This window comes from Magnolia sinica, chromosome 9, assembly GCF_029962835.1.
Source record: "Magnolia sinica isolate HGM2019 chromosome 9, MsV1, whole genome shotgun sequence".
Taxonomy (NCBI): domain Eukaryota; kingdom Viridiplantae; phylum Streptophyta; class Magnoliopsida; order Magnoliales; family Magnoliaceae; genus Magnolia; species Magnolia sinica.
The window spans coordinates 32,704,182-32,776,270 of record NC_080581.1 but is presented as its reverse complement, the minus strand read 5'-3'; the positions used below and the strand labels follow the sequence as shown (position 1 = coordinate 32,776,270).

At 40.4% G+C, this 72,089-nt stretch overlaps 1 protein-coding gene and 3 long non-coding RNA genes across 5 annotated transcripts; 1 reads left to right on the top strand and 3 right to left on the bottom strand.

The window, feature by feature from the left end:
- Nucleotides 1–142: 142 nt before the first annotated feature.
- LOC131256226 (uncharacterized) lies at nucleotides 143–1,081 on the top strand. Its single transcript, XM_058257234.1, has 2 exons — nucleotides 143–699; nucleotides 786–1,081. Exons 1-2 carry the CDS (start codon nucleotides 180–182, stop codon nucleotides 917–919), a joined length of 654 nt encoding a protein of 217 aa, XP_058113217.1. The 5' UTR covers nucleotides 143–179; the 3' UTR covers nucleotides 920–1,081.
- Nucleotides 1,082–24,979: 23,898 nt separating this feature from the next.
- On the bottom strand, nucleotides 24,980–26,107 carry LOC131256225 (uncharacterized). The gene is made up of 3 exons (XR_009176676.1): nucleotides 25,978–26,107; nucleotides 25,384–25,870; nucleotides 24,980–25,054 (listed from the first exon to the last, which is right to left on the bottom strand). It is a non-coding gene; the product is annotated as an uncharacterized LOC131256225 (long non-coding RNA).
- Nucleotides 26,108–38,753: 12,646 nt separating this feature from the next.
- Nucleotides 38,754–40,606, bottom strand: LOC131254829 (uncharacterized). Of its 2 annotated transcripts, none has more exons than XR_009175926.1 (3): nucleotides 40,529–40,606; nucleotides 40,028–40,168; nucleotides 38,754–39,662 (listed from the first exon to the last, which is right to left on the bottom strand). It is a non-coding gene; the product is annotated as an uncharacterized LOC131254829 (long non-coding RNA). The 2 variants fall into 2 exon arrangements; XR_009175927.1 differs by lacking the exon at nucleotides 40,529–40,606 and adding an exon at nucleotides 40,271–40,472.
- Nucleotides 40,607–41,485: 879 nt separating this feature from the next.
- Nucleotides 41,486–43,483, bottom strand: LOC131254830 (uncharacterized). The gene is made up of 2 exons (XR_009175928.1): nucleotides 42,901–43,483; nucleotides 41,486–42,788 (listed from the first exon to the last, which is right to left on the bottom strand). It is a non-coding gene; the product is annotated as an uncharacterized LOC131254830 (long non-coding RNA).
- Nucleotides 43,484–72,089: the final 28,606 nt, after the last annotated feature.

Sequence of the window (72,089 nt, the reverse complement as noted above, 5' to 3'; positions counted from 1 at the left end):
GAATAAAAGATCACGAATACATATATGCTCTCCTGAAAGGAGTGATTAGAGATGTTGAGTCTCAGAATGTTGTCCAAGTTGTGACGGACAATGGCAGTGCATTCGTTAAGGCGGGGAAGAAATTGATGCAGAAGTTCAATCTCTATTGGACCCCGTGTGCTGCACACTGCATTGATTTAATGCTCGAGGAGATTGACCAGAGGGATTCTGTCAGGAAAACCATCCAGGATGCAAGGAAAGTGATAAACTTTATATACAATCACTCATGGTTGTTGGCTGCAATGCGTGAGTATTGTGGAGGGGACATCGTTAGACCAGGCGCGACACGATTTGCCGCGAACTTCATTGCACTTGACAGCTTATACAGGCACCGCCTGGGTCTCAAAAATTTGTTCAGATCCGAGAGATACATGGAGTGGAATCAGAAGAAGACTGAGGGTGCAAAGACATGTTTAAATATAGTGCTTTTCGATGCCTTCTGGGATAAAGTTCACAACGTTGTTTCCTTCCTGCATCCGATGTACAAGGTCCTACGAGCCGTAGATAATGAGATGTGGCCTTCGATGGGGTCAATGTATGAGCTTATGAGAATTATGAGACAGGGGATAATGACTGCAATCCCCACTTCGTATCAGTGGGTGATCGATATCATCGATCGTCGATGGACTGAGACTCTTGAGCATCCACTCCACCAAGCTGGTAAGTTTGTTAATACAACTGAGTACTTTAAGCATCATTTCTGTTTGCATGTTAATACAACTGAGTAACTAATATTTGAGTTTCAGCATACTACCTGAATCCCAAATTTCATTATAAACGTCGGCTCCATGAGAATAAAGATTTGACGATGGCGTCCACGAGGCGTTTGAACGATTATTCCCAGAATCAACAGCGCAAGCAGATTTCGATAACCAGGTAATGCAATAAAATTTCTTCCTTATAGCCTCTAGAAATATGGGTGATTAAAAATAATAACATGTGAATCCGTGTTTACAGTTGCTGCGGTTTAGGGATGCAAGGGGTACGTTCTCATCCGCACTAGCAAAAGCATCGACTGAAACGATGATGCCATGTGAGTATGGTAACATAATTAGGTAATTGCATTTTTATTTAAACTTCAAATTAAAACAAGCTCGTCATGGATATATAGGTGAGTGGTGGGCGATGTATGGAGTCGACACGCCCGCACTGCAGTTATTGGTAGTCCGTGTTCTCGCACAGACTGTATCCTCCTCACTGTGTAAGAGGAACTGGAGCACATGGTCACTCATACACACCAGCAAGAGGAACAGACTAGCATATGAGAAGCTGCAAAAGCTCGTTTACTGCCATTACAATATGAAGTTAAGAGACAGACAGTTGCGGGTAGACCGAGACATGGAGGAAAATCAAGACCCGTTAGACCTGTTGTCTATAGGTAACATGGCACAAATAGGTGATGATGATGAGGACCTACTTTATAAGTGGGTCAAATCAGCTGATTTAGATGATGCGGAGGGAGGCCTTGCTCCGCAGGTAGCCGAGGGAGCAGCAGCTCTGGGTATCGATGTCGATCAGGCAGTAGAGGAACAAAAGGCGGATACAGACTCCTTTGATCCTTTGGTGAGGAGTTCGGCACGTTCCAATCAGGGTGAGGAAGCATCTTCACGGCCTCCTCCTCATCATCAAGTTGTAGTGAGTGATGATGATGATGAGACTCAACCCCCACTTGACACTGGTCCTGGGGACGACGACGACGATGACGACGATGATGATGGTGATGAAGGAGGGGACGGAGGCACCGACACTAGTATAGGTGGTACTAGTAGGGGTGGGGGTGGCAGTGGTGGGGGGTACACGACGGCTCAGAGCCAACGATCCGTTGGCCAGTTCACTGAGGAGCAGAGCTTTGACCATGCCACTCAGGACGGGGATCATGGATCTCGTCCACCATCCAGGGCGAGAGCATCAGAGCCCAGATATATGTTCGAACGTCGTTCGAAGAAGAAAGCCGGACGCGCCGCGGCTGATGCTCTCACACGCAGCTTGTCATCTATGGACATAAGTTCAGATCAGGGGAGCTCCACCTCTGTCCCACCTTATGCTTATGGGGGATATCACGGGTATGACCATGACAGTTCTGACATTCAGTCACGCTCATCTACCCATGGGTACAGGCAGCCGGAAGATAGTTCTTCGAGTCATGACCCTATGACAGGAGGATATTCGGGGTACCCATATGACTGGCAGCAATACTATCAAGGAGTCGGGGTTGGACTTGATCTGTTTCCTCAGTACCCTACTCAGGAAATGCCGTCAATGTATGTCACGCAATTCCCACGTTTAGGTGTTCTCGTACAGTTTGGGGAGGATGACTATCAGAGGTATATAAGAGAGTTCCTCAATTGGTACGAGCAGAGAATGACCTGGGAACAGTACTGCCAATATGTTGGCCAGCAGTACTACTCTCAATTGCCACAGGATCCGGACAATGATTACGAGCCACCTCGTCACTCTATGTGGGGATGAAACATGGCCAGAAATGTGTATTTTTTTAATTCATTTACTTTTGCATGTCTTAATTGTTGTAAACTTGCATTTATATTATATAAACTAATTTTGGTTACTACTTGAGTGATTTCTTACGACAACGCATACTTTTTGGCCCCCATTAAATGGAAACTTCTAATTTAATGCATTCTTTTTGTAAAATTTTCATTCCTAAATATGTAAATATGTGTATTTAGGCATGTCCTAAAGTTTCACTGAAAAATTCCACCATTTCCCCCATATTTCCCCCTTTTTCCCTGCATTTCCAGTTATCGGCGATATTATCGGCGATAACGATATTATATCTTTATCTTCGGCCAGCGAAACTTGTAGCGATACCGACAACTCAAATACTGGGTAGAGCATAACAATTTGTAAGCTGGCCACACCTATTCCTGCAAGCCTGGCAGACTCATGACGCCTTATATGTAAGCATTTGATCTTATTGCTTGAAAATCCTAAACTCTTATTATTGAATATTTGTTTGTTGAAATGGGACCATTGGATGCCTTTTCAATTTTATTTTGTCCAATAAATGCCCACCATCCGAGAGTCAGATAATTTGGCAAGCTTAATTTTTCTAATACATATTTAAGTTGGGCCATAAGTTGGATGACTTAAATTGAACTACTTGTATTGCAAGTATGCAATATATAACCATGATCCATAGCTCAAGTGGCAGACTGAGTGAAAGATACCTTGGTTCGTCTTGGCATGGATCCCCAGTGGGGGTGGCTAACAGGGAAGTGTCAACTGACAGTGGCGTGTACTAACAGGCTAACAAAAACAAAACAAAAAAAGAGTATGCAATATATAAATCCCCCATGTATCATCTATCATACGATCTACCAAAGTATAGAGACGTCCTCTATCTTGAAGTCATTGTTGGACCACCCAACTGCTGCCCTTATTCTTGGAATTGCTTCAACAGTGACCCGTCCAATATCTACCTTGGTGATGGAAAAGCTTTATACCCCCTACCATAATGTGTGTGTTTTATCCACGCCGTCCATCCATTTTTACAGTCCATTTTAAGGCATGAACCCAAAAATAAAGCAAATGCAAACCTCAAGTGGAACACACTACAAGAAACAGTGGTGATTGAGCACTCACCATTAAAAACTTCTTAAGTCCCATTGTAATGTTTATTTTCCATCCAACTCGTCAATTAGATCACACGGACCAAGATGAAGGTAAAATTTACACACACACACACACACATCCAACTCATTTGGCTCATGTCATAAAATGAATTAGAAAAAATGGGTGGCCAGAGTGGATAGAACATATATCATGGTGGGGCCCAAAGAGCTTTTCCATCACCAGCACCAAGGTGGGTACTAGAGGGGTCATCTCCGAATTCTAGTCCTTGATTCGGATTTCAAGGAAAGTGGGGCCCACCCATTAACTAATTCATAGGTGGGTCCCCTCTTGGTCAACAAATAGGAAATGTTCTGAAGGTACAACAAATGGTCACTATCCCTCTGCTCTGAGGGCATTGACCATCAAATTCATGATTGTATCTAGACCTTCTTCGACTAATGACTTCCGGAGGTGGTGATGGGAGAAGCTGTATAAAAATTTCATAATCCGAGGATAGCGATTAACTTTACTACCTAAAATTCCCCTTCTTTTTCTCATGTGGTATAATACGGGCTGGGCTGGCCCATTGGCCTTTTGTGCCTGGCTCCTTTCTTCTTAGACTTGGGTCATGCTGTCAAGCCCGGGCCAGGCTTGAGTTTAAAATGCAGGCTCATTTTCTAATTGGGAAGGGCATAGACCTTGTACAACCAAGCTAGAATGTGACCCAACGAGCCTTTCGCTATCGAAAGAAGAAATCCTATAATACAACAGAAATTTATGTCCTCCTTACAAATTGGGTGGGCCCCACCATGTTGTTTGTGTTAAATACACCCCGAAAATGTATTATCATATTTTAAGTCTAAGAACCAAAAATCAGTTCCATCCATTGTTGAGGTAAACTACACATTAGAGAAATAGCATACAAGGCAATTTTTACACCGCAAAAATGTTTCTCTTGGTGTGGCCCACCTAAATTACACATGAGCCTGAATTTGCCTATAAGGTCTAAGTTTTGGTGTGACATCTAACAACTAGAGCGGATTTTATATAATCATCATGGTGGGCCCTATAAAACTCAAGGGTGGATCTCTCTCCCAACTCTTTCCATGTGTGCCCCACCTTAATTACAAGTCGGCCTAGCTTTTTTTCTCTATGGGTAATGTGAGATTATACATCAAATGGTTCTCGCATACGCATCATAGTAGGCCCATCAAAAATCAAGGAGTGCGACTTGGCTGTGACCCTAAACTAGTGATATGGGTACAACCCTAACCATAGGGCCCACATAGATGTATTTAATGCATATATGTGCAGTCCATTGATTTGGCAGCTTATTTTAGGGCATGTTCCCAAAAATCAAGCAAATAAAATTTTTAAGTGGACCACAAGAGGTTACTGACCATTAAAAACCTTTGTTGGCCACAAAATTTTTAGATTAGATTGGACTTTATCAATAGTTTGGATGGTCAATAAATATCATGGTCATCACTAGGAAGTTTTTAATTGTGGTCGTTCAATGACCACCGTTTCCTGTGTAGTCCATTTGATATTTGTATCTACTTTATTTTTAACTTCATTTTTAGGACCATGCCCTAAAATAAGTTGGCAAAAATGATGGACAGCATGGATATACAATGCATACATCGAGTGGGCCCTACAGTCAGAGTCGCACCCACATAGCTGGTTCTGGAGTTGCAGCCAAGCCGCACTCAAAGTGAAGGTTGGGTCAGTAAAATTCCCTTTTGAATGTTGAACCAACGGTGAGCAATTTTTTATATGAAAATCATCCCTCTCCACTCATCAAGTGGCTACACTTTTATTTTGTTATTTATCAATGGCTATACATTGTTTTCAATTGTGTGGGTCACTTGATGAGTGGATAGAATGATGTTTGCATTAGGTGATCCTCATGGTGGGGCCAACTTATCAAGAGCATTGGATTCACAAGCACTAACACTGGTAGTAAATTTAACAGGTAGTAAGTTTTCCATTGGAATGACCTTAAATTGTGGTCCAACAAGTTAGACTTGAGACATTCTCTTTTTTAATATTTTAGCATAAACCGTTGCAAGACTAATGCCCACCCTTGATTTCTCAGGTGACGAGCTCAGGCTGGCAAAAAATAAAAGGGTTGGACTTAGGCTGGATAATTTGGCTTGTCAAAAGCTGGGCTAGGCTAGGTTCAGGTCTACATTAAACAATGAGGGATGGGCTTTAGCAGAGCTTGGCCCGAGCTCATTGATACCTCCAGGTATATTTTATTAAGGAAACAAAAGATATCACGCAATTGTATTGCTTCAGATTTCTTGGCCATGGGAGCTAGGGTTGACCATGCGGGGTGGCTTCACTGTGATGATCCTTATGTGAATCCACCCTAATAGGTGCTCAACCCATGTTAGGCCAGGACCCAAATATCATTCTCATTCATGATTTAGGTGGACCAAATAATTGGAAATGGTTTACAGTGCAACCCTCACCCTCCTCACTATTTACCTTGGTATGGCCCACATGAATCATAGATGGGCTTATGTTTGGGAATGGGCCGAATTTTTGGTGTGGCATCTAATGGTTGAAGTGGATTTGATATAATCATGACAATGAGCCCAGTGAAAATCAAGGATGGATGTTTCTCTACCAACTATTTCCTTTAGTGTGGCCCTGAGGCCTAATGTGGGATTACACATCTATGGTCAGATTGGATCTCACATACTCATCACGATGGGCCCCATAAATATTCAAAGGTGACGGAACCATCATGATCCATATTTGTTTCAAGTGGGGCCACACCAAAGGAAATACTTTCGAGAGAGATGTCCACCCTTGATTTTATAGGGCTTTTTTGTGATGATTATTTGGAATCCACTTGGTCTGTTAAATGCCTCACAAAATTTTAGGCCCGAACCTAAACATCAGGCTCATTTGAGATTCAGGTGGGCTACACCAAGGGAAAGAGTTTGGAGGATGAGAGATGTCCTGTACCCCATTTTCAATTGTTGTAGTTTACCTAAATCACAGATGGGGCTAATTTTTAAGCTAGTAACTGAGCATGGTAATACACCTAGTGGTTGGGGTGGATTTCACATAAACATCACTGTATGGCCCATCTGAGCTGCCGACCCCTTTGCTTGCAAGAACAGAGTTCTTAAAGATTCTAACCTAAGGTAATCGATTGGCAATTATTTAAATTAATGTTGTGGCTTACTGAAAACCTCTTTGAAAATGGTACCAGAATGTAAAATTTAAATTATGTAGGTGGATTTTTCTAAATTTGCCTTCTTTTTTCTTTTTTCTTTTTTGAAAATTCAAGTTTAATGCTACTTGCACAAAATGGGCGGCAGGCTGCGGCTGGCACATCAACTGTTTTCGACATTAAAGGTGGGTATTCACACCAAGACTAGGAATTGAAAGTCTTGCCAATATCTTCAAATTCTATTTAAAAATGGGGGCCTAATTTTTTGAGGCCCTAAGAGAGCATTAATGGATGCACATGATGTATGGATTTGATGTCATACATCGATCAAAGCAGGCTCCATACTCAATTTAGAAGGTTCTTAATTGTGTATGTCTCATCCTTTCAACACAAGGTCTTGGCATCTATTCCCTAGTGGGGGTGGCTATCACTGAAGTGTGATCTGACAGTGGGTGTACTAACAAGGTAACAAAAAAAAAAAAAGTGTATGTCTCATCCCAACCATGCCAATATGGCAAACGTTTGAGGCATTTGGCTATTAACCAGGTGGGGCATCTATATGACATATGCCCGGTCCAATTATTGAGTGATGTTGAATTTTCCTACTAATCATCCATTTTTCATCTACAAGTGTGACGCGCCTTATGGGGTGATTAGTCTGATGGGGCAAATATAGACCGAATTATTGGTGAGGATTACCCAATGGGGTGAATATGGACAGAATTATTAAATGGGTGTGGGGTGGTTAGGATCCATTTGCACTCCTAAAGTAGCAAGCTTAGGTTAGTCCTGGCCCACCAATCATCAATAGCCTGACTATTGTTAAATGAGCAAGTCAGAGCTCGGCCAGGGAGATAAAGGTCAAAATGGGGGAAAGTCCTCATTGAAAACTTTGGTGAGCCTTCCCCGGATGCAGATTGAGTTGTGCGCCACCCTTTCTGGCTACATACCGTTGCTAATACAATCTCACCACTCAATGAGCTTTTTCAAGGTGCATATAGGTTCTTTTTAAGAAGTTTTTTAATAAGCTACATTGATTTAATTAATTATCATTTGGCTGCTTCTGTTAAGGGATTTGTCAATGGAAGCTGGGGTTCAGCCATGTGAGCAACGAGTTGGCAGCTTGGGTGGGCCCCACCATAATGTTTATATGAAATACGCCCTGACCATTAGGTGCATCACCTCATATTATGTCCATTGCCCAAAACTCTAATGCATCTATGATTCAAGTGGACCACATGATTGGAAACAGGGTACAAGCAATGCTCACCCTCAAAATTGTTTCCCTTGGTGGGGCCCATTTGGATCATGTATAGGCCTATTTTTGGGCCCTAAGCCTAAAGATTGGTTTGAAATCTAACGGTTGGAGTAAATTTCTTATAATCAACACAATGGGACCCATAAAAGCAAGGGTGGATGTATCTCTTTTCTTTTGGCATGGCCAGCTCACTAATGGATTAACCTAATATATATATATATATATATATATATATATATATATATTGAGCCTAACATGGGAATACACACTTAGTGCTAGTGGCCCACCTATATAATGGATTAACCTGATTTTTTGGCATTGAAACTAACCTAGGATTACACCTAACCGGCAGAGTGGATTTCACATATATATACACTATGGTGGCCCCTTAAAAATCAATGGTGCGCTATCATCTCTCAACTATTCTTATATTTCCACTATTAAAAAAAAAAAAAGAAAAAAAAGATGCCACCCTAGATTTTATGAGGCCTACCTTGAGACCACTCGACATGTAATCCAATGTTAGGTTCAAGGACGAAAAATCAGTTTTGATTCAGGTAGGCCACACCACAGAAAACAGTTGAGAGAGATATGTCTACTACCCTTGGATGGTCAGGATTGACATGTGCGTGGGCTGTTTGTGTGGAGGATAAGTTGCAAATATGTCTTATTTTAGCTATGCATCTACACACATGTCAACAAACATGTGTGTGAAAGTCCATCAATTCATTAGGCGGGGACTTTTGGTGATTGTGCCTTTGGCCTAAATAATCATGTCAATCCACCACTCATTCATCATGTGTACTGCCTAACTTCATCCTAGGACCTAAATATCAAGTCGTTCCAAAGCACAAGTAGGCCATGCAGTAGGGAAGTCAGGCCCATCATTAATTTTATGAGGCTTACAGCAGCAGTTAGATAACATCCAATCTATTTCATCTAATGCACCTCATTCACCGAGATGTATCATCACCCTAAATATCATGCTTTTCCATAACTTATGTGGGCCACACAATGTTAATATAGTTAATATAGGGGTTTTAGGGATGATTTCACTCTGTTCCCTATGCTGTGGCCTACCTAATTGTTGGGTTGGACTTACTTTTGTGGTTAGGCAATGTGTGTTTAACCTAATAGATGAATTCGCTCTTATGCACATGAAGCCATTACTTGTGGGCACTCCGCTTGAATTTTGGGCCGGATTAAAATTGAGCTATTAAAAGCCCGGTTCAACTCTATCCTGGCCCATTACCACCCCTTTGGAAGTACAGCCTTAAATATTTATACATTTGAGGGGCAGCTAGATGGTGGATCATTTCCCATCACCACCCAACTAATGTGATTTTATGGGAGCAGTTCATAATGTTAGGGTCCACTAGCTTAATCAACCTTCCATTAAGGTTGTCCCACGTTTATAGGGATCATGTGCCAATCAACCTTCCATTAAGGTCGTCTAACCTTTGAAAATTGTGGCATATACTCCATCCACACAGTGTCCAACCGAATCAAAGGTCTTGATTATCAGACGGTGGTGCAATGCGTACATTGAGAGGGAACAATATAGAACTTTTAATGCAGCAAAATACATATCAGTAGGGGTGTCGGCTTGTTGGGTTTGGGTAGGGTCTTATAGTACCCATTCTAGGGCTAACTAGTTTAGGGACTTGTCAGGTTCTGTCCCTAAGGCCCGATTCTAATTCATGAAGACCCAAACTCGGATCCAATCAGGTTACACATGGGGTCTTTGGATCTAGGTTTTGAGTTGAGTTTGGGTGAGCCAGATGCATGAATTTGATCGCACACACATCTCACTTTAACACGTGCATGGTGCATAAATAAGCTCTCTTATATATGTGTGGAATAGGAAATCTCATTTCTTTAACCCGAATAATAAATATATATATATTAAACACATATAACTTTGCAGTTAAAATTAAATGGATCCCACCAGACTGATTAGTCAAACTAACAAGATCCATCTCATGAAACTGACCGGAACCTATTAGACCTGATTTTAACTGGGTCCAAAAGGCAAAAACCAAACGAAATCTACATCTTGATGGGTTAAACAAATTGGACCTGACCTGTTACAGTTATATATGCCAGATGTAGAGGAAACTAAGAGTCCGAGTACGGCCACTGTTTGGAGATTGAAAAGGTGAAGAAGGGCACATATGCCATTGTGGCACATGTTTGGGATATGCGGTTCATTTACAAGGTGGGGCTTTATGTGACATGCCCTGTGAAAAAATTCATGCCAGCACACTCATAAGGTAGGCCATGCATGTATTTCTAATGGTGATTTTTCTTTCCAATCATCCATATATTCTCACCTACCTCGGTGACCCACCTGATGAGGTGATTGGTCTGGTTTATAAAGCAGGACATCTTCACGGTTACCCCCTTCTAACTATTGGTCAGATTTCTGCCATGTGTTATAATGGAATACATATACATCAATTTTACTCCATCTCTCTTCGCTCGTAATATTATGTCATGTGTTCTTTATGGAGAACCCTACCAATTTAATAATGTTATACCTGATTGACATGTTGGCAGGAAAAATTATACTGAAATAGTCTACACTTACCATACACGAGCTTTTGGGATCCACCGTGTTGTATATATAAAACACACTCCATCCATCAAGTGAAAACCATTATTTGGATTATGCATGCAGAAGTTAAACTTGATTAATAATTCATCTGATCCCCTATTTATGGGAGTAGTGTAAATTTTGTCCTAGCAGCACTAAGTTGGCATGGTGTGGCCCACCTAGGCATTGTATCATATTGATTTTTGTATCATCTCCTCATCCTTGTGATTTACACCTGATTAACTGGTTTGATGAAAGATACGCACCATGGCAGCCCAACAACCAACCTTGTGGGCATCCCATCCCAATTATTCTACATGGTGTGGCATGTTTGAGTTATGGATATAGGTGATTTGTAGAAAAAGAAAAAAGAAAACTCATTATGATAGGAAGCTAAGTGGGCCTACCATGATGTTTATGACAAATTTACCCCGGCCGTCATCCATTTTGTCAAATGCTGTTAGGGCGTGCCCAAAAAAATGAGGCAAATTCAAAACTCAAGTGGACCCAACAACAGTAAAACAAAATTGGTTGGGGAAATGCCTATGGTTGAAAGCTCCTTAAGTCCACCATAATGTTTAAAATGCCATCCATACCGTTCACTAGGTCATTGCTATTCAATAGGTTGGATGTCAAATAAACATTACGGTGGACTTGATGAGGTTTTTAACAGAGGACATTCAATCTTTATTGTTGTGTGGTCCACTTGACATTTAGATCTACCTCATTTTTGGCATTAAGCCCTTAAATGATCTGGAAAAAAGAATGGACGATGTGGATAAAACACATACCACAAAGTTAAAATGCAATGGGTTGCGGACAAAATTAAAATGTAGGACCACTTTTCAATTGGGCCTCACTTAGACCATGTACAGCCCAACCCATGTGGCCCAACTCATCTATGACTATTGGAAGGCAATCCTGTAATAAAAAGAAACTAATGTCAGGATGGAAAAGGTGTGACTATTAGAAGGAAATCTTGTAATAAAAAAGAAAAGAAAAAAGAAAAAGAAACTTTAAATGGGGTTTGGGTCTACGTTGAACAATGAGGGCTAGCTTGGACAATCTTAGCCCATTTGGAGTCTAGGTAGTTGACACCCCTAGCTTATTTTGTCAATTAAAACTAATTGCCTACTTAAAATGTTTTACCAATTCAAATAATGCGTAAGGGTCCAATTCTCATAAACTACAATCAATGCAATTAATTGAGCAACTAGTTTATATGCGAGATAGGTATCTTGTATGTGTGTGTATGTGCAATCAATCAAATGCCTAGCATACAATCTATTCGAGCATTTATATAATTCAACCAATTAAACTCATAAGCATGAATAAAAATGTTCTCAAATCACAATCACAATCACAATCACAAATACAAGCATATATACTGGTTTGGCTACTTGCCTACTCCACTCTTGGCGGATGCACTCTCCTCGAGTGTATTAGATTTCATTATCTCAGAGGTTTTAAATCAAGTTTACCTCTATGGCCCATATGTTTTCCTATTTACCATTGTAAATGGTGGTAAATAGGTAATTATAACATATTTCTATTGGTTGGAAGAGATGAAATATGAAGGGTAATTACACCTCAATTTTCAGAATTTATTTTTTGAAAAAAAGGGTGAGAATGTCTGAGTGAAATTTTTGGATCTCACCATGATGTATGTGATCGATCCATGCCATCTATCTATTTTATCAAATCATTTTACCGCTGTGTAAAAAAAAAGATGGTAGATTATAAGCTCAATTGGACCACACTGCAGCAAACAAGGGGATATTGACATCCAACGTTGAAATGTGAAGCCATCCGTAGGTCCCACACTGATTTGTATCTATGATCCAACTTGTTCATATGATCACATGGACACAGATGACAGAAAAACACAAATATCAGTTGGATACAAAACTCCCATGGCCTACAAGAAGTTTTCATTGGTGTGTGTTTAATCCCCGTGTTTCTTGTGTTGGGGTACACTTGCAGTTTGGATTTGCCTCGATTTTCATTTTGTGCCTTAAAATGAGCTGTTACAATGAATGGACAGCTTGGATCAGACACATATATCATGGTGGGCCCCGTAAAAATTTGAAACTTTTTCTCGATATTAGTGTCAAGTCAAATCAAAGCTTACTTTGCATGGGCGGTGGTGCATTTCTTATGAAAAATAATGATTACTTATTTACTTTTATTTCCAACTAGAAATAAGAAAACAAACACCCCCTAACCTTTACAATAGTCTCCTAAGCTAACCACTAACCTACATGTACACTCTCTTGTCGGAGGACCACATTTTCACTTGTGTCGGTGGCTCCCGTGAAGAATTAATTGGTTTTCTATCGACTAACCAATAACCACTACGGTCCTAATCCAAGGACCTACGTACACTTTTGTCGGAGGCTCCCTATGGAGACTAATACGTACGCACATGTGTCTGGTGAATTCAATCCTACACAAGAACCTATCAAGTTTGAGTCATAAACTCTATACTCAATCATACACAAGGAAAGAGTGTATGGATTCTAAATTGAAAACCTTATCGGATTGAGCCCCGTTGTTGCAGCTTACTTAAGATGCTTGATTGATGCTCTCCCATGCTTTTCAATCAACTTATCAATTTCTCCCACAACTGTTGATGTGAATGCTTCATCTCGAGTGATCAATTACCTTGCATTTGATGCTTTGATGAGGTGACTAAGCCAATGGGAGGATAGTGGAATCTCCTACAACTAAAGAGATACTTATTTTTCCAAATAGGATTTACCTAGATGGGTGTTCTAGAGAGTTTAGACATAGATATTCCTATAGGTTGTGTCTAATCTCTAGAAGATGGTAAAGATCAAGTTCATCTTCAAAGGGAGGTTAGAATCCTCACTTGAGTCGTAAATCTTAAGAAAGATAACTTGAATCTCTTAGGTTTAGAGGCTTCGAGGCGGGATTAAAAGTAGGGAATCACCTAAACTCTAATGACACAAAAAATCCATCAACTTGTCCAAATACTGAATGTCATATATAAATGATTTGAGTTCCAACAGTAAAAAAAAAAAAAAAAAAAAAGGACAGAAAATGACACCTTCGATTGATCAAGTGATTCTTTCGATCGAACGAATGACCCTTTGATACGATCGAGAAACTCCAAGTTAATGCAATTTGCTTGTTGGACATTTCTAACTATCTTCGATTGATCAAGCTTGGAGCTTCGATTGATCAAGGGTTCTCTCCAGACCCATCGATGGACCATTGATGGAATCAAGATTTACTTGAAGACTATTGTTTTTGGGCTATGTGTTTATAAAAGCATTGTACCTCTTCAAAGCCTAACTGACCATGTTCATTAAGTGTTTAAGGCTAGGTTTAAATGAGTCAAATGTTTACTTATGAGATGAGTCATCTAGAGGTGGGTTGTTTTTGTAGTTAAGTTGGTATAGGGCTAGGTTTACGAAGGCACCTTATGATTTATATGTTGTCTTTAGCCTTGATGCTTCAAGTCTTCGAGTATTTGGTCTTCAATAGCTTAACCAACTCAAGACACCCTAGCTCACGTCATTTACAAAATCGAGGCACTAACTGGGGTCACGCCGATTAGCTCCACTATAATGTTTATGTGAAATTCACTCTAACAACCAAATGCTCACACATGTTAGGCCCAATGCCCAAATATCAGTCCCATTCGTGATACAGGTGGACCACGGAATTATAAACTGTGTATCAGGCAACACTCACCCTCCTAACTATGTATCTTGGCATGGCTCACCTGTATCACGGATGGGCTAGATGTTTGGGCCCTACACCTAAATTTTAGTATAGTGCCTGATGGTTGGTGTGGATTTCATGTAATCATGGCAATGAACCCTATAAAAATCAAGGGTGGATGTCTCTCTATAAATTTTTTCCTTTGATGTGGCCCACTTAAATTATGGTTAAGCCTTATTTTTTGGCAATGGACCTAATGTGGGACTATATATCTAATGGTCGAAGTGGATCTCACATACTCATCACGGTGGGCGATGGGTCTATCACAATCCATATTTGAGATTCACTCACCATTAGATGTGTAAAACATGTTACGATCACAACAAAAAAATAGGTTGACCTTTGATTCAGGTGAGCCACACCAAAGGAAATAATTTGGAGAGAGATGTCCACTTTTTATTTTTTACCGGCCTTATCGTGATGATTATGTGGAATCAACTTGAACCATTACATACCATGTGAAAATTTAGGCTTGTGGCGCAAACATTAGTCTCATCCGAGATTTAGGCAGGCCATGCCAATGGAAAGAGTTTGGAGGGTCAGGGTTGCCTTGTACATTGTTTCTGAGATTTAGGTGGGCTAACTTTTTAGGCTATTGGCCGAACATGGGTAATGCACCTACTTGTTGGGATGGATTTCACACAAACATCATTGTAGGGCCCATCCCCCTAGCTTGCAAGAACAAAGCCTAACTTCTTAATAATTTTAACCGAAGTTACTCCATTGATAATTACTTAAATTAATGAGGTAACTTAAGAAAGGTACCTGAACATAAATTCTATAATAAGTAGGTAGTCTTTTTGTAAAATTACAATTTTCTTTTTCTTTTCTTTTTAAAAAATTCTGATATGATGTTATTTGCACGAAGACATGTTTAAGGAAATATGCAAGTTGCAAACATGTGAAAGATATGGACAACTCATCCATGTCCCCATTATGATTATTCCCGCCTTGACTCTAAAATCAGTGAGCTGCACAAGTAGATAGAAATATAAATGGTGCAACTCATCTCTCTCTCTCTCTCTCTCTCTCTCTCTCTCTCTCTCTCTCTCTCTCTTCCTTAAGTATTCATTTGTGTGTGATACATGTGGCTCACTAGATAGTATGCACCAACTTGATTTTTTTATCTAGGTCCCGATGGGGAAAATCATAGTAATTATGTTTGATATGTGTGAAGACCATGGTAGGTGGAATCAAAACCATGTATCTGGTACACCTCATCATGTTAATCGTTTTGGGGTTCCAATCTCACATGCTATTTGAACATAGATCTTTTTTTATAAAGCATGCCCACTAAATCTCTCCACAGCCTTAGCACCTTTACTTCACTAGCATTTCTTCTAGTAGAGAAAATCAAGTGGGCTATTTTGAGTATTTTATTACTAGCTCTGATCCAAACTCGTACTTCCTTGCTACATTATATGCTTTTCCCTAGCTGGTTCGTAGGTCAACAGCTTGTTTTCACGCTAATAAGATCTTCTGGCCAATGTACCTCAGATGGTGCATATCATTAATTTGTTCGAAGATGTGTGTCGGTGTTATTTTAAGGGTTTGGTATGGCTCAGTGTGTGTCGGTGTGGGGTTAGAGTGTTTTTGAAGTATTTGAACCTTGATACAACGTCTTCTCAAGTAGAAATGCACTCAATTGTAGTTTGATGAAAGCATTTAATGTGCGTTTGAAGGGGTTGCAGTGCAAGCAAGAGTGGATCAGTGCTATTTTAGGGGTTCGGTGTAGGTAAGTATTCATTGTTATAAGGTCCGATTATTTTTAGAGTCCCTATACCTTGATGTAGCATATTCTCAAGTGGATATGTACCCACTCATATTTTGGTGAAAAGTGTTCGACATGTGTTCAAAGAGGCTGCAATGCAAGTCGGAGTGGGTCAATGTCATTTTATGGGTTTGGTTTGGGTCGGTGTGCATCAGTTTTGATTATTTTTGCAATCTTTGTAACCTAATCCATTATCTTCTTAGGTGGATACTGTAATACCCCAAACATTTCAATACCTAAGTATTGAGAATTCTTGAGTGTTACTACGAAATTTAACGTAATATGTACATTTGTGCGATACCATTTTAACTATCCTAACCTTATCTATACCCTGATGCAAACTTAACCATTGAAAATTATCTTAATTCAATAGATTGGACCATTTGACCATTGATTTTAAAGCAAGACCACCCATCACGTGATTTGACGTAAGTACTTTTCCTTAAATCACGTGATTTGACGCAAGTACTTTCCATTGAATAAAATAACAAATAACTCCATATCCATAATGATTTAGATATACGTTCTTTTGTAAGAATTGCTTAGAAATGTGCCTATAACCATATGGAGCCATTAGATTTCCCAAAACTCATAGATCGGCAATAATTACGAAAATGTCATTAACCTTGACCACTGGATTCTAGATCATATGATCCCCACAATCCGTTTAATGTGATATTTTACACGATACCTTTATATCATGAATTAGCTGCACATATCAGATTTCAACCCTTAGATCATTGTAGAAGTGACCCAATTGACAAATCAGCCACTTAACCATTGATTTTGGTGTCCAGCAAAGGTTATGGGTAGTCATAGTAGGATATTCCCCTTCATCAATGTCTGAATGATTTTATGAATAGGTCGGATGACAAATAAACATCACTGTAGGGCCTAGAAAGGTTTCAACGGTGGAAACCATAAAATCAATTGTTTCATGTGGTATGATTCACTTGATCTTAGGATAAGCTTCAACTTTGGGCCAAACCCCAACAATCAGCAGACAAAATAGATGGACGGTGTAGATTTCTCACAAGCATCACAAGTGGACCCCACTAGTAGTGCACATGCACCAGTGGTGCACTGGATGGAAAGTCAGGTCAAACCAGGTTTGACCCGATGAACCTCTCCTTACGTCTTCTCGCCTTCGGGTGTTTTAAACGCAGACCGTCCGTTTAAAGGTCTTGTGGCCCACCATTTGTGGTCCGATAGGATGATCCAAGCCGTACACCTGTAAAGGACAAAAAATGACTGTACCTAGGTCGTTTCGTAAACTAAAAAGCTCCCACACACACACACAATCTCAACCACAAGTTAAGCTATGTGCGGTTGATTTTTCGAAAACGGAAAGAATCCCGTTTTTCTCCCTCTCTCCACACCTAACAATCTACGTTCGTAGCCTTCTGGCCATCTCAACCACCCATTATGATCCATCTCTGCCCTCTAAACTAGAGTCATCCTAGCTGTGATTTGATTTACTCCCTCCGCAAAACATGACAGGAGCGAAGAATACGGAAGCAGTTCGGGCATTTCGGCACATTGGACGGCCCACCTTGGAATCACAACTCCAATCCAAACCATCCAAACCTCTGCAAGGAGTGTTCCGATCACTTCCAAAATTGGATTGGAAGGAGTGGGCCAATGACAATGCCGATCTTAATGGCTGCGCAGGCCACTCCTCTTATGTCATGCGCAAAAACAAGGTTACGTAGCAAGGCTGCGTCATTTCCTCTTATACGGAAACGCATCTGCATAAGATACGCAGGGAAAATTTGGAAGGTCCACACCGCTATAAATGTAACTCCATCGGGAGTTTGGAGGAAAACAACAAGAAAGATAGAGAGAAAAGAAATGTGGGACGGTCCAGATTCTGTTGAACGTAACAACAAGAAAGAAAGAAAAGACAAAGAAAGAAAGAAAAGAAAAAGAAAGAGAAAAGGAAGAAAGAGAGAGAGAGAGAGAGAGAGAGAGAGAGAGAGAGAGAGAGAGGAATGAAGAGAAGTCGAAATTTCGTTAGGCCATTTCGGGAAAACACCGACTTTTGGGCCGTTGCTCGAGCACAGTCAGGTACAAAATCTATTCCTCATTCCCTTGCAAACTCTCTTTCTCCCATAACAATAGAAGTGGTGGATCTTAAGATAAACCACCTTTCCTAAACTTAGATAAAATATAGTAATATTAGCAACGCAATTCTAATCCTAACCATCTCGAATCTGTGGATTAGATAAAGGAAAACAGGTGTAGCCTTAAGATCTCCCTAGGCCGATGACCTTATTGACAGATGACCAAAATACTAAAGGTGAGGGTTTTATCCTTTAAACTTACTTTGATTTAATTGATGATTATTATCCTGCCTTTTCATGTTCACCTATTACCGAGCGTTATCCTTTCAATTGATTAGATAAAGGAAAATAGGTGTAGCCTTAAGATCTCCCTTGGCCAATGACCTTATTGACAAATGACCAAAATACTAAAGGTGAGGGTTTTATCCTTTAAACTTAATTTGATTTAATTGATGATATTATCTTACCATTTCATGTTCACCTATTACTGAGCGTTATCCTTTCAATTGATTTATTACCATAATTTATTTACCCTTTTTGGGTATCACAATTCAGTTTACATTCCCTATCACTACAAGTGATGTGTTAAAGGTATCATAACTAGTGAATCGAATATTTATTGTGGACGTAATGTGTTACGGGTAACGTCCCTCTTGGTCAGCACATAATTCTGTGGGTTGGTTGGCGTAGTACACAATCGATGTAAGTAAGTCTTCATGCGTGTTACATCACTTATCGGGATTGGATGTTGCAAATAGTCGCTTAAACCAATCACGTCGTTGTGTCACCTTGAGGTGTTTGCATAAAGCCACGTTAACGTTGGACACGCCGACAAATATCTGTATCGTGAGAGTGCGGGTCGAGCCGGATATTATGAATTATTTTCCATATTGTGATAGTGATCACTACGTATGATGAGCCGCACATACTTTACTAGTTCATGTAGATTGTTTCCGAATACTAATATCTCTCGTAATAATGAAGTACGTGATGTATCAGAACCCTTACATCACTCTTATGAATCTCTTAAATTAATGTTAATCTTAAAGGATAACCATTTCTATGAGTAGGGCATTGACCATCTCCCAACCATACAGATTATGTAGGTGACGTACAGATTGAGGACCTAGTGGACAATCTTTCTAAGGAAGATTATGTTGAAAGAATAAGAATACAGTTTTATGATTTAATTTTATACTTCCACTGCGAACTTGATAAATGTAATAAGCTCCCATTGAGAAGGAATTTGATTATTTACTGAATTCTTTACTCCGATGAAATAATCAATACAGTTGATTTTATTCTTGTGAATGTTACCTTCATAAATGTATCTGGATGTAATCCAAATGGAAAAAAATAATAATAATAAGGTGTGATTTCCAAAGCATCCAATTTATACATTATTAACACCAGGTTTCCTCGGGCATGAGTACAAACTTTGGCCGTGAAAATTCGGGATGTTACAGATACACACCCATTCGTGGTTTGGTGAAAATGTTTGACGTGGGTTCGAATGGGCTCAGTGCAAGTCAGAGTGGATCCGTGTTATTTTAAAGGTTCGATGTAGATCGGTGTTCATCGATGTGACGGTCGATTATTTCAAGAGTTTCCGTAGTCTAATGCAGTGTCTTATCAAGTGGATATGCAGTCACTTGTAGTTTGGTGAAAGCATTCGACATGCGTTCAAATGGGTTGCAGTACAAGTCGAAGTGGGTTAGTGTGATTTTAAGGGTTCAATGTGGGTCGATGTTTATCGGTGTGGGCTTAGAGTGTTCTTGAAGTCTCTGTATCCTAGTGCAGTATCTTTTAAAGTGGATATACACCCACTCATAGTTTGTTGAAAGTGTTCGACATGCGTTCTAAAGGGTTGCAGTGCAAGTCGATGTGGATCGGTACTATTTTAAGGGTTCGTTGTTTGTCAGTGTGCATTGATGTTGAGTTTGATTATTTCTAGAGTCTCTGTACCTTGATGTGATGTCTTCTCAGGTGGATACACACTGATTCATAATTTAGTGAAAGCGTTCGATGTGTGTTCGAAGGGGTTGTAGTGTAAGTCAAAGTGAATCGGTGATAGTTTTGAGGTTCGATGTGGGTCTTTGTTCGTCGGTATGGTGTTCGATTATTTTTGGACTTTCTGTACCCAAATTCATCGTCTTCTCAAGTGGATATGCACTCACTCGTAATTTGGTGAAGGCGTTCGATGTGTGTTTGAAAGGGTTGTAGTACAAGTGGAACGATGTTATTTTAGGGGCTCAGTGTGGGTTAGTGTTTATCGGTGTGAGCTTCAAGTGTTTTCAGAGTCTCCATATCCTCATACAACATCTTCTCAAGTGGATACACATCTACTTGTAGTTTGGTGAAATCATTTGACGTGTGTTCGAAGGGGTTGCAGTGCAAGTCGGAGTGGATCGACGTTATTTTAGGGTTTTTGTGTGAGTTAATGTGCATCAGTCTGATGTTCGATGGTTTCTAGAGTCTTCATACCTGATGTAGCATCTTCTTAGGTGGATACACATCCATTCGTAGTTCGGTGTAAGTGCTTGACTTGCGTTCAGAGTTATAGTGCAAGTCAAAATGGATTGGTGCTAATTTAAGAGTTCGGTGCGGGTTGGTGTTCGTCGGTGTGGGGTTTGATTGTTTTCGGAATCTTTGTACCCTAATTCAGTGCCTTCCCAAGTGGATATGCACCCACTTGTACTTTAGTGAAAGTGTTCGACATGCATATGAGGGCTACAGTGTAACTCAAAATGGATCGGTGCTATTTTAGGGGTTCAGTGTAGGTCAGTGTGCATCGGTGTGGGGTTCGATTGTTTCCAGAGTCTCCATACCACTGATGCAATGTCTTCTTAGGTGGATATGCACTCATTCATAGTTTAATGAAAGCATTCAACATGTATTCAAAGGGGTTGCGATGCAAGATGAATCAACATGCATTTGACGGGGCACGCCTTGATGAACATGTTGCATATCTATACTGCCTATCTATTTTCATTAGGACATTTGAGTGTGACCTATCAGCTTATAAGCTTATCAAGATCTCCAGTGGACCACACCAATGAAAAAAATGATGAATGTCTATTAAGACCATTTTGTAAGAAAAGCAAATTTTATGATGTGGTCCACTTATGATTTGGATCTATGTACTCCTAAATTGTTATGGAAGAAAAGATGAACGAGCATGATCTCAAAATTGAATCACAATCAAAGCTTGAATAGACTACACTATAGGAAATAGTCTGAAAATGATATATACTATTGAAACCATGATATATACTATTGAAACCTCCATCGGGCTACCGTTGTTGTTTATTTATTATATAACATGTTCATAAGTACACACAAACACGGAAGAAGGGAAAACACAAATATCATATTATATATGTTTTATCCATGCCGTCCATCCATTTTTTTCATATCATTTTAGCGAATGAACCAAAAATGAGGCAGATAAAACTCTCATGTGGACCATACATAGAAATAGTGGTAATTCAACACTCACCATTAAAAACTTCAACTTCTAGAGGGCCACCAAAGTTTTAGATGAAGCTGATCTTTGTGTTTTCCCTTCATCCATGTTTTGTTTATCTAATCAATAAGTTGGATAGAAAATTAACATTACAATGGACCATAGGAAAATTTTAATAATGGGCAGTCAATCACAACTCTTTTCTTGTGGTGTGGTCCACCTGAGATATCAACATATCTCATTTTTTGGCGTAGACCCTAAAATGACTTGATCAATTAGAAGGATGGTATGGATTAAACAAATACATCAAGGTGAGCACACAAAGCACTGTTTAGTAGCCACCTCGCTACTAGTAGAGTCAACAGGCAATTCAGGAAATGGATTTCCTGTTAAAGGCTTTCTGCTTGGGATGCCTAGGTAGGGCCACTGTGATGTTGGTGAGAAATCCATCCCGTCCATCCATTTCATGAACTCATTTTAGTCTATGTGACCAAAATTGAGAATGAACTAAAACTCAAATGGGCAGACCATAGGAAAAAGTGGGGATTCAATGACCAGTTTGAAACATTTGTATAGCTGCAAAAGTTTTTCACCAAGACAAGTTTTTGGTGTTTTCACTTCATCAGTGGTAATGACCTTATAAACAGTTTGGATGTCATATAAACATTAAGCTGACAACCAGGAAGGTTTTAACGGTGGGCATTTGTTTTACCAAATTTTGTCCCTTGCGTGGCCCACTTTAGTTTTGGATCCGCCTCATTTTTTGTTTTATATTCTAAAATGATATCTCAAAACAGATGAACGGGGTGGATTTCTCACCAACATTACGGTGAGCCCCCACCTAGCATCCCAACGCTGGAACTTTGATGTTTGTGAGAAATCCACAGCATCATCCATTTTTAAAAGATAATTTTAGGACATGGGACCCAAATTTACGCAAATCTAAGTGGCCGCATGACCGGAAACAGTGGGTAGGGAAATGATTACCGTTAAAACCTCCCTGGGTCCACTGTGATGTTTATATGGAATCCATACCATTTATAAGGTCATTAAGATGAACTGAAAACACATATATCAACTTAACCCAAATATTTTATAAACCTAGCGAATGTTTTAATGGTGGATGTTCAATTTCATTGTTTCCTGTTGTGCGGCCCAATTCAGTTTTGGATTTGCCATATTTTTTGTCCCATGTCCTATAATGATATGGAAAAATGGATGAATAGGGTAGATTTTTCGTAAACATCACGGTGGGCTCCACATTGCTTCCCTCACGTAGCTTCCCGCCAAAACAATTTTTGGGCGGAAAATCTTTAAGTGCGTGACAATGTGCATGTAAGAGTTGAGAAAAGAAATTTTTTGAGAGTACCTTTAATTTTTACAAAATGATGAAATTGCCCATTCAAGGAGTAAAGAAGGGTCAGGATGTTGTCCCCAGTTGAGTGGCCCACCTGAGATTTGGATTGGAATGAATTTTGGCCATTAAGGAAAACATCGTTGGATGTACAGATGGATGGATTGGATTTTATACAAGCCTAGTATTGGACCTATAGATTGCAATGTACATTTAGTTTAACCTGAAAGCGGTTGGAGTAGATCTTGCCTCGATCAGAATAGATAGTGGTCTACTGCAAATCACATCAAAGGAGACCTTATAAGTACTCTTATAAGCATAAGATGGGTAAAGTGGGCCCTGCTATAATGTTCATGTGAAATCTACCCTAATTGCCAGGTGCTTCCCATGTCAGGCTCAAGGCCCAAATTTCAACCTTAACACGTGCAATAAAACCGTTCCTAACCTCTTCAGGAACAGTTTAAAACCGTTCCTAAATGAGGCGTCGCAAAAAAACAGGAATGGTTCAGAACCGTTTTGGGTACCGTTTCAAATTTTAGGGACGGTATTTTAGGAACGGTTTTAAACCGTTCCATTGCCAACAGTCAGATTTTGGGAATAGTTTTAAACCCAACCCTCCTTAATGTTGTCAAGGGTCATATTTTAGGAACAATTTTAAACCCTTAATGCTTTAAAACAAAAAAAAAAAAAAAACTAGAGAAACTTCATTGATGAAGATCCAATGATAACATCTATTGCATCCTTTTACTGAAGGAGATGCATCTAAACCTCAATAGTAAGATTACTCTATTTGCAAAATATAGAAAAAGAAAAGAAAGTAGCAAAGACCATCCCAACACCAAAACCAAAATTACAAATTTGAAGAAATTCCAAAAAATCCATTAAATAAGAATTACAAAGTGGGGCCCAAGCATTCATCCCAACCCAATCAATCCTTTTTTGGAGATTTTGAAGCTTCCTCAAACTTCCCTTTCTCAGATTTCTTAGGCAAGAGAACAGAGTTTATGGTTGGCAAAACACCACCACTTGAAATTGTCACACTAGCTTGCAATTTCCCAAGTTCCTCATCATTTCTCACAGCTAAAAGAACATGCCTTGGAATGATGCAGGACTTCTTATTGTCTCTAGCAGCATTCCCAGCTAGCTCTAAAACCTCAGCTGCCAAGTACTCAAGAATAGTAGCCAAATAGACAGGAGCACCAGTTCCAACCCCAAAAGTGTCTTCATGTAGATTGAATCCTTCGTAACTCCCCGAATGTATCCTTCATCAAACAGCCTTGACCTTTTTGGATCAATTTTCTACCCGAAATATTGGATGATTTTCCAAGAGAATCTTCATACGCATATATCACTTTTCAGCCTGTATATGTGATTATGGTCACGATGAATTATCTAAAAGTCTAACCTTCAACAGTCTCTTTTCTTCACTATATATGCGAGCATCTAATTCAGCCTGGTTTCTTTCAACAGGATGAATGGCTTCTATGAAATCGAGGACTAATTTGCCATCCTTGGACACCTTTGCATCCTTCATATCCTCTCCCATGGCTCCCAAAGCCTTCAGGTCCATGAAACCCAGATTTAGCATATTGAAATAAAGTGAAATGTTTAGCAGATATATAAGAATGGGAACTGTGTGCATGAAGTTTCAGCAAGTAAAGAATGCATACAGCATGTTAAAAATTCTTGCCATGAAATAACCTCTTTTTCATTTGAAAAAGGTGCAGAAAAAGGAGAAATCTCTCCACTTCTGGAAATCTTGGAGCTTTCTTCATCTCTCTCTATTAGAAGGTATTCTTCCAAAAGGGAGTGTTGTCCTCATGTTTCATTACCTGGAGCATCCTGCAAGAAGGCCCATTCAGTACTTGAAATGTGAACTACTCATGGATGAAGGAAGGAAAAAAAATGTAAAAATACTCACATCTTCATCAAAGTCGCCGTTAAAGTCATTAGCAACCTGCCACTTCTTCTTCGTAATTAGTATCATTCTCGTCCTAAAAGGGTATTTCCATATGCCAAAAAAGATCAAGATCAAATTCAATATTTGGTATTGATACTGACATGATAATGTTAAAATGAAATGCATGAGTGATAGAAAAGGGAATGGGTTGGAGGGTACTGGCTGCAATCACTTCAGCAATTGCAGCTGTTGTCAGTACATACTGGGACCTTGTCCATGACTGGGGACTTCTGCAAAGGACATCACCATTACAGTGTGTCCACAGTTAGGGTGCAAGTATAAAAAACAAGGGGCGTAAATATCATTTCCCCAAAAAATATCATAACTAAAAAAAGGAAAAATGGGGAAATGGGTATTTGAGACCTTGAACATTTGTTCATTCTATGAGCCTGGGGAATGCTATAAAGCTCCATATCCACCATCACTAAAAGCCCAAGTTCTTGCTACTGTAAGTCCATGTCTAGAAGCTTCTTGGAATGCAGCTGAGACCTTTCTCCTCTGAGATGGACTTGACCCCATATACATCAGCCAATAGGCATTGAACCCATTTTCATAGAAGGGGGTTCCATTCAGAACCTGGAGCAAGCTCACCATCCTCTCCTCGCTCGCACCTTCAGCAAGCAGGCTCTAATCAAAGACTTCAACAGTCCATTCTTTTCTAACGACCGAATGAACCCATGTAGCCAAGTAGAGCCCACTATTAACTGGTACTGCCACCTTCCCCGTCAGCAGCTCAAGAAGAATATACAAAATATACAGAATATACAAAGGAAGAGATTATACAAAGGAAAAGAATAAAAAACAAGAAAAAATATACAAAATACACAATCCAAAAATGCATTCCATTAACCTGCAAGCAACTAAATGAAATTCAAAATTATAATGGACATACATTTTGCATAACCAATCCATAGAAACAAAGAAGTAATCTAAAATTTGAAAGTTCTCAAGACATACCTCTGAAATTCAAAATTGCAACCAAGGCCACAAGCTCAGCAATCTTGTTCAATATATTCAAACCTGTAAATTAATGATTTCCTTAATCAAAACTAATATCATAAGTTTTAGGATAAGGAACCAATAATAAAATGACATATGGCAAGAAACAAAATCTGATAGTGAAATACACCTTACTTGTCAACATCTATTCCAGTTCTATCATTTGCAATACTACCATACAAGAAACGCTTCTCTTTTGTATCCTTCATTTCAATTGATGAACAAAAAAATAATGCCAGTGAGGCTCAAGTATTTGATAAAATTTGATAATAAACTTAAAAGTACAGATAATAAGGTTCTATAAGAAGAGAATTAGATGCTAAAAGAAATTACAAATCAAAACATAAAGGAAAAAAGAAGTATTACACAAAATTATGAGAAGAGGTAAAATGACTTGCATTGCCCACTAAGATATCATGGCTGGCTAGTTCCATTTCTTGGTCAAAACATAATATGTTATGGCAACAATGAAACAACTAGTGCCGTAATATGTTATGGCAACAAACATAATGCAGATTCTTGCTTCATCATTTCATAGGGTACACAAGAATCAACTCAATAGTCCATGTAAGTAGATACAAAAAAATGGCAAAGATGAGAATAAAATCAACTATAACACTAGAATCCAATACTAATTACATAATATTCTTCTTCATCAAAATAAGTTGATAGTAACCCTTCTCAAATTAGTAACCCAATATTTGTTGGGATAATCCAACAAGGCCAGTGTTGAGTGACCATACATGACAGTGGAATGTTTTTCAATTGGTGTTCACACCTTCTTTGGGACAGCTGCCCATCTGGTTGATAGTACTAACAAAGTTGGACATTTGTAGTAGATTCTAATGGCCATTGGTAACTTTTGCATTTGCTCAATTGCACTCAGCATGATTGTAGAGATCATTGTCATCTACCCGATTCAACACCATAAGTATAGGCATGGGATTGATAATCTCTTGGTTCTCTTTGTCACGCCCCAAACCTGGAAATTGGATTCACAAGAATCCCGATCACCGAACCCAGTGCCGACAGCCTCCGTAGTACCCCATTCTCGGCTCCCAGCGTCCATACGCCAGGTTCCGATCCTGGGATTCTACAAGGAGGATTTTCCAACGTACATTTGTCTCATAAGAAGCATAACCACAAGTATACCCAAAACATAAGGGCAACATCATCATCACATATCCACTAATATAATCATTTGAGTACAATACTGAAAGAGAAATATATATGTCAAAAATCAAAGCTCCAAAAGTCTGTTGTACGCTCCAAGCTCAACACTGCTACAACCTGACGCCACCTGCACGCATCTATCGTGCATAAGCTTATAGAAAGCTTAGAGGGTGGTGGAAGTGTGTGCACAAGGTAAGTGCCAAGTATGCAATACAATGTCATAAATCATACAATGGAATAAATGGAAATACTGACAAGATACAATATCAGAGTAAGCGGAATTATACTAGTAAGTCCACGAGTCATACAATATCAGAGTACGCAATACAGATCAGCTATACAAATGAGGAGTCAAAGAGAGCTAAATATCAGATGCCGAAGGTACAATGTAATATGTAAATTCTGCTAAGTCCATCTAGGCCATATAAGTGCAGAAACATAGTAACCCAAAATGCTAAGTACTGCGAATGCAATGTAATATGCGGTGCGAATGAAATGACCATGCTGGAGTGTGAAGTCGGGATAATAGTACGTATTATCGTAGGCTACGGGGTCCACCACAAGGGACTTCTATCCAAACCAGTCCCATACCTAAATTTGGATAGTCAGACTCAATGTGGTAAAACCCTGATCTCAGGTTAGTCACACGTCCAACAGAAATCCTAGCCATGCGAAGGTACACGTAACAAATAGTTACGCACCACCAGCCCGAGTGGAAAGTGAATGAATGAATGAATGAATATGCAATTCCTACTCAATAAGTCCACATATCAGTACGGTTTCTCTCTAGGGAAATGACCGGGGTCTATTACACTCTAAACCAGATTGCCGCCCCATCGCATGTAATAAGGTGAGTGGAAGAGACCTTACTATCCGCCTGCCAATATCGGGCCTGGCTCGTCAATAGCAGACCCATTTCTCGAGCTGGTCAGACTCAGCCTAGTATTGCCCCCTCCTTTTGGGCAGGTAAGGCCGTACATCCTTCCAACCAACCACGACATAGTGGGAGACGCGGCCTAACAGTATATGACTCTCATGCGCTCATGTACCCACTCGGTCTAGACGTTGGAGCAACCTCTGTAACCAAGAGGGTTCTAGGACTTTCACCCAAGGATATCTATAGCACCCCATGTAGAACAGATTTCTGGTGTCCCGTCTGGCCATCCACGATATGCCTGTGGAGGCTACAGCCCTGATGTCGCTAGGGCACACAATGCAAGATGCATGAGTCATACAATCCAATCATGCATCAATCATGCGCATATCGTGCGCTCATGTGAGATAACCTCCACCTATCAGGGAGTCTCATAACAATCTGCCCAATGACATATGCAATGGTCAACCACATCTTATAACAAACATGCAGATGATGCGTATGGGCATGTATCATGATGCTATGTAGTCACATACTCATAATCGGTATCAATAATCGGCATCAATAATTGACCTAGACAACGTGGACATTTAGCCAACATTGCCCCCCAAGAAGTGGCCCACATAGAACCACACGTATAGTGGACCCATAGCCTCACAAGAGGGCCAAAAATACAACAACATGGGCCTCACTCAAAAGCTCAATACACCTCACGATAGGCCTTTCACATGGGCCTAACATACATCACAATGGGCTCCATCACCTAGCCCTTAAATGCATCACAATGGGCCTAATCACATAGGCCTCATATTCATCACATTAGGCCCTTAAAACACGGGTTGAATACACATCACAATGGGCCTCAAATACGGGCCGCATACACATCACATTGGGCCTCAAACACGGGCTGTATATACATCACACAGGCCAAATACACATCACAATGGGCCTCAACTATGGGTCGTATATACATCATGTAGGTCTCGACAATCAGCCTCGACAATTGAAATCGGCCTCAACAATCGAAATCAGCCTCAACAATCGGAATCGATACTCGGAATCAGCCTCGATACTCGGCCTCGACAATCGGAGTCTATACAATTGGCCTCAACAAATCGGAATCGGCCTCGATACTTGACCTCGACATTTGGAATTGGCAAATCGGTCACGTCAATCAGAATTGGCAATCGGTCACGACAATCAGAATCGATCGATAACAGAATCGGCAAATCGGTCATATCAATCGGAATCGACAATCGGTTACGACAATCGGAATCGATCGATAATCAGAATCGACAAATCGGTCACGTCGATCGGAATCGGCAATCGGTCATAACAATCGGAATCAATCGATGATCAGAATCGACAAATCAGAATGGGCCTAACAAGGCCTAAGGGAAGGTCACAATGTTGACATTAAACCATCATTGCCCAACAATGTGGCCATTTAACCAACATTGCTCCCAAGGAGTGACCCACATGGAGCTAAACATATAGTGGGCCCAAGGCCTCGCACCAGCGCCTAATATACATCATCGTGGGCCTCAATTGCATCAAATGGGCCGATCAAGTGGGCTAATCAAATGGGCCAAATCAAAAGAGCCGAATCGATACATGGATCTCATATACATCAAATGAGCCTCATATACATCAAATGAGATGCATCAATGGGCCGCACCAATGGGCCTCATATACAACAAGTGGGCCGCATCATTGGGCCGTACTAATGAGCCCCATAAATATATCAAGGTAGGCCACACAGATGGGTCACAAGTATATCAAGGTGGGCACCTCGAATGGACCACAAAATACATCAAAGTGGGCTTGACGGATGGGCCACAAAGTACATCAAAGTGGGCCTGACAAATGGGCCACAAAATACATCAAGGTGGGCCTGACAAATGGGCCACAAAATACATCAATATGGGCCTCATGGACGGGCCATAAACACATCAAAGGTGAGCCTCATAAGGCAGCCCATGATTGGGCAAAAATAGATGGACAGTGGTGATGTTTTATTTAAACCAACATGATTTAAATGATTTTTAAACTCACAAGTATACGAATCAGATGTAGATACGGTACGTATTACGAGATCGTTCCCACGAGGACTGATTGTCACAATTCAAAATTAAGGACTCTTCTTAACTAATCCAACAAATATTTGCGATAGTAATTAAATAAACTAAATAAAAATCAATGGAAAAATAACTAAGAATAATGAGGAAAGTTCGATCAAAGAGAAGACTAGGACTTTCGAATCCACCCCTAATTATCATGAACCTTGTTTTACCTGTTGATTCACTCTAATTCAGATTGATATCAAAATAAATAAAGCGCACTCTATGTCCTTGGTTAGGTACACAGAATGTATAATTCCTTAAAGCATATGGATCACATCTTTCCATCCATGGTCAGGCATGGAGAGATGTAAATTTCTGTTTCTTCCTCTATAGGAACCTGTTCATGGTCAGACACAAGCACCTAGAATAGTAATCCAAACAACGTCCATAACTAGACTTTGGTCGAGCTCTTAGAATGGAGGAGTACGGATATTTCAGTTAAGCACAGTAGAGAAAGAAACAAACCAATCAAATTCAGATGAAATCAACACTTACAAGAGTCATTCAAATTAGGGGCTTCATCTCAGCCCTAGCTAGAAATTTAGCTACTCATGGAATCAAGAAGGAAGATGGAAAAATAATATTTATAAAAGAAAAATTCCATCCTCTCTTCCCTCTTGCTTGAATCTGATGTCTTCGCTCTCTTCCCTCTCCCTGGCTCTCTTCCAAAACGAGCTTTCCCTTCTGCTTTTTCTCCTGTCCAAAAAACAACGAACTACCTCTCTCAAATGGGCCTTTCAAAACGAACCTTTTCTTCTCTCCAACAAAACTCTCCCTCTCTTGCTTTTTTCTTAGATCTGTTCTTCCTGGCTTCCTCCCTCCAAACGAGCTCTCTCTCTCTCTTTCTTATAGCAATTTAGGCGGTGGAGAGACGTGCTGGAAACGCTGTCGCAGCAGCAGCCGCGTTCGGACTCTCTTTCCGCAGCCAAGATCAGATGCAAAACAGCCCTCTTTCCTCACTCGATTTCCAAATAAATACCGTCCCTTAGGACGTTTTCCAGTCTTCTACATGATGGACGGATCAGATCTTCCATCTGATCAAGTGTAGTGGGCCATAACAGGTGCGAAAATCGAACAGCGTCCGGCGTGCGTAAACAGGGATTACACTGTTCGCGTTGCGACATTGGTGGAGCCCACTTTGTTGCTGTATAGATAAATCCAAGCCGTCCATTGGATGCAGCACACAATTTCGGACGAGAATGGACTGTTTTCACTGTCTGCTGATGTGGCCCACGTGATTTCGCTTCTTGCCATCCATTCTGCTTTTGAACGGTTAAAAACCGATCTCTATTGCCATCTGAAATAACGCCACCTAGGCGATGATAATATCGGCATTTATGGTCTAATAGACGGTCCAGATTGGACCCACGAGTCGTGATGGTGGCCCACAACAGGAGACCGCAAGTCCCTGTTTCTGTGAAGCCGAAAACGGCAACTTCCGTTTTCTTTTAAACGTGTATTGATGCACTGCTAATGTGCGTCCGCACTGTGTGCATGCAGTGCACATGTGAGGTCCATCATGATGTATGCACCAAATCTCCTCCATCCATATGATTCCCCATATAATTTACAGCGTTGATACCAAAGATGAACCATGTCCAGGGACCAGGTGGGCCCCACTTAAGGAATTAAAGGGCTGATCTGGCCGTTGGGCCACTTCTCGAGATATCCAATGGATGAAATTTAATTTGTACAGTTAATTTATGATCCCCATCCCATGTATGGAGTTTCGACCCAATCGGATAGCGGGAACCATGTGATCTTGCATTTTGGACCATTTTTTGGGCCTTTTTAACGTGAACGGCTTGATTTCCTCGGGTCCCTGGCATGTGAATTCTTCAGTCTTAGTTCTCTGGAGTGCGTCCCTTGCTCTGATGACTTTGAAACATCAAATCCATGCTTGTAGTACTCTTTTTCCATCAATGCTCCTGATTTCATCCTGTAACAAAAATATAATTAAAATATTCCATTAAGCATTATCATGTACGTCAATTTAGGCAATTACTGGGTTCTGATATGCAATATTTGACCCTGATCAAGTGGGTCCAACACATGCATCATGGTGGGCTTGCCTAAGGTGGCCCATGATTGGGGCGCATAAGTAGGGTGAGCCTCTCAAGATAATGGGACCCACGGCCCTAATAAAATGAATGAACATGTGGGTATAATACACACATCATGGTGGGGCCACTAGGAGATAAAAATCAAGTCAATCCATGGCTTGTGTGGGCCACACCACACACATCAGTTGAGGGGTACATTCATAATCATTCGTTAGGCCTACCAATCTGTAGTTCACAATTCCAACCCATTCATAAGTTAACATATTGATAGATGAAGTGATGACAAATATCAGCTTACTAGAAATTACTGTGGCCCTTAAAAGTTTTGAACGGTGGATGTCACTGTCTCCACTATTTTCAATGGTGGGGGGTCCACTTGAACCATGGATCTGACTCATTCTTTAGCTCCTGCCATAAAATGAACTTTCGAATTGGTTGGATGGTTTGGATGCAACACATGCATCATGGTGGGTCCCGTAGATGGACGGCGAGGGTGAAACAGGTGGGGCCCTCATAGCTTGGTGACGTCACATACACCAGTTGTATAGCCGGTGTGCGGCACGCCAGCCATTCCGCTTCATAAGGTGGGTCCATACGTGCGGCCCACCATAACATTTATTTTCCATCCAACGTGTTGGTAAGGTCATACAGACCTGGCCCACTGTAATGTTTACTTTCCACCCAACCTGTTGGTACGGTCACATAGACCCGGGGCCCACCACAATGTTTATTTGCAATCCAACCCGTTAACAGGGTTACACTGATCTGATGAAAAGGAAGGAAAAAAAAAAAACAAATTTCATGTTGGCCCAAAATTTCTGGACCACAAAAAGGGTCACAATGGTGGACGTTTAATCAACACTGTTCGTTGATGTGGGCCCACCAGATAAATGCTGGATGGCGTGGATAGGACACGTACATCATGGTGGGTCCCACCGTCCAAACAGTGGACGATGCAGACGTAACACATACACCACGGTGGGCACCTGCCTCCAGCGCATGCTGCTGCTTCCATCAGCGGCTTCTGCAGCAGGAGGTGCTGCTGCCTTTTTTTTTTTTTTTGAAATCATTGTATTTCTGTGGTTTTTTACAGATGGGGCCCGCATCAGTGGAATCCCCTAGCCATTGGTTTCAGTACCTCAAGACAGACCCATCAAACCCAATATTTAACATATTTCGGTGCATAAAACCATCAGAGTAGGTTCCAACGGTCGAGAACATTGTTTGCTATGCTATGGCCCACCAAAAACTAGGATCAGCTTCATTTTTCGGCTCAACGCCTAAAATGATCTGAGGAACCGAATGGATGGCTTGGATTAACAACATGCATCAAGGTGAGGCCTGTATAAGTGGCCCACCCGAAACCAAGCTAAAGTTATATATATATAAAATCTTTTGGTTGCTGCCAGTACACCCACTATCTGTTCACACTTCCATGACTGTCTACCTTTGTCAATCAAGGTGGGTCCCACATGGGCGTGGCCCACTTGATTAATATGATATTTGTGCCTTCCCATTGCCATAGGGTAGGGCCCACATAGCTTGGACGACTGTGGGGTCCATTTAATGGACGGTTTGGGATATCACATACACTCATTAGGTGGGCCACACAATCACATATTCACACACAAAACAAATGAAAAATAGAGGGAGAGAGAGAGAGACACACACGTGCGATGGAGGGACCCCGACATTATGGGCCCTCCCTTGCATGATTTAAAACATACATCAAATGGGTCCCATTTCATATGGGCCCACCGATCAAAATCAACGATGGAGATCCTTTCTCCACCGAAATGGAGGATCTAGATGACCCTATCCATGCAAGGAAAATAAACATCATGATGGGGTCCATAGAGAATGGCCCCATCATGGAATGATCATGAGGATCGAGGTGGGCCATTGGCCACATCTTAGGGTCCAAAGTGAGATCCGCACCATTGATCGGTAGGTCTCACTTGCCCATCATAAAAATATGAAAACTAGCCTATAGAAGCTCCCACCTTAGGATCTTCTTCTTCATTCTTCCACCAACGCGTTGTAGAGCTTCAAGGGAACAAGATTCAACGGTTGAGGTCGATTTTAGAGGTTGGGATTGGGTGATAGGAAGGTGGGCCATACATGGATTCTCCATGGAAGCCATGGATGATTCTTCTCTTGGGGTTGCTTGGGAGAATGAGAGAGAGAATGAGAGAGAGAGATGATGGGAGAGGAGTGATGGGAGAGAGGGATGGTGAGTGATGGGTAGGTGTACTTGGTTGTAAGAGAGTGTTGACTTTAGGGGAGGGGTGGTTGTACTTGGGGATGGGGTGTGAGGCGATGGGAGTACTTTGATTGATTGATGGATTGATGTGACGTTTCGTAGAGATTCTCTCAGAATTGCAACGTGCGATATTTTCTTGAACTGGACGCGGGCTCACGTCTCCTGACCCGGGTATCGCCTCGGCGCACGAGACGCGGCGTTGGAACCATAGCAACGGCACGGTCACTAGAGTGCAAGTCTCGGGTCGAGCCGACTCTTAAATACAGGATACGACTCAAAATCACCCGCAAATGCCAATAACAGATCGTGGGTCGCCGAAATTCGACCGGAAGGACCGTAGAAGCCTACGGAACGGTACAATATAGGATACGGGTCTTACACTCTTGATTGGAGGCATACCTATTGCGATGCCTACTGTTTTGTTTATGACAATGGCACTGTACAGTTGAGGTAATCCAACCAAAAGAAATAAAACAGTTGAGTTTAAAAATCAAAATTCATAACCGGAAGGTATTTCAATAAAGTTGCTAAGTTTTAGGAAGAGTACAAGAAGTCAAGAACTAAGTACAATTGTTGGATACAATTTTTTTTAATGAGATACATTCATACAGGCACTGTATGTGAGCTTCCACATCGCACTACAAGAAAACTGGCCTTTACCGGCGGTCAAAACTGCTGGAAAATTCTTTGCCCGTGGTCAGCTAATAGCCGGTAAAGCCTCAGTCAGTAAAGGATTTACCGGCGGTCAGGACCTTTATTGACGGTTGTGCTGGACGTCGTTAAATCATTAGTTTTTTGCTAAACTACCAGAAAATTGGACAAAATCTACGGGTAAAATCCTTAGCTAAAGATGACTAACCCAGAGTACGATCGAAGCCATTGATACCGTAGCTCTTTAAAACTTTGCTATGGATTAGATCCATAGCTACAGAGGTCACGGCCATCGACAATCCGTAGCCATAGTGTAAATCTTTCTTATCAAAAAGTAAAAAAAAAAAAAGAAAAAAAAGAAAAGAAAAGGTGACCCACATGTATCCTAGTTTTTTTTTAATTTTTTTTTAATTTTTATTTTTTTATTTATAACACCAGTCTAAGCAGCTAACATACCTTGGTTAATGTCAATGATCTCCTTGTTGCCAATGATTGCCATTGTTTCCAAGGGACTGGTTTCTTCTGTCGATCTTTGGTGAGCTGTGCAACAGTAAAAGGCATCGGCACCAGTATTTCGGAGTCCTTCGGCAAGTTCAGGCCCTCAATGATATTGAGGTTCACCACCTGTGAGTGGAGGTTCTAAGTAGCTAACATACCTTGGTTAATGTCAATGATCTCCTTGTTGCCAATGATTGCCATTGTTTCCAAGGGACTGGTTTCTTCTGTCGATCTTTGGTGAGCTGTGTAGCAGTAAAAGGCATTAGCACCAGTATTTCGGAGTCCTTCGGCAGGATCAGGCCCTCAATGATATTGAGGTTCACCACTTGTGAGCGGAGGTTCTCTATTTCGTCTACCAGAAGCTCAATCCTCTCACAATGGTCCAGAACCTGCACAAAGGGAGATTACAATGGGTTTATGTTGTTCTGCACATCACAAGATTTAAATAATTTGGGGGCTTCAAAAGACAGGGCTGCATGGAGGACACTAATCTTGGCATTTGGGTGGCCCAAGGAAAAAGATTTTCCTAACTGCACATTGAAATATTACAGGCAACCATCAGCACATTGAATTTTATACATACATTAACTGCACATTGAAATATTACCATCTCTAAAGAGTTACATTCCAACATAGAAGCACGAGGATAGAAGCAGAATTGCCAAATCTGGTAACCATACTTGACCTGACCAATTCCAACCAGAGGGTCAGCCCAGGCCCAATCTAGCTTAAAGAGGACCTAACTGCAATTTTATATTCATGAAGAAGTCGCACACATTAGCAGTTAAAATTAGCTCACACTCCAAATCAGCATTCATTGTGTTTCAGACCGCCAAACAATGATTGTTGATTTGTCGGGAAGTTGTCCCATGTGGTCCCACTTTGCAATGTGATGAAAACAAGCTGGCTGATTCCAGAATGTGATGAGACATGTTCAGAGTCAGTTCAAAGAACACGAGATACAGATATTCTTATAGAATTCTATAAATACAAAGTATCTACTACATAGCTTGTAATGATACACATCTGATAAATTACAACTTTTAGCTGTTCAATGATGATGATGATACCAGTATCTCCAATACTGCTGAGGTCCTTGCAAATACTTGAGAACTCAGCTGATGGCATCTTTACAATGGCATGATACTCTGCTTCTGGAATTCTAAGATGCTTGCTGCCAATGTCCATGAGCTTCATCTCAAAATCAGCAATATTATCTTGACCTTCAAAAATGACAAAACCCAGATCAGTGATAAAATTCTGGGGAAAATGCAGAATTTCAATCATCCTTTTTTGGTAAGGTAGTAAAAAAGAGTTTACAAATAAACCAGAATGAAAAAATAGATTACATACAAAATAAAAAAAATCCAAAATGAACAGAAGGAATTTGCTAAAAGACCCAATTTATCCATCCATTTCTTCTCTTCTCAACAATACAACAGTCGGCATTTTCATTTGTTTCAGCATCCCTCAGAAAAAAGAATACAACTTCCCTTAACCAAAACAACCCAAAATAAATATGTAAATGACAATTGTGCTGAGAGTAAACAGATTAGTGTAATTAGGAATAACTACCAAGAAGAAGATAGAAATACAAAAAAGAAACACAATGATGACAGAGGACAATATGTGATGGTTACCTGATTGAGAACCTCAAAGTCCGATGGCTGTTTAGCCATTGAGTAATACCCCTGCATTGATTGAAGCCCAATGCATATGAATATGGAAGACCAATATTCAAAGTTCAAACATGTTAAATTAGAATAATCGGCATAGAAATTGAACATAGATGTCTAACCACTAAGCAATTAATGATCATCAATAACCGTGATGTTTGAGTTTTGATGGTAGTGCAGTAGCTTGTACAGCCATTATAATGACTGCATAACCTCCCGAAGATGTCTACGGAGAATAGGGCTATAACAAACATTCAACGACATAAAGCCCACAAAGAATGAACAAAAATTGAACGTAAAAGTGGACCAATAACTCAGCCTGTAAATCAGCTAGTCAACGAAAGTATGGAAAAATTAAATAACCAGCTCAAGGAGGGTCGATGTTAGGCAGGCAATAGGTCAGTTAGCTTTTGCCAAGATACTAATAAAAAGAAGCCAATGCCAAAGATGATGATGAGTTTAACAAATAACTATATTCTAAAATAATAAATAAATATTGCATCACCATCAAAATCAAAAAAAAAAAAAATTACTCACCTCACTTCCAGCAACTGCTTTCTCCAATGCTTGGTTAAACCATCTGTGTCCTGACCACATCATTGCAAAGCCAGCAACATTTGGGCTCGGCATAGATCCCTGTCATATGAAATAGTTTGTTGTATTGCAGACATATATGCATCAATTAGAAACACACTAGCTCGTTCTTCTACTTGCATTTCTTGTTGAATAGAATTTATTCTTGATACGGTGAGTGAATTAGTAGCTCTGAACTCTTGCAATCACTTCCAAATGCACTTCTTGGCTTCACCCAGAGGGGTAGCCTAGGCAAGTATTATGTCTTGAAAACTGATTGGATGCAGAACTTGCTCTAAGAGTCTTCAAATAAAAGTAACAGCCGCCATAACAGCTGGCCATATGAACAAACTACATCCATGCAGCAGACTTATTCCCATTTGAATGTCTGAAAGAAGGGTCAAAATTGAAATAGATAGGTCTTAATGTCAAGAACAGAAGATAGTCGGTGTGTACATGAGAGAGAGAGAGAGAGAGAGAGAGAGAGAGAGAGAGAAGTGTAGATTTTTACAAATATATTGAAATGAACAATCATACAACTCAATAGAGTTTAGAGAATTAAACATTCAACATATAAATCCATGTTTCTAAAGTTAATCAAGCCTACATTTACAGGATGATAAGAGAACAAATCAAACAAATTTACAATTCAATCAACACAAAAGAATGAACTTTGAACCCATTTGAACCACCTCAAGTTGCTTGTGAACATGTAAAAGCATAACATCATCTCTGCCTGCAAACGCTCAACACATTCAGGCACAAGCATGAAGAATGTAAGTATATAGAGTGCAGCCAGCAACATGAGTTGATAATGAATACAGGTGGTCGTTGAAGTCTAGGAGGAAGAAAGTATCTACCACATACCATGTCTGACACGTAGCAGAAACTTCGGGTTTACATTCCCGAAGCTTGAACCGTTGAGGGCTCACCCCTGCATAAAATTGGAAATGAAGAAACAATGGAAACCCAATTCCACAAATAGCTTTTGGTTGGGTTTATATCAATGAGTCTGCAAAATTTTCTTTATTTACTTAAGAGTCATTGGAAATAAAAGAAACAAGAGAAACACAACTCCAAATAGCTTTTGATTGAGTTCTTCCGTACCAAAATCTGCACAACTTTTTTTTCTTGATTTTTTTTTCTATATAAATCAAAGACTAGAGAAAAAATGTAGTAACCTTCAAATTCAATGTTAGAGAAAAATTTCCATCCAAGCAAGGCAATGATAGGAACCATAGCCATCTTTTACAGTAAGGCATATGCATGTAGGCCATTATATGTTAAAAGATATCACAGACAATCTCTTACCCAAGTAACATTCAAAAGAAAAAAATGAGGAAAACAGGGGTGAAAATCAAAGAAGATGAGCTTGAATGAGGCATTCCAATTGCACATGGATTATGATCATACCTATTAAATGAGAACTTTATTGTATTAAGGTTGAGCAATTAGCATTCCTTGAAAAAAAATTGGTGCAAGAAGCAAAAGCGTGTGCTACTAACCTGAACAGATAAAACAGAAGGTTTCTCATTATGGAGCGAGCTTGAGAACTTTTCTTTTGAGATTTTCCAAATATGGAAATAGCTTCGACGTGTGAGATCCATAATACAGTGAAAATATTGCATCTACCCGTCTTATGGTATCCATTGCAGAAGCACAATCATTGAATGAGAGCTGAATGGATGCTAGCTTCACCAACTCATTTCCAATGATGACGTGGCTGGCATGGTATAGCTTTTCAAGGATCTATGAACACGACAAAAAAAAGAAGAAAATTAATTCAGACATTCTTCAGCAGATATTACAGAGCACCAAAAGTTCAAGAGAATTACCAAACCACGAGAAAGTAAGAAAAGAGCAAAGTTCAAAGAAGATGACTATGTTTCCCTTTGGAATTAAGTGTTTTTGTACATACAATTCATTGGAAAACATTATTGTCTGTCACAAGTATTTAAATATTTGAGAGTGAATGAGTATTGTTCAAGGAATGAAAGAATCTTAGCATCTACGTGTATCATGATATACTACTCGAAAGAACTAATAGATAGCCATCAAAAGGTGGGCTAGTCCTATACTTGAAGATTTATTTACTTAAACCAAGTAGTAACCACCTGTGTGAATGTTGGTTGGGATCACTTGAGAGATCATTGGATATGCCCAGATTTTGCTGGAACAAATTATCGTTGCTGCTTTGCTTTTGAAACGAGGCACCATGTTGCTGACTAGACAAGGCAGCAAGTTCAGTTGATATCCTGCATTTATTAGATGGACATGTTTAAATCACTGCATTTAGATTGAAGAGGAAACCAGTGACAGAATCATATATCAGACAATGTCAAGGAAAGGAAAACCACCATCAAACACTTGCAATGCTCCTGTAAAGTGCATCTCCATGTATATAAAGATTATATATCTAATGCCTGTAAGGATATTTTGTAGCCAGAAAGTTTTCCCTTTCATAAGCATCCTCTTTAAAGGTCACCTTGAATGACATATGCTTATAAAATAAAATGACTATACAACAACAAAACTAAAAGGAAGGCAACACGTGGATAAATCATTTAAGAGATTCTGGCATAATGGGTCAATGATTCAAAGGAGGAGGTCCGCACCTTTATCCATGTGGTTCCAGAACCAGTGTACCTAGATGTTCCAATTTCCCATAAAATCTGCATAACACTCTTTGAAGCTTCAGAATATGCATAAATGAAATGCTTATAGTGATTGTATCATCAAGATAAATGTCAACATCTGATAGCTAAGTGAATAAGAGTGCAAGTCTAACATAACAAAAGCACTGAGAGATGAAATTTAACAAATTACACATGAAGAAGAACAAAAGCATCATCAAAAAGATATATGAGAAGAAAACATGTATAGCAACTTGATGGTGAGTATCAAGTTGTGTTTCCTATAGTTAACACAAAAATCCCAAATTTGGAAAATCCTAGTCACTGAATCTTCAGTCTTTCCTTTTATAGTTAACATTCCATGAATATAGCTAAAATTAAAGTAAATTGTACAAGGACAGCTGAAACTCCTTTTATAATTGTAAATGCTACAAGTGCAGTTCCTCTCTATATGAAGAGTGACCAGACTAGGAGCAAAATAAACATGGAGAAACAGTTTGTTTTAAGCCTCTACTCTAAACTATTGGTTTTACTTTAATTAAGCATAATACATCCAAACAAAAATACACTAATCACAAATCAAATAGGTATTAGTAGGTGAAAACATTAATAAATAATGGTTGCAAAGAAAGACACCAAAATCCCTGTCAAATCAATGGCACTTACGACCATACAAACACACATCTATAACATCAGGTTACAATAAAAACGTGGATAATAAGATAAACAAGATAACTAATTCAGTCAATTCAGGTGGGTTTTTTTCCCTGCAATTGGAAGTCAGCAAATCATATGACCACATATCACAATGTATATTGAATGGCCGATTATTTAGGAAATTCCTATCTCTGTGAGTATATGTTAATAACATGCCACATGACAAGAGCAATGTCCATTGAAAAAAATAAATTAAATGAATATAACTATACCAAATGGATCATAGAGAAATTAAAAACTAATGCATATGACTATACCGAAGCATACCAAACACTACAAAAAAACAGGGCTCATTTCAGACTTAACAAGCTTTCGCATTGAACAAGTTGAGAAAGGAACCAGTTTCGACACTTGCATCATAGTTAGTTGTCCAGCAATACTTCTCCAAACATGTGATGCCATGCATGAGATCTGGACCATTCTTCTAGTCGTACCTCAGAAAACCACAACGTTAGGTGATCCTAGCCACTAGAAGACTTTCAATAATTACAAACAGATGGTTAAAAAAGTCCCAACCAATGGCCAACATTTAACAGGAAATCAGCTGTAATGCCCAAATCACTACATATTAGTGGCGGATGTAATGCTATTTTCTTCTCCAGAAACCATTACCCAAATCAAACAGCAACAGCTGTAATGCCCAATACTTACAAATGCCATTTTCCTTCCAAACAATTTCTAAATCCAACTGAAACAACAAAACGTGACAAAAGGAAAATGGATCTCTCCTTTGACAGCAAGTTCCAAATCAAATAGAAAGAGTTTGAAATGCTAAATTGAGTGTGCACATAACAGAACCCGTCATTTGTTTTCCTTCTTCTATGATGGTATTTTCTCAATCCATTCCCAAATCAAACTAGATCTGCATAAGAAGAAAAAAAAAAGAGGGAATTTTTCTAGAAAATATTACCAAGTCACATGGCAACTGCCAGAAAGGTAATCTCCTTTCAGCTTCGATAATGAAATGTTAAAAGATGTGTATTTTGCTTATTGGTTGCTTTCAGTTTCTCGTCTTCATTACTCAACCATCTCAAGATCCTGTAAGGAAATGAATTCTACCATTGATAGCAGTTCCTATTAAGGTTTCTAACGATGGGTGTTTTAGAAGAGATGAAAAAGCAACTGATGCATGATTAAACCCACATACAAGCATAAAACAAATTGTAAGACTCTGTGTCACGCTTCAATAAATGAAAATCAAATTGTAGAAAAACTTACTGTTTCTCTGTTTTTTTTTTCATTCACTTTTAAACTTGAGTTGTATCTGTGGTCAGATGGTTAGCATTGTTTGATCTGATCAATGTAGTGCCTCACTACCACAATTTATGAATTATTCATAGTCTGCAAATGCATGGAATTCAAATTTATTTGCATGTAGAGTCAAAACATAAAGAAATTTCCTCAGATACCATGAGTAAAAATTACATGGCTATATAATTTCGACAGACAAAAGCCACAGTTCCTGATCTTTATACTTTTTGCTTTCCCAGAATAGGGGTAGTTCGCTCTAAAGCATTCTACAACTCTACAAAAAAAAGGCATGAAATTTTAGATTCATGTATTTATATAATTTCTTAGCAAAGTAATTGGCATTCCCAAAAATACAAAATGCAAATTAGAAGGATGCGTAAGCTCACTGATCTTTTTCTGTATATGGAAAGCTAGCCACCAAATTACTGTTGGTGAAAAGAGAGGAACACCCATTAAAGAATAAGATAAAGGACCTAATACTCTGTGAAAAGGAAAGTATATACCAAAACCTATCTCTACTAGATACACTGGCTAGTCCATCATCAAAAAGCCACTAGGGAATATTGTAGTTAACACCAAAACCTCCAAATCGGCTGCCAAAACCCTAAAAATCAAGAAAACATGAATAAATAACCATCAAATCCTCCCAATCGACCATCAAAACCCTATAAATAAATAAAATATGAACAAATAAACATCAAATCTACCAAATCAGCTATCAAAACCACCTGAAATTCCCAATTTCAAAAATTCTCAAGATCCCCAAAATTCTAAAATCCCCAAATCCCTAATTTGTAATATCAGAAAATCCTCAATTAGGGAATCGACACTACAAATCCCTAATTAGGGATTCGAAACTCAAAAATTCCCAATACACAAATCATTGCACAATGTTATTTGAAGGATTAAAAAATGCCAAAAAATGCCCAAATTGATATGAATAGAGAGCGAGAGAGAGAGAGAGAGAGAGAGAGAGAGAGAGAGATACTTGATGTTGCAGCAGAATGCTCCTTGATGTGCGGTAGATCGATCGTAGAGAGAGATCGGTTGTTGCAGCAGAGGGCCGAGGAGATAGAGAGAGAGGGAGAGAGAGGGAGAGGGAGAGGGAGAGCGCGCGAGAGGGAGAGGGTTGGAGAGGGAGCGGCAGAGAGAGGGAGAGCGCACGAGAGGGAGAGGAGCAGCAGATAGAGGGAGGGAGAGTGAGAGAGAGAGTCGTGTGGTGCCATTTGAGAGTGGGAATTAGGTTAGGTTTTTTTTTTTTCTTTTATATATAGGGACCCTGCCAGTAGCCGTTCAAACTGGCCGCCGGCAAAGGGTTGGCCGATCGGTCGGCTAAGGGCCGTTTTCTTGTAGTGTCGATGTCTTTCCTGTCATGTCACTTTTGGAGAACATCCAGGGCATGAAAAAGGATTTGTGTTATTTATAGAACGGCGGAAGAAGATTAATGTAGCCTGCCTCAATTAGTTGGGATGAGGCTTAGTTGACGATGATGATGATGCAAGACATGAAAAAGGTGGTTCTCACCTTGAGTAGCATTCATTGCGGTGGGCAGAACCATGATGCAGGCTGGCTAAGAACTCTGGCAACACAATGGCAACTGAGACTATTTAGGCAGGAACTTCTTCGAAGCCCTTCACTTGAGAACAAAAATTTGAAGTTAGTATCTATAGAAACAGAGAAGCTGGAGCAATGGGGATTTCATGTCTCTCCTACAAGAGACCAATTCAATGAAACAGGAACATGAATATTATGGCAATTTATGAAACTATGACACCCAAAGACTACAACTCCACTCATTTCTTGGATATGATGGCTATTAGGTAATTATCACGAATATTAAATAATTCATGGAGTCAATGATAATTTTTTATTACCAAAAATCATGACAATGAACCAAGTACCGGAGAATGTGCAAGGAAATAAGCTTCTTCCGTCAACCAATCTTACTAAAATATGAACTGACACATCTGATGGTCCAAGTAGATTTCACATACACATCACAGTGAGGCTCACCATGATGTATGTCAAACATTTGAGCCAGGCATGGCAGACCTAGAAAAAAAAAAGAACTGAGATTTCTCAAAATTAGTCATATCGAACCATGCCCACTGAAACAGTTTCAAATCATGTCTAAAATCACTTAAATTGTGGTACATTGGCAACAACAGTTCTAAAAGATCTCATATCCTACCCGAGGTAGATAATGTATGATTTAGGATAGCATGCATTTTGGTACCATTTACTAAATGGTGACAACCCTACAAGACCTTGATTCGTGCACTTGGGTGAGGATTCAAACCATACCATTAGTGGAACACCTCTTGGTATTTTTGGATGGTAAAAAGAAATCTTAGATCAAATGGTTGGAAACAGTTTCACCAGTGGCCCATCCATAACCTGGTCTACCAGTTGGCTGGTTTGGATGGATTGACACATTTGCCAATCTTATCATAGGACTGATACCATCTAATATATGGCACTGGATGCACACTGGATCCTACCTCTTTTTATAGATTGGTGTATAGAAACTGTAGATATCACACAAAAATCAAATGGAATTAAGGAAACATGGAAATTGATACTGCTGAAACTTGGAGACATCCGACACTTTAGCTTCTAAAATTGAAGAGAAATGAAGAGACAGCATTCACCATCGTGTATTATTCACAGTTCAGAAACAACTGATGAGCTTCTTGGCTTCACCCAGAGGTGCAGCCTGGGCAAGTATTATGTCTTGAAAACTGATTGGATGCAGAACTTGCTCTAAGAGTCCTCAAATAAAAGTATTCGGGAACGGTAACAGTAACAGCTGCCATAACGGCTGGCCATATGAACAATACAATAGGGGCCATAACAGTCAAAAAAATTTTTAAAGAAAAAAATTATATATTGCCCCCCCAAACCTGTTACAGCCATTACAAGCCTTTTTTATTTTCAGATCGGGCATTACAGCCCTGTTATCACGTAACGAGGTCCCACTGTTACTGTTACATAACCATTTTTTTATACCTAGCTTCAAATGAGGGATTTTCTAGAGAAATCCAGTTTATTCTATTTTTCTTTGATTCAATGCAGTCTATTTTCATTACTTGGTGGCAGATGTTAAGAACCTTAGACATCTTATTCACAAAAAATTCAGACTTTTCCAATTTATAATCATGCAACACAGTAATTTTTCCCTATTTTAATCGTATGCAAGAAGTCATGAATGAGAAAGATGTAAGTGATGAAAGTGGAAGCAGGAAACGGAAGACAACAGAAGAATGCAAGTTAAAGCACTTGATCTCCTCTATTGTGATTTTCCATGTAATTCTTAGAGTGATATTTTCTGGTAAAGTATACAATCAGGCAATTGCAGCATATGCTAAATCTACTAGCCATGTAGAAAAGGAATGTGTTATACTAAGTAGATAATGTCAAATTAAAATACACCATTAACATGCTTTGTTTAAAAATGACAGACCGATCTTAGTCTCTTATAAAATACGGGGCGATGATTGACTTACGTACCCAGATGTCTACCTTCTCGCTTAGAATTTCTCTTCTGAACACCATCAATACAAAATTAGAGGGTTGGTATCTTCCAAAATGAGATAATCTTCATGGCATTTCCATCCACAGCATGGCTCAATAGATCAACAAAATTGTTTATTTTTTTCCAAATGATTCAATAAACTGGATCACCACACCATCAATACAAAATTCATGGAATTCAGATCCTCCAAAAACTATACATTTCCTTAGGATCAGTACCCTATATCTACTCCCAACAGAATAGAATCACATCTCATAACCCTTCCAAGAGCAATTAAGAGGAAGAAGATAACCACCACAACCAGAACCAAACAGGGTTCTTCTCAAATCATAAATCAACATAAATTAACAGAAAGAAGATCAACATAAAGAGAGGTTAAAGAGTAATGCTTAAGGATCAAAGGGCCTTACCTATGAGCAATCGATGGTGAATCGGAATGCATTGCAAATACCGCATTGCATACATCCCTGAAAATTAATAGGACCTGCTTTTCCTCAAAATACCCTGCTCCTCTGTTCTCCAGTTAATTAATACTGCTTCGATGAAGGACCCACATCACGTGCAAGATAAACACATGAGAAATAAATTTTGAACAAAGAGCAAAGATGGCAGAAACTATCTAATTAATTTTGAAAAAGATAAGCTTCCAGCATACCTCATTTGCCACATGAGATGTCTGATCTTCTTTGTCAAATATAAATGCAAGAAGCACGTGCTTAAACTCTTCATATGCTTCCTTAATTACAAAAACAAAAGAAGTCTGATTTTTTAAACCATGGAGCTACAAATTGGGATCACCTAATGAGTGACTTGGATCTTACACAAGTGGATCATCTATTCTAGGCTAGTGCCAAAATAGAAGGATGGAGTTCACCTAGCACTCCAATTGAAACAATCAAGAACATGGCCCACCAAAGCAAAAGAAAATAGGAAGATGACCCACAAATGAAACAGAAAATGACCCAAAAGAAGAAGAGAAGACAAAAATCCTACCAACCCAAAAAAGAAAAGCCTGCCATCAAAGTAACGTATAACTCACAAAAGCATAAACTGGAATTTTTCAAAAAATAAAAAATAAGTCCAACAAGCAGTTCTTGCTTCATACATGGTCTCTAATTAAGAGGATCATTATTAATGTGAAGGTCTGTGAGCCCCACCATCACGCGTGGCCTAGTTTTGCTGATTGTAATCAATCACTTACAGTGAATAGTATCATGTATGGCTGAAGTTACGAAAGTTCAATCGACTAAACAATCCAACCCATTCAATTGTCAGACTTCTAGGCTTCTTTGGATAGGTGGACTCTATAGATAAAGAAGATCTTTTTTCTTGATTTAGTGTGTTTTTTTTTTGGTCATTTGAATGGTAAAGAAAATAATAAATTCTATAAAGTAATCATTAATATTTTTCTTAATTAAGATTCTCTATCTCAATATATGCTAAAATGTAATAGAATATCTAGCTCCACCTGGTGCAATGCAGCCGCTAGTCCCCGGCCTGGGTAAAGGAGAAAGGCCCACTGTGATGTTCTAAAAATGTTTCTACATTGAGCTTAACATACAAATCAATGTGTAAGGCCCACTGTGATAGTCTAAAAATATCCAATTTGTCCATCACGTGAATCCCTTCCTATTTTCCTTGCCTCCCAAAAATCAGGTGGCCATCGTATAAAATCATGGGTAAAATCTTGTGTCTAACATGAGTTTTGGAAGGGCGTGGTTTTTTTTAGCATCCATTCATCCTGGTTAGATGCATCTTCAAATACATTAGATTCAACATTTAAAAACAAAAAAATAAAAAATAAAAAAAAATCCCCAACTAGTTAGGGATTAGACAGGACAAATTCATAATGTGGAATTCGACAATACAAATCCCTAAAAAGGGATTCGACAATGCAAATTCCCAACTCAGGATTTGACAATACACATCCCTAAATATTTGTGTTTTGGATTAAGCTGATATTTGTGTTTTCCCTTCATCCAGGTCTATGTGACCTTATGAAATGGTTGGATGGCAAGTAAACATCATGGTGGGCCCTAGGAATGTTTCAAAAGTGGTTGTCATTGTCCCAATTGCTTTCTTTGGTGTGGCCCACTTGAGGTTTGGATATGCCTCATTTTTTGCTAGGCTTCTCACAAAATGGATGGACGGTGTGGATATAACACATACACCATGGTGGGGCCCACGGAACTCTAATGATGCTAATTAAACCAAAGATCTAGGCACACAATTTTGTTAGAACTGTCGACAGGGAGCCACACAAAAATCAGATCAAGTCACATTGCAACCACATGCATCATAAAAATCATATGAGATTGTTGATGGAGGATGCATGAATGTGTAAAAGAACCCTAGTGAAAGATTTTGCCAATTCCTCATGATTTGCACATTGAACATTGGATGCCTCTTGATCGTTACTTAGAACCAATCCCTTTTCACGAGGTCCAATCCCTCTCAGGATGATAGGATTCAGAAATAAACACAGCTAGTTGGGAAGGTCCAATCCCTTGTTGAGCCATTTCATCAAACAGTAAGCATGCATGAAATTTGAAAGAGTAAAATAGAGATATAAAGTGGAAGAGATCAAACCTATGGAGAGGAGCCACTTCCACTATTGCCTGTTTTTCTATTTCCTAGAAAATGACATTTCCACAACTTTCCATGGCCTTCTTTGATAGAATAATAATGAACAACACTTCCGATTTCATCCTACATCCTCAATCACAGGATCAAACAGCGGATCCAAACCTCAACTAAACTCTCCCTAAAATCAACATAAAACGCCCAAAATCATAACTCGAAATCACATTTCCAGAGCTCTGGATGTAATTTCAATCCAAAACTCAATTAATTACCAATTTTTTTTTATAAAATCCGACACATTGAAGTACTACAATAACGAGATCAAAAATCATTGTAAATTGAAGCTCAAAAATGCAATTTAGAGCTTTGAATACAAATTCTATTCAAAATCAACAAAATATAAAAACAGATGCAGAAAACCTTCTGATCTAATACTACATCTCAAAAACAGATGGTGTAGATATTATGAATATATACGAATACAATACAATATAGAAAAAAAAAAAATTTAAAAAGGAAGAAAATCGAAACCCTATATCTAGAAAGCTTTGAGAAATGAGAAATGCCTGATTTAGAGTCTTAGATCTTACATAGAGAGATAAAGAGGGTACCTGTGTTGCTTTCTGGAAGAGAGAGATGAGTGTTTGGTGGATTTCGAGAGAGGAGGGAGAGTGCGAGGGAGATCGAGAGAGGGTTGAGATCGGGAGAGGGAGATTAAGAGCCGGAGGGGGAGAGGGAGAAGGAGATCCAGAGATGCACGGAAGCAAATGAGGTGAATGTGAAATGAGCTAGGGTTTTGGCGCAAGGAAAGGGTGAAATGGTTCAGTAGTCTGTGGCCAATATAGAGTAATGTGACGCTTGGGCCTTGTGGGGTCCACTGAGAGGGTTCTAATCAAATCAATTTCATCCATCTGTTTTAAAATAAAATAATAGATCCAAAAAAAAACAAGCAGATACAAAACTCATTTGGGACACACCAACAAAACAGTGTAAATAACAACGTAGATCGTTAAAATAGCAATGGATTTACGATGGCTTATAACCGTAGCAAATAAGGAATGGCTTAAAACCGTTTCTAAACCAAACCCCACCCATTCCTGTTCAACAATTTTGGTGGTGCTTAATCAAGTGGGCCACACCAAAGAAAAGAGTTTGGAAGGCGAGTATTGCTTGTACACCGTTTTCAATCTTGTGATCCACCAAAATCATATATGAATCCGGTTTTTCATCGTTGTTCATAATATTGGGTAATTTACTAGCTGGTTGGGAGTAAAGTTTAAAATACACAATGGTGGATCCCACCAAAATTACACAAGATTTTTATTGACCGGAATTGATGGTGCAGTGAGAGTTCACCACCCTTTACAATGGTGTGAACTCTATGGGGCCCACCGTGATGTATATGTTTTATCCATGCCCTTTGATTAGGTATATATGACCTAATCAATAGGTTGGATGATAAATAAACATTACAATATGCCTTAGTAAGTTTTTAATAGTTGTCATTCAATCCCCACAGTTTCCTTTGTTGTGGCCCATCAGAGATTTGGATGTCTCATTTTTGACACATGCCCTAAAATAATCCAAAAAAAATGATGGATGGTATGGATAAGACATATACATCCGCCTATGGTACCATCAATGGTGATGTGTGCTACACTATGCAAGGGAAGTCCTCCCAAAATCTCTCGCCTCCTCCATCGGATGTGAATGAGGGGGCTCAAATCTTTTGGACAAGAATTTGACGTGTAGTGCACGTACTATTAACGTACATGGCATGTAGGTGGGCGCGCAAGCATGTATCGGCGTGTACTATATATACACTTGTGTACGTGCACATGCGCGTATAATGCAAAGTGCTTTGCCTTGCTCCGCCAGAATTCTATCCGGCATTTTGGTCATGGCTTCGGTGGATCCTGACTATGGGCCCTGCCTTGATTTATGTGTCTTACATCCACCTTGTTCATCTATTTCACTAGGTTATTTCACAATATGAGCCCACATGAAACAGTGTTGATTTACAATTAAAATCTTTTTAGGGCCACAATGTAACAAATTTTAGGAAACATCAGGATCAATGAATAAAGACTCATCCAAATATTTAAACGTTTAATCACTGCAGTTTCCCGTCGTGTGGTCCACTTGATTTTGGATCTACTACACTTCTGAGCTCTTACCCTAAAATGTTAGGGTGAAACTAATGGATGACGTGGATATAAGATACATGTTATAATGGGCCCCGCAGCCAACCTAAGCGGATCCGGAGACTATGCCCCTAACTCACCCGGAAAGGTGCGGCCCTACGGCCCTAATCATGGGGCAACCTTGATGTATTTATTGTATATCCCAGCCATCAATTCGTTTTTCTAGATTGTTTTACATCATAATTGCAAATATAAAAGCAGATTCAGATCTCAGGTGGACCCCACCATAGGAACAATAGTGATTGACCATTAAAAACTTACTGTGAGACACAAAAGTTTTAAATCAATTAAGTGACATTCATCCAGGATCTTACGACCTTTTCAACTGGTTGAATGAAAAATAAATATCAAGGTGAGCTCTAAGAAAGTTTCCAACGATGGTGCTTGTTCAATTCCAACTGTTTACTCGTTGTATGAGATGAGAAAATGGATGAATAGCATGTATGTACAACACGGATATCAAGGTGGCCCATGGTCAAGGACGCAATTAATCCACACCGTGGGGAAGGTACGAGAATTGTGTGTGCCCCCACACAAGTTCCTGTGGTTGTCGGGAAGCTGGACGTAAACGCAGATTTCCTGCAATAGCTCTAGCAAGAAGTTCTTGCGTGAGGATGCTGGGTGGGGCCCATTGAAATGTATGTGTGAAATCGATTACATCCATCGGTTTTGAGAGCTCAATTTAGGACATGCAACAAGAAATGAAGTGGATAAAAAACTCATGTAGGTCACTCGAGAGGAAAAATTGGGAAAGAAATTCCTACCCTTGAAACCTTTTTGGGCTCCACCTTGATGTTTATATGCTATCCAAACCCTTTATAAGGTCATTCCCAATGCGATGAAGTGAAAACACCAAAAGAAAGCCTGATACAAACCTTTTATAGCCATAAGAATGATTCAATGTTGCTCACTAAATGCCTACTGTTTACTCTCATGTTGTCCACTTGAGTTTTGGATACACTTCATTTTCTGTCGCACCTCTTAAAATGAGCTAGAAGAATATATAGAAGGGTGAATTTCTAACAAACATCTCGGTGGGCCCCACCTAGCATCCTTGTGTAGGAGAAATCCATATCTTTCCATGAAAACTCTCCTCCCATGAGTCTATGAAAACTCTCCTCCCATGAGTCTATAAACCTCAAGATCAAGGAGCATGGTCATTAAATTATTATCTTATTGCGATGTTTAGAAACTGATTGACAGGATAGATTTTTCATAGGAATCTCTATGTCCCATGTAGCTTGGTCCACTGGAAATCACTGAAGGCAAGTTGCGTCGTTGTAATCCTATTGCCCATGGAAGCAGAATGCATAGCGTATAGAGTAAACTCTGTGGGGTCCACTCTATGTCCCACTCCTTCCATCCATTTTATCATATAATTTTAATACCTGAGCCCAAAAAATGAAGCACATCCAAAGATCAAATGGACCACACCACGGGAAACAGTAAGAATTGAACATATACCATTGAAAAATTCTTGAGGGCCATTGAAGTTTTGGATCAAACTTATATTTGTGTTTTCCCTTCATACATATTTATGTGATGTTGTGAATAGGCTGGATGACAGATAAACATCACTATGGGGGCCTAGAAAGGTTTCAACAGTGAAAATCATTATTCCCACATTTTCCTGTGGTATGGTCGACTTCAGATTTGGATATGCTTCAATTTTGGTTTCAACCCCTTAAATGATATGGGAAAACGGATGGACGGCATGGATAAATCACATCCATTCACGGTAGGCCCAACAGAGTTTACTCATTACCATAAGAGGGTACTCAGTAGGCAATCCGATTTCGTTGCCTATTGCCAAGTGAAACCACGCGGTTTGGCTAGTGAGCTGCTACCAGCCAGGTGGCTAGTGGTTGGTGCTATGCGGATCCTACCATGATCTATGTGTTTTATCCACGCTGGCCATCCATTTTGAAAGATAAATATTGTAGAGCTTTATCCCAATAGTGATTTAATGTCCACCGTTAAAAACTTCCTAGGGCCCACTGTAATGGTTATTTGACATCTAACTTGTTGATTAGGTAATAGAGACTTGGATGAAGGGAAAAAATATATATCAGCTTGATCCAAAACTTTTGTGGCCCCAAGAAGTTTTTAATGGTGGGCGTATCAACATTGTGCAGTCCACTTGAGATTTGGATCAACCTCATTTTTGGGCTCATTCCATAATATGATCCGTAAGAATGGTTGGATGGTGTGGATGAAACACATAGATCACGGTGGAGCACTAGTAACATTTCTTTCCTTTCTTTGCGGAGCCTTCCTTGCCCGTCTTAAAACTCATACCTCAGAGGAAGGCTGCTGCATTTCTCAGTCCACCTGTTTCTTTTCAATGTTGGAAGTTGGCATGGGCCATGGAAGTATGCCCATTGTTCATAGTACCATACAATATGACTTGGTATTGTCAGATTCATATTGGTTTTGGTGGGAATTGGTTTGAGTTGGACCACTTATACAACTATATTTCTTTATTTTGGAATTTGAACTGTGCTACTAGAGGTAATATCCCATATGGTCCTAATCCTTATAATCCTTTGTCTGCTGGTGGAGCACTAGTAATATCTCGTACAATTAAGGAAATTATTAGTCCCGAGTGCTCCGATCACTCTTTTTTTTCACCTGAATATATTATTCAAACAATTCAGTTCTGTTTTCTTAATAGGGGAATTGGATTTTTATTTTATTTTTTTCATCTTGTGCCTGTGTTATTGGCTAATTTTCATCTTGAAAATTTCTTTTGAGTTAATTCCTCCAAATAATTCAATGGTTTTCAAGCAGTCTTTGTTTGGAATTATTTAAAGATGTTGTCAATTTGCCAAATTCCAATGGATTAAAAAAGACTCCTCTTTGATCCAGTTTTTAACTTATTTATTTGAACAAAAGAATGTGCTTTTTTCCCTTGGTAGTACAGATCATTTTCCCCTCATTTCATATTTTCCTTTTTATCTTTAGCTTTTGATTTTCCCATCTATCCCATCCAAGAAAAATGCTTTTCCTTGCTATGGAATTGTAGAAACCCATTCTCGATTTCTTTCTTGCTTTTCCTTTTCTCCTAATTACTGATTTTTTTTTTTTCCATTGTTGTTCTGCCTTCCATCTCATTCTAGATGATGCTTGGAACTTTGTTGTTTCGTTTGAGAGCTACAACAATGCTAAAGATAAGCTCTTTAAAAATCATTTCGTTGTTTCGTTACAAAGTGAAGCACAGGTATGGACATGATCATCTTTCCACCCAAAATTACTTTAGAAGGCTTTTCTTTCAATTCATAGATTACGGAAAAATGGTATTTGTATGTTGGAATCTAAAATGATTTTTTCTGTTTGATTCTTTTGATGGCTTGAATATGATTATAGATTAGCATTCTTCAATGTTCAATATGAATGGTTGGTGTGGTTTTCATCTGGGTCAGTATTTCGCACACATGGGCCCATCAATCAGTTATTTTGATTGTTGGATGGGATTCATGTAAAACACTTGTTGTGTTTGGGGCCACCTTATCTTGTGTGTGACATATATTCCATCCACTTGATTGTTGGATAATAGGGCTAGTTTTGGATATGTACGGTGAGAGAATGAGAATTAGCACTTGATCGATGGAGTGGATGTTACACTCACAACATGGTGGGTCACAGGGTTTGATTTTTCTCTTATTGCGTATAACAGTTATTGTAGTAGATTTTGGTCCGTGGTTGTTTATCTATTGGGTTTCACTTTGTATGGGTGTTGTTGAAGAACTCTGTTTCATCGAATAATACGTCCTAGCCATTTAATTGGTGAAATTTTCTCTGTAAGATATATGACCATGGGCTTAGTACTATAGAGAGGACACCATGCAAATTTGCATTAGATAAGAAAAACTGATTAATAAATTGATTAGGAAAGATGTTGAACCTCTAATGTAGATGAAGAAATGTAAAACTTGCATTGTTTGAATATTGGAATGATGATTTCAATAGATTATAAGACACCTTGCCATCCCCTTTCCTTTTTGCATTTTTCATTCAGTCTAATAAAATTATCATTACCGTTTAAGCAAAAAATTATTAAAGAAACCCAAATGGTGAAAATATATATTAGTTTAGGAAGGCAATGGGTAAGAGTCCCCACTATAGAGAGAAGATGTACAAAGTCTTCTCTTAGCTAGTGAATTAATCATACTATTGCCTTCATATATATATATATATAATATTTAAAAATAATAAAATCCTACCTTACTCGTCCATGTATTTCTTACAATTTCCTTTCCTTACCCAACCTGCTGTGCCTTAGCTCCCCTCTTTCTCTAGCATGCTAAGAGCCAATTGACGGATGCATGGTTGGACATCCAATGCATTTCGGGTGGCTCATGATCAATGGTAGATGTAGCGTACATTATGCATATGAAGATCATTAAAATCATATACTCATTGGACAATCAGGAGTTTGCTATCATTGTTTCAAGCTAAAGGAGAGTTATTTGATACTCTAGTCACCCAAAAACATGGTAGAATGAAGGATCTTTGCTAAATCAATCTTCAACCTTTTTTAAGTTGAATGCGTACTATTTCTACATTTCTATTTTGGTATTGCCATTGATCAAGGCACACATGGCAGCCATATTGATCATGCAGTTGATCTGGAACCTCAGCCAAGTTGATGGGCCATAAGCCAAAAATTGCATTGATTGGGCAAATTTCACTGTCCGGGATCATCCCATTGAGTTTTGCCAAATGATAGTTTTTATTAGGGTGGTAGATCTGGTGCCTCACTATATGGATGGGCTATTGATTTTTTTTTTTTTTTTTTTAAACCAACATTGATAACTCTCGATTGTTGTCTTAGCTTGAAGGATTAAACTTGAATGTGTAGACTTCTTCTTCTAACAGTTCCTTTTAGAAGCCTAGTGATATGATGTCTACCACAAGCCAATCCCTTTTCTAATGGGATATGGCCTATCCACTTTGTGATCCACTAGGTACACAATCAAAATCAACAAATGTATGTGATCCCCCAGGTTCAATTCATTATTCAAATATTTTTATGTTTTCTCCCATTGGAAGCCTACAATATGCAGTAGTTTAGACGAGAAAAAGTAAATTACATGTGTGTTTTTTCCTAATTCCTTTTAAATAAGAAGAAATAGTTAAGCACATAATCCACTACTTGTGACAATCTGGATACCGTGACATGGAAAATAAACCAAAAATTACGCTTTGCTACACCCTCCTCCATTGCCCTTTTTTTTACCATCAAAATTGATAGCCACCATAATTGGTGGCAATCAATTTTAACTTATATACCCAGCCTAAACTTGACCCAAGTCGTCAATAGGTCGGGTTAGTACCCAAACTTAGGCTAACTAGGTCTATGTCTGGATCTTGGAGAGTCGGACCTGGATCTAAATAGGATTGAGATACCAATTGAGTACCTATGGGGTTTTTGGATCTAAGTTTGATTTGGGTTGGGGAAGATTAGGAGCATTTGGTTGGCCCTAAACTATAGATTGATTAGATCACACACGTGTCACTTTGACACATGCATGTTGTGTACATAGATTCTCTTATATGTGTATGGAATATGTTCCTTTACTAGAATAATTGTAGCATATCAAATGTACATAATTTTATCGACATGAGCTACATCAAACTAGACCGAAGATACCGATTGAGTACCTATAGGGTTTTTGGATCTAAGTTTGAGTTGGGTTGTGGATAATTAGGAGCATTTGGTTGGCCCTGCACTATGGATGGATTAAATCACACACACGTGTCCCTTTGACACATGCGTATTATGTAGAGAGGGTCTCTTACATGTGTATGGAATAGGTTTCTTTACTAGAATAGTTGCAGCATATCAAATGTATTTAATTTTATAGACATGGGCTACACCAAACTAGACCCAAATATAACTAAGTCAATTAAATGGACCTTACCTGTACCTAATTGGGCTAGATTTTAAACCAAGCCCAAAAGATAAGACCCGATCCCGAGACCTGATCTCTTATCAGGTTCAATTTATTGTATTTGATTGTAAATTGTAATATGCATGGGCAGTGATAATGCATGTAAAGTTGTTGTTGTTGGATTGGTGCGCATCAAGATGTTTAATGACATAGAACATATCTTGACCGAAGTAAGACACATTCCAAAGTTGAGGAAGAGTTCGATATCTCTAGGAGCACTCGAGGCATTGGGGTGCAAATTTACCAGGGTTGATTGTGTCCTTAAAGTTTCAAAGGGGGCATTCATAGACATGAAGGCACAGAGGAATAGAAACCTTTATAGGTTGATCGGAAGCACTTCCATGTCTGCACGTATGTGGCATACACACTTAAGCCACATAAATGAGTGGGGGCATGAATGTACTTTTTGACCGTTGTTTAATTTCAGTTTTTAAATGCATTGATTTTAGTATATACAAGCATTGTATATATGGTAAAAATCAAGGTTGTCTTTTAAGTCTGGGAAACATATTTGTAAGGAAATTCTTGATTATGTGCATTCTGATGTATGGGGGTTGTTGCATATAGTTTCTGGTGAACGGTTGTCATAGTTTATCACGTTTATTGACGACTATTCCAAAAAAGTATGGCTTTATTTTATGAAAAATAAATCGATGTTTTCACCAACTTTAAACAATGGAATGTAATGATGGAAAAACTGTCAGGGTGAAAGGATCTTTGTTCAATTGATATTGTAAAGATGAATGAATAACGTTGGAGAATTCACTTTTGGGGAATTCAATCGATATTGTAAAGATGAATGAATCATTAAGCACAATACAATGTGCCAAACACCAGAGTAGAATGGTGTGGCTAAGTGGATGAATTACACTCTCTTGGAGATAGCCCGATGCATGGCTTGTTGGGTAAGGAGTTGTGAATTGAGGCTGTTAACATGGCTTATTACTTGGTGAATTGATCCCCTTTTACGACCGTCGAATATAAAATTCCAGAGGAAGTGTGAAGTGGATAGCAGGTAGACTACTCGAGACTGCATGTATTTAATTATGATACTTACTCTTACATACCGTCAGTTAAGAGATATAAGTTGGAACATAGGGCTAAAAAGTACATCTTTGTCAGTTATGGTGGTGGTATGAAGGGGTATAGGATATATAACTGGGTCACACAGAAAATCATCATTAGTGGTGACGTTAAATTCAACGAAGGATCCTTGTTTTGTAAGGATGAGCATAAGGAAGCTGAAAGGTTGGTTGTAAATGTTCAGTTAGACAGAGATGAAATACAAGCTAATACATAGATGCAAACAGAGGTATATGAGTAGGTGGAGCGGCCACCTGTGAGAAGGAATCCTCTAAAGGATCACAGGTTACTAGCGAGATACAAGGATGACTTAAATGTTACATTTGCCCCCATTATGGATGAGGGGCATCTGCTTACTTTTCAGGAGGCTCTTGATGAGGCAGATGCTGAAAAGTGGAAAGCAACGATTGATGATTAGATGGACTCCTTATATAAGAATGAGGCGTATGAGCTAATGGAGCTTCCCGTCGACCGTAAAGCGATCGAGTGGATTTTCAAGAAGAAACAAGATAAGTATAAGGCAAGGTTGGTAGTGAAGTAATATGCTCATAGAGAAGATATGGACTTCACCGAGATATTCAAGCAGATAGTAAAGAAAGTATCTATTAGAGTCATATTGGCGCTGATTACTTAATACAATCTTGAGATGAAACATGTGGATATAAATAATGTTTTCTTGCATGGAGAATTGGAAGAACAGATTTAAATGAAACAACTAGAAGAATTTGAAATATAAGGGGCAGAGAATAAGGTTTGTAGGTTGAAGAGTTCTTTGTACGACCTAAAATAGTTACCCAGGCAGTGATATAAGAAATTGGATTCTTTCAGGATAAGTCAGAGATTTACCAGGAGTGAGTATGATCATTGTGTCTATTACAAGACATTGAGTGATGAAAATTTTATTATCTTGGTAGTGTATGTTGATAACATGCTTATTGTCAATCATAGCATGTCTGAGATCGACATACTGAAAATTCAGTTATTAGGGACATTCGAGATAAAAGATCTGGGGGCTACAAAGAGAGTTTTCGGTATTGATATGCACAAAGACAAGAAAATAAGCAAGCTATGATTATCTCAGGTGAAATACCTTGAGAATGTATTGAAGAAGTATGTGATGGAAAGGGAAAGCCGGTCAATGTTTCCTAAGTGGCTCATTTTAAGCTTTCTTCTCAACAATCATTGCACTAAAATTTCTGATTAGGAATGACCACCTCTTTGGTTTGGGAACAACTTTAAGCCATTCTTGATTAGGAACAGTACATGTAGAACGGAAGCGGATTGTGTCCTATCCCTGCCCTTTATGGGGCCACCATTATTTAAGGGTTTTATTCATGCAGTTCATCCCTTTTCTAGTATCATTTTATGGCATGATCCCAAAAAATAGGTAGAACCAATGCTTAAGTGGACTACAAAGTGAGGATTTAATGCCCACCATTAAAAATTTATTGAGAGTTAGCAGAAGTTTCAGATCAAGTTGATATTTCTATTTTCACTTCATTCTTGTCTATGTGACCTTATGAATATGTTGGATGGTAAATAAACATCATGGTGGCCCCTAGAAAGGTTTCAACGGGGGGTCATTATCATCGTTGCTTCCTTTGGTGTGGTTTCTTGGGATCGTGTCGTAAAATGATATGACAAAAGGGATGCACAACGTGGATAAAACCCTTACATCATGGTGGGCCCCATAGAGCCCTGCCTGGAAAGGATTATCATCTGGGTGGGGGTAAGATTCAATCTGTTTCCCTCACCTAATCAAAACCCTAGCCCTGCCTCTTTTCTCTCTCCTTCTCCCTCTCTCTCGCCCTTGCCGTCCTTGCTTCAACCCAACACCCATCTTCTCGCTTTCTCTGATTCTCTCCCTCTCACCTCCTCCTCCTCCTCTCTCTCTCTGTTAGATTCTCTCTCTTAGGTAATGATCATGGGTGATCGAAGCTGTTCAATTGAGGGCCTGCGAAATGGACGGAATTTTGATTTGGTTTGTCATCTTCCTCATCTTCTATCCCAACGATGGTTCTTTGCTACCATGGCTAGATTGCATTGTCACAAATTCAACTTCAAACTCAAATTCTTACATATCCCAATTCTCTTCAATCTATTCTTACTTCTTCTCCAACAACCTGACTTCCATCATCGAGAATTCCAAGTCCAGTAAAGAGAAGCGAAGTCTGGAGACTCAAGTTTCAAATGCTGCAGCCAAAGAGAATTGTGATATCTTCAATGGGAGAATGGTATCGTCATGCTGAGAGTAGTGGCTTTCACATGGCTGGTGAAACATGGGAAAACTCTTATAGTGGACAAGTAGCAACAAAGAGGTATGCCTTTCCAAATTAGTGCATCACGTGTAAGAAGCCTGAGAAAAGTGGTAATCATCCTTTTCTTTCCACTATTTGTTGGCTTTTGAGGAATGGAATTACCTTCTAGGGAAGTTTCAAATCAAGTGGGTTCTAAACCAGTCAATAGGGAAGGAGTTCACGTGTAGCGGCAGTAGACCCTTTTGAAAAAATGGGAGATTTTTGTGAGTCTTCTCCCTTTCAAAATTTGTTGGGAGATATGGAATGAGAATAATAGCTGGATATTCAAGGACATGCAATTCTCGATCCAGGAGTTGATCGTCACAGTGATAGGAACGGTGCTGGAATGGGCAGCCACATCCAAATCAAAGGATCAGCCCCCACAGATATCTGCAAAGATTGGATGACAGTGGTTGGTGATGATCAGTGTGCTAGAGTGTATTTCCTATGGGGTTCAATCAGCAGTCGACATTGGGGGAATTTTGAGAAATTCTGCTATTAAAATTTTGTTATCCTTCTCAGGTCCAATTTCCCCTTGCAATCTGCTTAAAGCTCAGCCATAGCATTGAGAGATAGGCACTGCATCTTAATGGGGCCGCTTTCGAATTTCCAATCATCGTCAAGGGCCAATCAGCCAAAGTCATCCACCGGGCAACACGAGGCTTAGAGCCCTCTTAGCTCCTCTTTGTTCTAAATGAAATTAGAATTCTCTCTTCCAGCTTAACTATTTTGTTTACCCTTGTAAAGGAATAATCAAATTTTTTTATGCCCAGTCCTCAACATAGTTTAAAAACTCGAAAACTTGACTCAACTAGATGTATCGCTAGGTTGACTTTAGGACTGGAAACCCATCGATCCAGATGGATTTGAAAACTACAAAATAATAATAATAATAATAATAATAATAATAATAATAATAATTAATTCAAACAAGCTATAAGCAATTAGGTTCAAATTTCAATAAAGATTGATTGAAAAATCTTAAACTAATATTAATGAACATTTGTTTATTCAATTCACTGTAGATTATTTTAAATTCTAGCTGTTTCTTAAATGCTTGCTAATCATCAGCTAGAAAATAGAATCACTGCAAGTTTTGTTTTGCAATCGATATACATTTGGGCCTACCATTTGGAGGACAATTATTTATTATTAGAACTTGTATGCGTACCATTTTGGAAGAATGAATGATGAACCCAACTAGAGTGGTTGAATGGTTCAATTTTCAGATCAGATAGCCCATTTGATCCAAACGTTTCTAAATACTATAAAGGGGTTTCAATAACTATGAATAATTTTTCATCAACAATCGTAATTAAAAAAAAGATATTAACAACACCGAACTAAATAAAAAATGATTAGCTTAAATGATCGAAATAATATAATGATAAGATGAAATAATAAAGTTGAATATGAAAACATCCCCAGATTTGTCGAATCTGAACCCGCTCGTCAACCATGAGGAATTGTTTCGAAGGATTTCTCTATTATAGTTTGGCACAGACGTAACCATCAGATCCGTCACAAAATTACAAGGTGGGCCACATTTAAGGATTGATGAAGATAACGTTGTGTACAATGAGTTGCCCCGACGGATTTCTTAGATGGATAGAATGAAAAAGAATTTATATATAATAATAATAATAATAATAATAATAATAATAATAATAATAATAATTAAAAAAGGTAGAGTTTGGAAGGCAATTTATGTGTCTACAAGATCTATTTGCTTTGGTTTTCATAGAGGAGAAGAGAGATCCGTCGGGAAATGAATGGTGGAGAGCCGCTATGCCAAATCGCTTTCGGATCCACGGTTCGAACGAGAGATTTCCGTGTAAGGGGGATTTTACCTAATTTTGGGAAATAATGAGAGGGATTTGGGTGCCTTTGTTGCTATGGTTAGGGTTTGATGAAGAAGGGAGAAAAATTAAAAGAGGTAGCAAGAGGAAGATGAGAGAGGGTGGCCCCCTTGGGAAATCGGATTACGTACTGAGTTACTTAGTATGCTCTTATTGTATTGAGTAAACTTAGTTGGGCCCACCTTAAATGTATGTGGTCTATGCACACCGTCTATCCTTTTTCCATCTAATTTAAGGGGTGAGACAGAAATTTAAGCATATCCAAGATTAAGTGGATCATACCACAGGAAATGTAAGACCCGTATCCTAGACCGTACCGTTCCGTAGGCTTCCGTGGTCTTCCCGGTCGAATTCCGGCAACCTTTCACCCTTAACCGGCATTTACGCGAGACCCTGCGTCACATGCCATCAACCTGAATAAACTCAAACTGAGACTTGTACCCTTGCGACCGTGCCGTTGCCGCGATTCTAATGCCGCGTCTCATGCGCCGATCCGATACTCTGGCCAGGAGATGTGGCCTAGTGTTCGATGCGAGGAAAGCGCCGTGCGTGCGAATTCTAACAGAATCTCTACAATATGTCACATCAATCAATCAACCAATCAATCCTATCATGTCAAGTACACATCACCTTTTACCCATTCTCAAGCAACTCTAAAGTCAAAAAGTTATTACACAAGCCAATACTTTTCTTACTCCAAGCAACCCCAAAGTCAAAAAGCTTCTTACACATCCATCACCCATCTCTCACTTTCTCTCTTTATAACCCTCTCTCTTTCTCATTTTCATTTCTAAAACTCTCTTTCCCAAGCAAGAAAACACCACACGTCCAAGCTCTTTCTCCTCCAAGAGAGCTGTGTATGGCCCACTTCCTACCCTCTCATCTCCCATCTCAACCATCCAAACTCCATCTTCTCCATTAGGATTGAAGCTAAGGAGTAAAGGAAGCTTAGGGAGCAAGAAGAAGTGAAGGTGGGTGATCTTGGACCCACGTTTGCATTTTTTATGATTAAAGGGCCACATGTAGTGGGACCCACTTTGATGTATGCTTGTATCCATGAGGGCCCCTCCGTTATCTCGGATTTTTCTTTCCCTCTTTCCATCTTCCTCTCTTCTCTCTCTCTCTTTCCATGATCATGGCCCACTATGATGTGTGTATTTTACCCATGCCATCCAAAACGGGGTGGCCCACCTTGATCATACCTTTTTAATCGGAGCCATCCATCTATTTTATCCAAGCCATCCAGTGGGACTAGATGATGAGCAAACACAAATATTAGGTTGTTTCAAAATAGATGGGCCATGTGGGACCCCACTTGATGAGGTGTACATCCACACCATCCGTCCAAGGGTGCTGGACGTAACTGACAGTGGGGGGGGGGGGGGGGGGGGGGGGGGGTGCTAACAGTGAAGTATGGACTAACAGTGGGGTTGCTAGCAGTGAAGTATGGACTGACAATGGGTGTGCTAATAGTGGAGGTGTATTGAAGGTGAGTGTGTGCTGGCGTTGGGTGTGTGCTGACGGTGGGGTCCATGGGACCCATCCATGCCGTCCACCCTTTTTGATGGGCCACACATGGTGTATGTGCTTTATCTAGACCGTCCACCACCCCAGGACGGTGGGACCCACATCCGTGTGGGGCCCTCCCTGACACACACAGATCCATAGCTCAAGTGACAAGCTGAGTGAAAGATACCTCGTTTCAACGATGGGATCCACCCAGCTCCATGGCTCACGTGGTAGGCTGAGTGGAAGATACCTCATTTCAACACTTGAGGTCTCGGTATTGATCCCTATGGAGGTGGCTAACATGGAGTTTGTGTACTGACGTGGAGTGTTGATTGACGGTGGGGTCCATGGGACCCATCCACGCCGTCCATCCATTTTGGTGGGCCACACCATCACGTATGTGATGTCCACCATCCAAGGATGGTGGTACCCACCCCACGTGTGGGGTAACACCGTGATGAATGTCATTGTCCAGGTCGTCCAAGGCCTGGACGTTAGATATATAATATATATATATATTATATGATATATTATATTATATAATATATATATTATATATATGCTGTTGTGGTGGGCCCCACATGGGACCCACCTCTGTTTTGTATCAGAAGAGGAAAAAAAAGAAAAAGGAAGAAGCAGCTATGCTGCTCATACAAGCAGCCACGTAGCTGCTCTCTCTCTCTCCCTCTCTCTCTCTCTTAATCGTCCAGAGTTCTGCAGGTCCATGGGATTTATGTGTACATTCCAAGCTCTTCTAGCGGTGGTACCCACTCCAGGTGTATGTGTTTCATCCACGTGGTGTGGGCCTTGATGATGTATGTGCTTTATCTACACTGTCTACTGTTTAGACGGTGGGGCCCACCATGATGTATGTGTTGTACCCATGCCGTACAACCATTTGTGAGGTCATTTTACAACATGGGAAAATGGGTGTTTGATCTAAAGTTCAAGTGGGCCTCACCATTTAAATAGTGGACCGTGATATCCACCATTCAAACTCCTAAGCACCACAGTAATTTCCAATTAAGTTGATATTTGTTTTCATTTCATCTATCTCTATGTTAACTTATGAATAGATCGGATCTCAAAATACATAAGGGTGGGCCCGACTGATATACCTGAGGCCCATTCGATTCGGCCCATTTGAATCAGCCCATTTGATTGGCCCATTTGAATCAGCCCATTCGATTCGGCCCATTTGAACTGGCCCATTTGATCGGCCCATTCGATCGGCCCGATGCGATGAATGTGAAGCCTATGAGTGAGGCCTAATGTGATGTATATGTGGCCATTACAATGTGTATGAATTCCTCATGTAGGCCACTCCTTGGGATCGATGTTGGTTAGATGTCCTCATTGTGACCTTCCTTTAGGCCTTGTTAGGCATATTCTCTGCGTGGGTTAACCCAAATGAGTGGGCCCCATTCGCCGCATGTGATTGATCGATTTCGATTACCGTTTCTGATTATCGATCCCGATTATTGATTCTGATTTTCAATTTCGATTATGAGTATATAGCAACATCGCATCATGATACATGTTCATACGCATCATCTGCATGCTTGTGATGAGATGAGTTATTGATCATAACACATGCCTTTGAGCAGATTGTTTATGAGCTCCCTGATAGGCAGAATTGCCCTATATGAGCGCGTGATACGCGTAAGATTTTTGCATGACTGGATTGCATGATTCATGCATCTTGCATTATGTGACATGTGTACTATACGCCCAAGTGACATCAGGGTCGTAGCTTCCACAGGCGCATCGTGGTTGGTAGGATTGGATACTGAAAATCGTGTTCTATTTGGAGTGCTATAGATATCCCTAGATGAAAGTCCCTAAACCCTTATGGTATTAGGAGGTTGCTCCAATGTTTAGACCGAGTGGATGCATGAGCGTTGAGTGTCGATTATTAGACGGTCGCGCTTTCCACTGTGTCGTGGTCGGTTGGAAGGGAGTGCGGCCTTACCCTCCCGAAAGGAGGGGGCAAAGCTAGACTGAGTTTGACCAACTCGAGGAATAAGTCCGCTATTGACGAGCCGAGCCCGATATTAGCAGGCGGATAGTGAGGTCTCTTCCACTCGCCTTATTGTACGCGATGGGGCGGCAATTCGGTTTGGAGTGTACTAGATCACGGTTATATTCCAGATTTAAACTGTATTAACATATGGACTCAGAAGAGGAATTGTATGCTTGAGTTATATCTCGCATCATATGGCCTTGGTATGGCCGACATCACTCATGTCTTGCATCGCATAGCCTTGGTACGGCTTATGGTATTTATGGATTCATCAACATGTTTCGCATTACTCTGATACTGCATAACTATATTACTAGCTTGCGCACACACTTTCACCACCCTCTAAGCTTTCCATAAGCTTATGCATGACTGTTGCGTGCAGGTGACGTTGGACCGCAACAGCGTTGAGGCTAGAGCACGTGATAGATCGTCTTGGAGCTTTTTATCCATTATCATTGTATTTCCTTTTATGCTCATTGTACTTGTAAAGTTTTTAATCATAGTGGAAATGTGATGGAGTTTTTAGTTATTTTTTGTGGGTTATGCCTTTGGTTATGCTTATTACAAATCAAACTGATGTTGAAAATCCTTCTCAAAGCATCCCAGGATCGGAACTTGGCGAATGAGCGCTGGGAGCCAAGAATGGGGTACTACGAAGGCTGTCGGCGTTGGATTCGGCGATCAGAAATTTTGTGAGCCCGGTTTCTGAGTTTGGGAAGTGATAGAAGTTGGTATCAGAGCATAACTTGGGAATAACTAAGAATAACATTACATATCCGCTATGAACGGCTAAGTCTCAAAGTTCGGATCGTTTAACGATCTTTGATTACAGACCCTTAACGTGCGTGACTCCGATAGTTTTTCAAAGTTGATAAGCGCCTTTGCTCGTTCCTGTTGGACAAGATGCCTAGGAGAGTGACCCAATTGACTACCGCACCACCACCTGAGACCCCCGCATTACCACCTACGATCCCCACTCAACCACTAGAGATTCTTATTGCCCAGCCTATGGATGCTGCTCCTCTACTAGAGATCGGTTCAGATCTGACCGTATCCGTGAGTGCCTCCCAGTTACAGCAGATGTTGTAGGCTGTGACTGCAGCACTTCAGGGGCCGGGCAGGTACCCCGTTGTTTCATCGAACCAGGCCGAGCAAGAGCGCGCGAGCGCCCTTCCTCGAGAGTTTCGACGACTCGATCCCTCGGGTTTCCAGGGTGAGCCAGACCCGACGGTAGCTGAGAGATGGCGCACCAATGTGGAGAAGATATTCGATATGATGGGATGTATGACCCAGCGGCGAGTCCGATTAGTAGTATTTTTTCTCCATGGTGAGGCTGAGCACTAGTGGAAATCAGTCTCCCGAGCAGCAGGCACCGATTTTATGTGGACTTAGGAGGACTTTATTGATCGGTTCGACCGATAGTATTTTCCTGGTCACATCCAACGACAGAGAGCGTTGGAGTTCAAGACCCTGGTGCAGGGTGATATGACGGTGGCTCAGTATACCGCTCGTTTTGTAACGCTATCCAGATTTGGGCCATACTTGGTAGATGATGAAGAGCGGAAAGCCCACCATTTCGAGGATGGTTTGCGTTACGGTCTCGAAGGCCGTGTTATTACGCATGAGCTCCCGACTTTTGAGGGGGTGGTACGAAAGGCCCAGATTTATGAGGCTGAGTGGGCCGGTTCTCAGTCTGATCGCGGTCAGAGGAGAGACCGAAAGAGGAAGGCTCCTTCCGGTGACTCGCAGCAACGTCGATGTAGTAGCAGAGGTGCACAGGTCGCCCAGCCTTCCAAGCGCTAGCAGCACCTCCAGCAGCACCTCCAAGGCAGTTCACCGGCACGTGTTTTGGGGGCGATGTGACAGGACATCGTATGTGGGAGTGTCCCCGCCCCTAGTAGCAGCAGTAGCCGAGAGGTCCACAACAGCCTCTACCGCAGGACCAGTAGAGACCCCCACATCAGCAGCGATAGCAACCCCCACCACTGAGGCCACTTCAGCAGTAGCATCAGCACTAACCTCCGAGACCGCAGCAGTAGAGGCAGCAGTTTCAACCACCTCAGTGACAGCAACAGCAACAGCACACTCAGAGGGGATAGGTACCTCCCCAGCTGGCTTATGCTAGATTCTACGCCACCCAGCAGGATTCTTAGTCATCTGAAGGAGTCGTTGAGGGTATACTTCCAGTCTCTGTATGCGCACTCGTTCATGTCCGAGGGATTCTGTCGTTCGATTGGGTTGCTGACAAAGTCTGCTTGAGAGGGGTTGACTGTATCCATACCCTTGGGGAAGACTATAGTATTAGGCCGCTTCTGTTCGTCTTGCCCCGTGCTAATGGGAGAGATTTTCTTACCTGCTGACTTGTATGTGTTGTCGATGTCAGATTTCGACGTTATCTTGGGCATGGATTGGCTTGTCGAGTACCACGCCATCTTGGAATACTCCATAAGGACAGTCACGTTCTGTATACCAGGCCTGCAGCAGATTCAGTTCGTTGCAGAGCCCCGAGGAGCTTCATTGTCGTGCTTGATGTCTTGTGCCGTTGAGGAGCTTGGTGCCTCTTGTATTGATCAGTTGCCGATTGTTTGTAATTTTTTCAAGGTGTTCCAGGAGATTCTGGGATTACTGCCTCGCTCACCGAGTTTCAGATTGATCTTGTGCCCTGTACGACGCCTATTTCGAAGGCCCCGTACCGTATGACACCGCTGGAGTTGCGGGAACTGCAGAAGCAGTTGGACAAGTTATGCGAGTTAGGCTTTATCCATCCGAGCAGTTTGTCGTGGGGAGTGCCGGTAATCTTCATGAAGAAGAAGGATGGCACGTTGAGGCTCTGCGTAGACTACCGCGAGCTCAACAAGGTCACGATCAAGAACAAGTACCCGCTCTTGAGGATTGATGATTTATTTGATCAGCTGCAGGGTACACAGTTCTTTTCGAAGATTGACCTGCGTTCCGGTTATCATCAGATTCGGGTCCGAGAGGAGGACATTTTGAAGACGGCTTTCAGGACATGTTACGTTCATTTTGAGTTCCAGGTCATGTCCTTCGGACTGACCAATGCACCCATGATCTTCATGTAGTTGATGAATGAGGTCTTCCGCTCTTATCTCGATCAGTTTGTTGTAGTCTTCATCGATGACATTTTGATCTATTTGAGGACTCGTGAGGAGCACGAGCAGCGTCTGGAGATTACGTTGTAGACCCTCCGTGCAAACCAGTTGTACGTGAAGCTGGAGAAGTACGAGTTTTGGCAGGAGGAGGTGAAGTTCATCGGTCACGTGGTGATGAGGGAGGGCGTCGCAGTGGACCCCTCGAAGGTTGAGGCAGTGTGTCAGTCAGGCCAGCCCACGAATGCGTCCGAGATCGACAATTTTCTTGGTTTGGCGGGCTATTACCGGCGTTTCATTGAGGGCTTCTCTCATATTACAGCCCCACTGACCAGGTTGATTCGGAAGGGCGCATAGTTTATTTGGAGCGACGTTTGCGAGTGAGCATTTATGGAGTTAAAGGACCGTCTAACGTCCACTCCTATCCTCACTCTTCCCTCTGGGAGTGATGAATTTATTATATTTACCGATGCCTCGCATATTGGTTTGAGTGCTGTCCTGATGCAGCATGGGAGACCAGTGGCCTTCGTGTCTCGTCAGCTCAAGGTCCATGAGCTTAACTGCCCCACGCATGATTTGAAGCTGGCTGCAGTTGTCTTCACACTGAAGGTGTGGATGCACTATCTCTATGGGGTTAGGTTCGAGCTCTTCTCTGACCATAAGAGCTTGAAGTACCTCTTCTCATAGTCTGAGTTGAACATGAGGCAGAGGCGCTGGATGGAGCTCCTGAAGGACTATGACTTCGATCTTCAGTACCACCCGGGCAAGGTGAACGTGGTGGCGGATGCCCTTAGCCGATAGCCACGAGGCCGGTGGCGCATATGATGATCCAGGAGTGGCGAATGCTTAAGGATATAGCAAAGTATGATTTTGAGTTTGGCATACAGTCTTCTATCGTGTAGTTATCGAGCCTGTCGATTCAACCCTTTCTTGTCGCAAGGGTGATCGAGGCTCAGTAGGTTAATGAGTTGTTGTAGAGTTATATGGCTGAGGCGGCATCTGAGAGTCAACATATTGGCAGATTGGTACAGACGGTGGACTTCGCTTTAGAAGCCGATTATATGTCCTGGATATTCCTGAGTTGCGTAGAGATCTTATGACCGAGGCACATCGGTCACGATTTTCTATTCATCCTGGCTAGACAAAGATGTACCGTGACACGAGGCGACAGTACTTTTGGGCGGGGATAAAGTGCTAGATCGCCAGTTTTGTGGCCGAGTGTGACACATGCCAGCGTGTCAAGGCCGATCATCTGAGACCCCCTGGTCTATTGCAGCCATTGAGTGTCCCGATGTAAAAGTGGGGGCACGTGTCGAAAGACTTTATTATGGGTTTGTCGAAGACTCATCGTGGTCATGACGCCATCTAGGTTGTTGTGAATTGTCTGACGAAGTCGGCGCATTTTCTTCTGATTCGTGCGACTTGGCCTTTGGACCGGCTTGCGAGATTATTCGTCGAGGAGATTGTGAAACTGCATGATGTTCCAGTCTCGATCATTTCTGATCGAGACCCGAGATTCACGTCTCAGTTTTGGAGGAGCTTCTAAAGAGCGATAAGGACTGATTTGCAGCTCAGTACCGTGTACCATCTGCAGACCGATGCCCAGACTGAGAGGGTCAACCAGATTATTGAGGATATGCTTTGGGCCTGTGTAATTGATTTCAGGGGTAGCTGGGATGAGCATCTATGATTGGCTGAGTTCGTATACAACAATAGCTATCAGGCGACCATCAGCATGACTCCTTTTGAGGCACTATATGGCAGACCATTCAGATCACCGAGTTGTTGGACCGAGGTTGGAGAGCGCAGTCTCCTAGGTCCCAAGCTTGTGCAGGAGATGTCAGAGGCTATCAATATCATCAGGCAGAGGATACGCACAGCTCAGAGCCGGCAGAAGAGTTTTGCTGATCGCTAGCGTCGTCCCTTGGAGTTTGATGTAGGGGGCCATGTGTATCTCAAGGTCTCGCCCATGAAGGGCGTAGTTCGATTTGGAGCGAAGGGCAAGCTTGCCCCGAGATTCATAGGACATTTTGAGATCACTGGGCGCATTGGCACCGTAGCTTATTGGTTTACCTTATCATCTCAGTTGTCTGGTGTCCATAACATTTTCCATGTCTCTATATTGAGGAAGTGTGGATCAGACATCGTTCCTATTATTGATTGGCAGCCATTAGAGGTTCGGAAAGATGCTTCTTATATTAAGCAGCCAGTCCGTATCCTTGATCGGAAGGAGCAGGTCCTCTGGACCAAGGTCATTCCGTTAGTGAAGGTTAAGTGGGGTCCCCATTTTGTTGAGGAGGCTTCTTGGGAGCGCGAGGCCGAGATTCGAGAGCACTATCCCCATCTCTTTGATAATTGATTATGTGTTGTATTTTGTATGCTATCTCTGATTTTATATGATGATGTAATGTTTTTCCTTCCTCATGAGTTATGACTAGTTGCGATGATTGTGTAAATTTCAATGATGAAATTTTTATAAGGGGAGAGTTGTAAGACTCGTATCCTAGACCGTACCGTTTCGTAGGCTTTCGCGGTCTTCCTAGTCGAATTCCGGCAACCTTTGACCCTTAACTGACATTTGCATGTGACCCTGTGTAACACACTGTCAACCTGAATCAACTTAAACTGAGACTTGTACCCTTACAACCGCGCCGTCGCCGCGTCTTGCGCGCCGATCTGATACTCTGGCCAGGAGATGTGGGCCAGCGTTCGGTGCGAGAAAAATGCCGCGTTTGCGAATTTCGAGAGAATCTCTATAATATGCCACATCAATCAATCAACCAATCAATCCCATCATGTCAAGTGCACATCACTTTTTACCCATTCCCAAGCAACCCCAAAGTCAAAAAGTTCTTACACAAGCCCACACTTTTCTTGCACCAAGCAACCCCAAAGTCAAAAAGCTTCTTACACATCCATCACCCATCTCTCAATTTCTCTCTTTACAATTCTCTCTCTCATTTTCATTTCTAAACTCTCTTTCCCAAGCAAGAAAACACCACACATCCAAGCTCTTTCTCCTTCAAGAGAGCTTTGTGTATGGCCTACTTCTTACCCTCTCATCTCCCATCTCAACCATCCAAACTCCATCTCCTTTGTTAGGATTGAAGCTAAAGAGTAAAGGAAGCTTAGGGAGTAAGAAGAAGTGAAGGTGGGTGATCTTGGACCCACGTTTGCATTTTTTGTGATTAAAGGGCCACATGTAGTGGGACCCACTTTGATGTATGCTTGTATCCATGAGGTGCCCATAGTGGCGGGAACCCTCCGTTATCTCTAATTTTTCTTTCCCTCTTTCCATCTTCCACTCTTCTCTCTCTCTCTCTCTCTCTCTCTCTCTCTCTCTCTCTCTCTTTCCATTATCATGGCCCACTATAATGTGTGTATTTTACCCATGCCATCCATAACGGGGCGGCCCACCTTG

Bases quoted from the DNA above. Each gene is read 5' to 3' on its own strand.
- LOC131256226 (XM_058257234.1), top strand. From the start codon at position 180: ATGCTCGAGGAGATTGACCAGAGGGATTCTGTCAGGAAAACCATCCAG. The intron at 700-785 runs GTAAGTTTGTTA...TTTGAGTTTCAG, and splicing joins GCATCCACTCCACCAAGCTG to CATACTACCTGAATCCCAAA.